The sequence below is a fragment of the Mytilus trossulus genome, chromosome 4 (assembly GCF_036588685.1).
Source record: "Mytilus trossulus isolate FHL-02 chromosome 4, PNRI_Mtr1.1.1.hap1, whole genome shotgun sequence".
NCBI classification, from domain to species: domain Eukaryota; kingdom Metazoa; phylum Mollusca; class Bivalvia; order Mytilida; family Mytilidae; genus Mytilus; species Mytilus trossulus.
Genome location: NC_086376.1, coordinates 4,650,120 through 4,714,341, shown reverse-complemented (window position 1 = coordinate 4,714,341; position 64,222 = coordinate 4,650,120). Strand labels below are relative to the sequence as shown.

Sequence of the window (64,222 nt, the reverse complement as noted above, 5' to 3'; positions counted from 1 at the left end):
TTGTACTGTCAATACACTCTGTTAACAGCTGCAATATTTCATCCAATTTTGATTAATGTTGTTTTAATTGCAGTGACGTTTGCTGACGTTAGTGCTCTTTGTAAAACTGTTTCAGCGTCAGAAAAATTAAAATGATTATTCCTGAATAACGAAAGATAACTCAGAATTTTGCCAGATTCATAAAGCTAATGTATGTTATATTATTCGTCATATATTTTTTCATTTTTTCTGCCTCTTTTTTGCGTATTGACAAATGAATCCTGTCACGATGAGGCATAATATATGCCGCAGATCTATACATCCATATTTCATCGTACACTAAGTTGCTCTTACATTCTTAGTCTTACAATTTTAGATAAATATTTTTTTCTTAATTTCATGGGAACGTTTTACTACACGTCTTGATTGCTAAATATCATTATGACATTGTCTTTGTTGTGCGTGGATATATCTTTAAACAGCCAATCACTAGCACCCGATTCGGTAATTAATTGTTGTTTGCTTTACGTCAAGTGTCAAATATTTCAAACATGTTCAGGACGAGAACATTATGAAAATAGATACAATAGGTAGGTCTTACAATATATATGAATTTAACGAAATAATAGATGGAAAACATGGAATGTCACTAGAAGAAAAAAAGGCATTTACTAGAAAGGAACGTTACTAGCCTTGGTATAGACTATAGGACCACTCAAGTGTTGTTGCAAAGGTTCTTAAGGTGCATAACGTGTCTCATTTCTCTTTCTATTTAAAAAAAGGTAAAAAGGCTCAGCTCAGTAAGGAAATTTACAACTCTGATAGATAATACTTAAAGTTTCTGACGACCGTAAACAAGCGGAACCCTTGGAGTGTAAACTAGAAACTAGCTAGTCGAGTTTTTCGTTATTTGTACCACTTACATCATACTTTTTGATTTTAAAATTTCCGCTAAGACTAAATAAGGAATTATGTTTAAAATCCCTCGAGTTGTTCTATAAGTAGTATTTTCCTCAAAAAGTCTTCGCTTTCGACAGTGTTGATCTTCAGCGTACCCAGAAAATTTAAAAAGGAAGTGCCTAATCAAATGGCAAAAGCAAAAGCTAAGACACATCGAACGAATGGATAACAACTGTCATATACTTGATTCAAGCACTTCTTTGTATGTAGAAATAGGAAGAAATTTGTTTCCCAGAAACACGTTACTCGTTATAATACTTTTATATAACTACCATTAGGACGACACAGCTACGTGATGAATATCAGTCCTCGATAATACCATGCACCTGTCTAGTAGCCAGTGCTTTAAGATAAAGATAAATACGTTTATTGCAATAAGCACAATTATGCTATAGCACATTTAAATAACAACATTATCATGTGTAAGCAACATGAATTTATGTTAATACATAGGTATAAGAAAATGCAGAGAACAGTCATAATTAACAATATGAACATTTTGTTGATAAAAAAGACAATTAGATACATAAATATAACTACGTTAATATGAAAGTTCTGAGTTTCCAACTTTCACGCAAAAAACACATCAAATTGTAAATAACAGTTTTTGTTTGAACTTGTAGTAGTGAATACAGTTTGTTGATATTTGGCCATGTATGATAATAGTTTGAGAAGTATTTAAGTCTATACTGTCTATATGCTGGACAAACCATAATAAAATGATATTCATTCTCTATACATTGCATAGTACAACATTTACAAATTCTATCCTCCCTTCGTTGTTTTATGTAACGACCAGTTTCAATATTTAGTTTTAATACACCAAATCTTAATAAAGACAACATTTTAACATTGATATTTTTCGATATATATTGTTCCACCTTAAAATCTGTTTTTATCATTTTGTACAATATTAGTTTTTCAGAGCTCTCTATAGACTCACGCCAGCTCTGATAAAATTGATCTAACAGACGTTCATTCAAAATATCAAAGTTTACATTAATATTCTCTTGTGTATACCATAAATAATTAAATCCAAGTTGAAAAAGTAAATTACGAACATGTGTGGCCCAATTTTCTTTACCATTATTACAGTCAGCAACTAGAACTTGATATGTTTCATATACAATATCTGGTTTCTTGTTTATAATATTAACCCAGTATTTCAACAACTTTTGTTTCCTAGTAACATACATAGGTAAATGACCAAGATCGCCAATAATACAACAGACAGGCGTGTTTTGGGGTACTTTTAAAACAAATCTACAAAATCTATTATGTACAGTTTCGATTTCTTTTGCATGATGAAAACCCCATACTTCAGAGGCGTAGTTTAAAATAGACGTAACTAGACTGTCAAACATAGCACATTGCTGTTCTGGTGAAATATAAGTAGATCTTAATGAATTCAACAATGCTGCAAGCGCTCTACTGCCCTGTCCCGCTAGGCGTTTTTGAGTTTGTTGAAATTTGCCGTTGTAATGTAGAAGAACTCCAAGGTATACATAGTGATCGACTACTTTTAGTTCCGTATTGTCATAATGCCATGAATGGTTTACTCTTTGCCATCCTTTACGAAAAACTACAACTTCTGTTTTATCCTTATTAACCCCAATTTTCCATTTTGTACAGTAGATGAATAATTTATCTAAAAGAAACTGGAGAGCTTCTGGTGTTTTTCCAAATAGCACAGTATCATCAGCGAATAACAACAAGTATATCAAATATCCATTTAGGCTTATGTAATCGCTAGTTCTATTATCATTCATACGTAGATCATCAGCAATGTCATTAATAAAAAATATGAAAAGCAGAGGAGACAATGGTTCGCCTTGTTTTACACCAGTATTATTAGAAAAAACATCTGAAAGTAATCCATCACATTTAACGCGAATGTTCACAGTTGCATATACTGACTGCACCATGGAAACAAACTTGCTACTAATTCCACTATTGAAAAGCTTATACCAAAGTATGCGACGGTCAACATTTTCAAAAGCCTTACAAAAGTCCACGAATGCTGAATACAGTTTTTCTTTTTGCGACAAGGTTGTTGATATTATTCCATGAAGAATAAATACAGCGTCAACAGTTGATTTTTGGCGGCGAAATCCAAACTGGTTTGCTAAAAGAATCTCATTATCCTCGGCCCAACAAAGTAAACGATTATTCAAAATTGAAGTAAATATCTTTGAAAATACACTGATCAATATAATTGGCCTATAGTTATTAGGGTTTAAAAGATCCCCTTTCTTTGGTACAGGTATAGCAATTCCTTCTATCCAATTATCGGGGTAAATACTAAATTCAAATAGTTTATTAAACAAAACTGTTAAAAATGTTGAAAAAAGCTGAGAATCTGATAAAAACATTTCTCCACTGATTTCATCTGTTCCTGTACTTTTACCACGCTTTAACTTTTTAATAGCAGATTCAATTTCCGATTCAGTAAATTCCTTATCTAAATCGTCTATGTGAAGATCTTCCGAACGAATGTTGTCTATTAATGTTTTAACTTCTTAGTACTAGTATGAGTCTCTAATTTAACATTCTCCTTTAGATAATCAATTTACAGCGATCATGTAATTTACTTTAAGTAACTTCTCTAGATGTAATTGACTTTGAGTGCTATTGGTGGATGCTTTATTTCGTTAAATATTTTTTTCATATCATTATCATATATTCACAAAAGTTTCACATCTTCATGACAATATAAAAAAAAATATGTGTTACTCTTAGAACTAATAAAATGTAAGATCGAACTAAAACTGTTATTGTAATTGGTATATTTCAACAGATCTCCATTCATTGTTAATAACTAAGAGTTCTTTCGATTTGTCTTGAAATGCTATACGTTGTGGATGAATAATACCATCTTTATAAGAAAGAATAATTTCATGTTTCTTCCCTTGTCCCGAAATTTTATGAATATTGTGAGACAGATGTCCAGCTACGTAGACATTACCGGCGTCGTCAGTGGTCATTCCAGAGGGATCTTTCAGTCTTTCGTGTCGGTAAATACAGCTATGGGAACCATTGGGGTAAAAACAGTGCACCTCGTTCTTTGCGTTGTTTGTATAATAAACACGACCAAACCTGTCTATTGTGATATACCCGTAAGAACGTACTTTAAGTTCTCGTAATAATTTTCCTGTTACGTCCAAAACTGAAATGGTACCTGAAGGTGATCTAATGGCTATTTGATTATTTGCAGATGATATAACATCATTCCTTAAAGAATCCGAAATACATTCACCAAGACTTAAAGTACTGGTTTTGAAAGTTCTTATGCTTGAACCTGTACCAATTATCACATGTGTCTTATCAAAAAAACTAAGATCAGACAGTTTAAAATGTAGCGGTATTTTCTTCTTTTTGTCGCCATCTTTGTTGCAAACGTAAACGCACGTGTCATTAAAACTTGCCAGAAGGAGTCTATTGTCTGCTAAAAAGCACCCGCTTCTAATTTTTGTTCCTTTGTCGAGTTTAGCTGTTACAAAGTTGTATTTTCTATTCTCCGGTGCTTTGATGAGTTGTTCGCTAAGAGTTGTTGATATATTATTGCGTTTGAAGTGCAGATAATCCTTGCCTTTCGCAGGGTTCGACTCTGTAACAGAAATTTCTCCGAAAGAGGGAACATCGGCAATGAGATGGCGCCACGCTTCCTCTCCAATGAATTCAATGTTCAGCTTACTGTATTCATCCTAAAATAAAATAAAAAAATCATATTTAGATATCAAAGAATCATTTAACTATTTATTTTCACAAAGAATAGTTAGAACAAATGTAAAAAAATGACAACAGTTTTCGTTAGATTGGAATTCAAATAACTACCTTGTATTTGTAAATCTTTTAATACTGCATTGTTACAAAAAAGATAGAAAAATGTGTACAAATGAGATAACAAAGAACAATATACAAACTATAAGCTGAAAAGTGTCACAGAACACAGTGGTAAAAAGAAAAATAAAGGAAACAGTAATCACTCCAGCCAATCACTATATAAAACCCCGCATCATTCACCAAGATGAACCCAATTTTAACTTACTAAAGAGATAACAAATAATCGTTTGAACGGTAGTGAACATTAAATAAAAGCAGTGCTATGTGATTTTTAGACATTGTTCAAGACCTAGACCTAGACCTTCAAGAAAACAAAATCTCAACTAAATGAGTTCAATGAACAATGGAGAAAAGTACAAAACATGCTGTTTTCCAGACGAAAGAGCAAATTAATTGTAATTAAGAACTACAATAGCACTGCTGGGCTACGAAACATGGGCTTATTTTATTCGAGTGCAAACCATTTGTCTATGTTTTGATTGTACACAACATTAGTAGCTAAATCAGATTAAATATGGGCCGACTCAATGTTGCATTTAAGAGTGGATACATGTAAATATGAGAAAAAAGAAAAGTTATTTTTACACTACCTGCAATGTGTTTAAGTACGCCTCTTGTTTATTTTGAAGAGGTTGGATAGTTTTTACAACAGTAAATATGTGAACATCTGAAGCGTTTTCTTTGAGTGTGGCTATATCTTTATGCCATACATCCATTTTGTTAAGTCTTTCTTGGATCTGCTCGATTCCTTCTTCCAAAGTTCGATGGCATAAATCGTGTGCTCTTGTTAAGGCATTATACAGTTGATTTTCAATCTTATCGAAATGATCGCTTATACTCTTCCGAATGTATCCAATTTCTTTTTGTATTTTGTCCTTTTGATCATTTAAGACTGAAACATTTTCGTTCTTCTTTTTCACGAATTCTGTCAATTTCAGTTTTGTATCCTGTATTCTCGTCTCTAGTGCTTGTAAGAATTTGCTTCTTTTGACATTTTCTGCCTCATTATCTAGTGTTATAAGTTGATCGCATTGTTTGTGGTTTTGTGGTATACAGGACACACAGCACATCATATCATGTGACGGACAGAAGAAAGCAAGCGATTGGTCAGGATGAATTTTACATTTATACGACAGATTTAAGACTGCTGGACTGAGATCCGACACATTAGCAATCGTAATAATTTTATGTTTTGTTGATACCTTCGATTTCGTATGATATCTGTAACAATCACCACAGAGAGGTTCCGAACAGTCACTACACCAATGAGTTGGCTTTTCTACGTCACCACCACGAAGACAAGAAGCACAACGGGATGTCATTTTCTGAAATGACAATTTGAATGCTCTAAAACACAATTTAAATGCTATAATCGGTATTAATAAAACATTTTGCCCAAGTCTCACCCATTTTTAATATTTAATCTTGCGCTATGTGCGTGTTAAATACCTTGAATTACATATACCTAGGTACATGACATTTTCTTTATGCCCTCCCCTTTTTCCAGAATCTGTTATTTTTTTTCTTTATTAATTTCCATTTTTAGTTTTGTTTTGTTTTCACTGTATTTTATAAACATACATATACTAGAATAAACTTGCTATTTACTATCAATTTCTAGTTTATTTTCCACATCTATCACTGATATATTATTTAGATAGTAAAAGGGGAAGGCCATCCAAAATTGTTCTGTCCCTAAGTATGGAATAATACGGATGGAAGGCAAGTGTCGATCAAGTTAAACTGCAGGGCATTTGCTGCATGGTGAAATTCAATAAATGAGATTTCCAAGAGTGGAAGATTTCTACTAATCTTTCTAATGAGTATTCTGACTTGTAATAATAGTATACACGTTAGTTTGCTCGTTTGAATTGTTATACATTGTCATATCGGGGCCTTTTATAGCTGACTATGTTGTATGGGTTTTGCTCGTTGTTGAAGGCCGTACGGTGGCCTTTAGTTGTTAATGCCTGTGCCATTTGGTCTCTTGTGGACAGTTTTCTCATTGGCAATCATACCACATCTTCTTTTTTATATGTAATGATGTTCTGAAACATGTGAAATCATTACACATACCAAAAGAAAAAAAATAGTATTTTTTTCAACTGGTTGATTGCTATGGATTAATTTTATACAACCACAAAACCATTTTTTTTAATTGATTGAAATGCCAATCTTGTTTCTTTTTTCAATAGCTAATGACATTATCGAGTACACTAGCAACTAAAGATTAATTGGTCATCGTCAAAGGCTCCTTAAAAATGTGATTCAAATTTTGATTAGATTTGTCAGCAAATGAAACCAAAAAAATGAGTTCTGAAGTATTATACAATTTTTAAAAAGGAAAACCTGAAAAGAAATTGTGAATTTACCTTAACACAATCCTTGTCTTCTCATAAAGTTAAACTTTATTTAAAAAACTAATGATTCGTTCGAGTTCATTAATTAGATTAAACAAAGAAACGTTCTAATGCACATAAACAAAACAACGTTTCCTTATATTCGTAACAAGTTATGGGTTATTAAATTTCATTTGATTATAAACAAAATAAATATTTTAAGTGAATATTCAGTGTTGCGGATTTAACAATTATACTTTTATATTAGTATAAATGGTGTCAATGAAATGTTAAGACAACCATTTTTTAGATTCAATTGTATGGCGATTGTACATGTAGAAAATCAAATAAATAATCAAACACGGAGCAGGCTATGAAAATGTTTCTAATGATAAAACAGCTTTTGTTAACCAAAATATTCTTCAATTAAATTCAATTTAACAACATATTAAATCTTATAGATTAGCACACATATACATGAAGCAATGTAGTTAGATCACATTACTACCATCATGCATGAGTATAAAAAATTTATTAAAGTGTATAGCCAAAGAAGGCAAACAAATTATGGAACAATGCGCAATAGAAATGCAAAGTTAATATTTTAAGAGAAAGGTAACTAGCTACATGTATATTAAGTATGGCATTTATTTTTTATCACGTAGCTAGTGTCTCTTTAGAAAGATTTTGATTGTACATCCACTAATGAACCTTATATAAGGTACCTTTAAACGGACATTAGCTGTCAAAAACATTTATTTAAATTATAAAACGTCTCAAATAAACAATTTATCGGCTCGATAATATGTAGCTTCGTTTCGTGTGTATTTAAGTCTTGACGCCATCTTATTAACTATCGAGCTGACCTCCGACGACCTCCGATGGTCATATGAGCGAAATAAACAAATACATTTATATATATATAATTGATGGTGAACTCGTGCAATTTGATTTTTCTAGGTCTGTTTAATTTGATATTATAGATTAAAAATATATGTTAATTATCGTTTTAACCTGTTTTAAGTGTCAGACCATCAATTACTCCCACCAATTTAGAACATTTGTAAAAGTATCCCTACTCTGACACAAAATAGTGCTTTTGATTGTCTTGTTTACTTAAACTAACCAAAAAAGGAGTAGGTCCGGTAAGGACCGATTTTGGCCTCAAATTTTAAGTTCATCTAACAAAAGATTTTGACCACTTTTCAAACACTTAAGTGTCTATTTCATTTGAATCAATTAGTTTATGTGAAAGATTTGAACTGATTTAGTCATTAAAAACGATCCGATTCAAGCTCAAATGTGAAAAATCAACAAAATATGCCGAAAAATGTCACTTTTCGGATGGTTTTTGTCACAAATGAAAGTGGCCGCATCCGTGTTCATCCTCAACCTTTATATATGGTATGTATTATCATTAAATACAACTTCCATTTCAATATTAAGGATGAACACGAATGCGGCCACTTTCGTTTTACACGAAAACCGTCTAAAATGTAACTAAATGCTAGAATTTTGAAGAATTCAGTAATTTAGCATGACTTTAAGGTGCCAGTACCCGATATATGTTCATTGTATAGTCAAAAATAGCCCATATTCAAGAAGCAGAAGCACTCTACTATTCAATAAATAACTAAAAGTTAATATTTTAACAATTTTGTAAAACTGCTATATTTTAAGGTCAAAAAGGGCACTTACCGGACCTAATCCTGTGAAATGAAACTTTTGGCTTAAGAGAAATATATGTAGACCATTTTGAGCCAAAATTTACTTGTCTTTGAGTTTGCATTAAAAATTGAGGATTAATGGGCTCCATTGTATACTAATTTAAGATTTCAAGAAAACCAGGGGTTATTTTTGGAGTAAAAAAAAGAGAAAATAGAAATAGCACAACACGAAAAAACTTGAAAGTAACACGTACACAACATTAGAATAGCGTCAAAACATAACACGTTTAACTTGTGATGAACTCGATGCCTACATGAATTACACGTATAAATCATATAAAAATATACATGTGGTATCAATGTTTAATCTGAATGATTATATTAAAAATATGTTAAAAAAATCAAGGCTTGCTGTGCTGTATGGGTTTTATTAATTCGATTTTGCCGTACGTTGAACTTCAGTTTTCTAATAGTATGTAGATTTGGCGACCTGATAGAAAAATTGTGCCATTTACAATGATACCGCATCTTTTTATTTTCATAATAACATTATTTGAAATAATGTCAAAGGTGTAAATATAGAATTGCCACATGGTCTTGGTATCCATAGCAATAAATTGCTGACTTAATTGAAGAATTTTACATACAAGATACATAACCTGATATCAATATATTCCTGGCTGCAAGCTTCTGCTATACATTCATATTCTTTTATAATGTTGTTGATTCCTTATCTTTTTCAAAATGGAGGAGTTGCGTATTTTTATTTTTACAATCTTTGTAATCAACTTTTTTCCTCTGATCTTTTCTGGTAAGTGTCCTTCTATTTTATACATAATTTAAACAAGATTATATACTATATCGTGTATATAGATGAGTTTCACAAAATCTTATGAATTTCTTTAAGCTGCAGTAGATCAAAGAAACAAATGCGTTTTGTAACATTTCTACTTTTAAGAAGGATAGAATCTACGCAAACATCTTTATGCTTTGCATATATAAAAGAAAATACACGAAATGATAGATTTGGGCAAAATTTTAAAAATGTCTTTTAGTCAGAATATCTAACAACTTATATGAAATAATGCCGAGCGTCGATATGTTTAGTAAAAAATAATTTATGTCTATAAGAAGAGTTTTATAATAAAGTTTTAAGTAGCAATTTCATCTATCTTGCATTTTTCACTGGTTTATTTTTAATTTAGTTATGATATTTTTAGAAATAGTGCTCTAGCTTCTAAACAATGATTTTTTTTTATTTACATGACACTTTCCAATTGGACCTTCATTTCATCCCTAACACGATATTAACCTAGCTAGGACAGAGACCTCGGCTGCATACTCAAGATAACACATCTTTTAAAAATGAGCTCTGATATATATTCTTTTACCAGGGATGATGTGTATTCAAGAGGTATCTGACCTAAGCAACACTATTTATGTAAATTATTTATATGATTTTCTTACTTGTAGAAAAAATAGAAGGAACAGAAAAAAGACTGTTTAGAGAATTATTTCAGAGTTATAGCACTTCACCAAGACCTACAAAATCTGCCGACGTTCCAGTTGTGGTGAAATTTGGCGTTGCGTTAAACCAAATTCTTGATTTGGTGAGATATATTCTTATTTAAGATTTGCTAAATAGTATATAACCGTATTATTTAAATGGAACTTTGATTGATACAGACAGTCAGACAAACAAGTCTTCGAATGGATCTAAAACTGATTTGAAAGTTTTATTTCCGACCGCTGTACTATTTTCTCCTTATCAGCTCATTTCCGGGATACACGGACGTTTCTGACCCTTTGAACTTTTACAGTTAATTAGACTCTATTGATCAGATAATTATAAACGTCCAGTTTTAAGTATTTCAGGTTTCTAAAGATAGATTGGTTTTATTTTTGGTATAAACGTCTAGTAGTGGTAAATACTCATGCATATTTCATTGTTTCAGCAATAGAGGAAATAAAGGACACGATTGGATAATTCCACGTCATCTGGACTCTATTGTATATTTATTGTATATTTTCCAGACCATATGAGTATTTGGACCGTATACGTATACTCGTACGTATACGCGTACGGTCGGACCGTATAAGTATACACGTACGGTCTGGTACGAGCTGATCATACATGTTATTTTATCATATGGGATTATTTAAATAAATTGAAACAAGCAATTAACACAATCTTTATTTTACTAGTGATTTTTAGTTTTACAAATTGTTATTGATAATTTATTACAATTTAATAAACAAATACGTTATTTCAATTGTTCGTTCTATTAGATAAAATGAACAAACGAACAATTGCAATAATGTATTTGTTTAATGGAAAATCTGAATCCTATTTTGGTACTATCGCCCAAGATGACACAATTCAAGTAACGCCATATGTTTTATATTTTCATGTATGCAGTTCATGCATGTTCCTTGGCATTTGCATTTTGTGGTAAAGTTGCTAAATATTCCAAAAACAATTGACCTCCCACATGATATTTACTTCCGATATCTTCAATTTCAGTGATCATAATTCAATTAATGTATTACTGATCGACATGCTAGATACAAGAGATTAACAGATTTAATTAGCGTGAGATAGGATAAAAAAGTTAAATATAAAGTTTTTGTTTCAATTACAATTGAACTTTTTTATATTGATTTGAAAGATAAGTTATGTTGATCTGCTATATGCATTTGAATCTAATAAACCTGACCATCTTTTTTAATATTAGTCAGACCGTACGCGTACGGTCCGACCGTATGAGTATTTTGAAAAAGTACGCATACGGTCCAGACCGTACGTGTACGGTCCAAATACTCATACGGTCTGGAACATATACACTTAATGGGCAATCATACAACATCTCTTTAGGTTATTCTATATCTGATACATTTGCATGGTGCCAAATTGTAACCTTATATGAATAAAAGGAAAAGTTTGGTATACATGTACATGTACATCGGAACATATTTTAACAGTAGACTGTTGTTCATACACAATGTGCTTCGGTTTACGCTTTTGCGTCACTATACAAATTACAAAAATAAGCATTCAAATCAATTTAAATCCAAGACTTTATTTCAAAATGAGCATATAGAAAATACTGAAAAAGACTCCAAAAGAATTAGAAAACGAAATTCACTTTATAATTATTTTTAGGTAGAGACAATTGACAATATAAAAGAGAATAAATCTTTCAAATATAAACCAAGTGAAAAAACAGGTTCCTTTATAAAACACTTCAAATAAAAACCAAGCGAAAAAACAGGTTCCTTTATAAAACACTTCAAATATAAAGCAAGTAAAAATACACGTTCCTTTATAAAACACTTCAAATATAAACCAAGTGAAAAAACAGGTTCCTTTATAAAACACTTCAAATTTAAACCAAGTGAAAAAATAGCTTCCTTTATAAAACACTTCAAATATAAACCAAGTGAAATTAAGTGGTCTCCTGTTACCATATTTTTTTCTAATCGATATTACCATGTGATATGAATATCAAGGTCTCAAAAAGGTAATTGTTCACTTTTAATATATGCTATACTAAGACTTCAGGTTTTCAGGTAGATATAATATGCTTTCGTTTGTAGTTGCAAAATAAAGCGACGTCGTCTTATATATTCCAATAATTCGATTTTGTAGGATGAGAAGAAACAGATACTGACTTCTTCTGTTTGGATAACTGAGGTTTGTTATTTATTTGCCGTTGTTTCGACTTTTAATTCATTGCAGCATATGTGTATTACTAAATGAATGACTTTGCCTAATTTTCAGAAGAGCGCTCGACTCAATTTAAAAGAGATACACATTTTAGAAATTGATCAGGCTGTTCTTGAATTAGCATATTCATACTCGTACATGCATACACATTTTTCTCGTTTATTTTCATAGGAACATGAACCGTTAATCTTTTTTTTTCTTTTTTGTCAAAAACATTCATATTAGGAACTTATCTAGTTATCATACATGCATGTCTAATGTGAACTCTGTAAATTTCACCTTGAAGTTTTCTCGATCATTTTGTACTAACTAGGTATTTATTCAATATTCAATATTTCTTTTTGGTGTGTTTCTATAATGTTGAAGTATACATGTTTGCCTCCCCAAAAAGGTGTATCACTTGGAGACAGAAATATTTTTTAAGTCCCTATTTCCCCCTCCAAAATCCGTATTTTTTTGTTTCCTATTTTAATTTCAATTATTTTCGCTTTTTCTGTATTAATGTATGAACATAAATATACTAGTCCTATGAACAATTTTGTGTTTGCTATTTACAATCAATTCCAAGTGTACTATCCAATGTAGTCACTGATGGTGTGTGTATGTATGGTAATTAATATATCAAGTTCCTGATCTTTTTTCAAAAGCGACAAAATAAAGTATTTATTTACTATAAGGACAATATGCAAATAAGTATTGGAAAAAAAGATGATAATAGCCAAAGATGAAAACGACGAAGTTACAAAGGGCAGTAACTGTATAAGTCAAAATACAATACATACAACTAAACACTAAAACATTATGAAAACATGGGGAAAGGACTTAATTGCTCCAGAAGAGTAACTTATATGAGCATTCAAAGGCCGATTGGTACTGTTGAAATTTTTGTTTTAGTGTTGGAAAGACGAGGAACTTGTATGGTCAGTTTCGGAGTATGACGGACTGGACACCCTTATTGTACCATCATCAAAGTTATGGAATCCTGATATTTTCATTTTCAATACGTGAGTAATATCATTAATGGCTTAAGTTAATACATAAACATTGTAGTGCATGCAAACAATGAGAAATTAAATCATACTTTTTATAGAAACTTATACTTACTATGCATTTGACACTACATGTATACTGGGTGCGATTTATTTTGCCTGTTACGTTTACCAGAAACACCTGCTGTGCTCTGAGGGATATATCATACGCTTTGTACAAATTAGTGTAACCAAATGATTAATTGTTGGTTGCTAAACGGCAAGTGGCAAATATATCATGGATGTTCAAGACGACTGAAGCCAAATATATCGTTTAAATCGTATCACGGGTGGTACACGTAGAGCAGGAAATGATTATCCCGTCTAACTCTGTTTGGAGTTCATGCATGTACTTTGATTCTTTCCATCACCACATTGTGTCTCTATATCTGAGATATTAATTAAACACATTAACTACCTTATACAAATAAGAAGGTATAGTATGATTGCCATTGTGACAAATTTCCACAATAAATCAAACTGACACATAAATTAACGACCTTAAACAATGAGTCAAACCCATGCAATATAGTTTATTGCTATGAAATAAAATGAAATAAAAAGTGTAGTACTGTTAAATATTGTAATCCTTCTTTGCTATTCATATAAATTATTTCTGAAGAATGCATTTTTCTTTTTGCGCAGTGCTGGCAACAAAATCGACGACTTTGTTAATGTAACTGGCGGGAGACTGATGATTCAGAATGACGGTGACATCACGTGGCTTATACCTATAATGACTAAAAGCGTCTGTCGTGTGGATGCTACATTCTTTCCGTACGACGAACAGATATGTGAAATACATTTTGGATCGTGGATTTATGATGAAACTCAGTTAGACCTTCAACCCGTCCAAACAAAACCAGGTTTAGATGACTATGTGGTAAATAGCGAATTTGATTTGGTCGACGCGAGCCTCAGGCGAGAGGTTGTCGACTCAAAATGCTGTCCAGGAAACGGTAATCACCCTATGGTTGTGTTAAAGGTCAACTTGAAGAGGAAGTCTAGATACTATGAATATATCGTAATAGCACCAACTATGTTACTGAGTATTCTATCATTGTTTTCGTTTTGTCTACCGTCACATCATGGGGACAAGATATCAATCGGACTGACTGTTTTCCTTACTCTGTATGTTCTACAGTTACTTATATCTGACAACGTTCCCGACACCAATACAACGCCCATACTAGGTATGATAATTCAGATTTTGAAACTTTATTAAACATTTTGTTATCTTAAAATTCTGTTTTAAGTATATTTTTTCCAATTTTGCCTATATACACTGAAAAAAAAAAAAAAGGATAGTTAATGTCTCCCCAAAAACACTTGAAAAAACAAGCATATGACGTTGGCACCCAGCATGATAAAGGTTCAACCACTCAGCGGACCACAATACACCTCTTGCATGTCTTACCATGCAGTAAGGAATAATAGCGTCTGTGTTTACTTTTTATTATTGAAATAACATCAATGACAACGGTCGATCTATTTTGATCTTCTTGAAACTTGTAAATAGTGTGGTGGCCATGGACAATGTAGCACAATGTTATACTATATACCAAAATAACACAAGTAACTTTTCAAGTTTTGTTTGCTCGCTTGCTGCTGAAACAAAATGAAATGAAAACTATGAAGGCTACAAAAACACGAATACAATCCAGGAATTTTAAGTTCAATTATCTGGCTGTCTGCCTAAATGAGAAAAAAAACCCAACCCAACACGTACCAATTATACTATCTCCCACATAAAGATATCTTGCTTTTCCACATTTGAAGACGTTGAAATATTCATTTGCTATAGCAATTACTATTCCGACTGATTGTTGTTTGTTTATTTTTACATGCAGATTAAACTAATTAAAACTGATGAATGATATTTTTTTCTTTTCTAGGAATTCTAACATTTTTAGTTATGACATTCAACTGTACGTCCCTTATCATGTCGACGTTGGTCATGAATATTAAAAACCGCGGGAAACGAAACCCGATACCAGAAGTGCCTCCATTTCTGTCTAAAGCGTGCAAAGGATTTTTAGGTAAAATTACATGTTCAAAGTTTTCGTCTCGCGTTGACAAATTCTACTTGTGTTCCGATACGTCAAACCAAGATTTAAATGTACATAAAGAATATGATAGAGGTAAAGTGCATTTCAATGAACCGGTAATACCTGACAGGAAAACACCCGAGAATGAAGACGACATCCTGGAACTTGCAGACTTACTAAACGAAAAAGAACCTCTTTGTCCTGACGTATTGACTAACAGTTCATCAGAGAGTAATCTAAAACCATGTAATCTCGAAGATCCATTTCGATTCAATCGACAAAAATTACGGAGATCTTACAAGCTTGCGCTACGAAAAGGTTTAGTACGAACGGAACGCCACCAGCATGCAGAAGACAATGACGATGAAAGGAATGATAACGATGACAGTGAAGATAGTGACAATGAATTTAACATTCATCAGCAAAACATGTTATTGAAACAAGAATGGTATTTCATAGCGGAAACAGTAGAACGGGCTTCTTTTATTGTATATGTTATTGCTACATTTATCACTATAATGACTATTCTAGTTATTATACCGTTATATACCAGATAATTCTCCAAAGTTTCACAAACCTTTAAAAAAGTTCTTCAAAGTTATAAAACAGTTCCGCAAAGTTACTATACAAATTCCCGTAAAAAAACCACAGGTGTTGAATTTTGTAATTTAAATGAATAAAAAATCCATGCATACTCGATGAATAACGAGAATGGGGACACAGAGTCAATCTATACATCAGGGATATCTTGAATGAGGAATGTAGAACTGATTGGTGACTAAATCAAGGTTCATCTAAAGGAATTGAATATATGGCTGTGTTTACACCACAGAATCATGGACCCCATACAATAATTTCATATACCCTTATTTCTAATATTAAATTGGGAAACAGATCAAACCAAAAAATCATAACATGGACCAATGAACCATGAAAATGAAAATTGTCCCTTCAAGGCAGCCATATACACATTACAATCATTCGATTAAATTTTAAATTATACAATTGTATAAAAGAAACTCGGAGTCAATTGCAGCTGCAGAGAAAAGAAGAACTGGAAACCAAAAATAAGAGGAATAAAAGTTTAACAGAATAAATTATGTAAAAAAAACCCTACACGATAAGGACTCTTTGGCCCGTGATTGATGTTTGGACTGCAAACATCATTTGTATTGTGCAGGGTGGAAAAATGTGTCAATTCTACATGTATCCTATTTGACATGTAAGATTTGTCCCTTATCTGATTTGGTTATAATACATGAATCTTTTAAAATTTGTTTATTTTAACATTAATACTTGTTACTTTAATTTTTACATAGACAAAGGAGTAGGTCCAGTAAGACCCCTTTTTGGCCTCTAACTATAGCAGTTTTACAAAATTGATAAAATGTAAACTTTTAGTTATTTATTGAGTAGAGTGTTTCTGCTACATAAATATGGGCTATTTTTGACTATACAATGAACATATATCGGGTACTGGCACCTTAAAGTCATGCTAAATTACTGAATTCTTCAAATTGTTCATCCTTAATATTGAAATGGAAGTTGTATTTTATGATAATACATACCATATATAAAGGTTGAGGATGAACACGGATGCGGCCACTTTCATTTTTGACAAAAACCATCCGAAAAGTGACATTTTTCGGCATATTTGGTTGATTTTTCATATTTGAGCTTGAATCGGATCGTTTTTAATGACTAAATCAGTTCGAATCTTACACATAAACTAATTGATTCAAATGAAATAGAGACAAACATGTTTAACCCCGCCGCATTTTTGCGCCTGTCCCAAGTCAGGAGCCTCTGGCCTTTGTTAGTCTTGTATTATTTTAATTTTAGTTTCTTGTGTATAATTTGGAAATTAGTATGGCGTTCATTATCACTGAACTAGTATATATTTGTTTAGGGGCCAGCTGAAGGACGCCTCCGGGTACGGGAATTTCTCGCTACATTGAAGACCTGTTGATGACCTTCTGCTGTTGTTTTTTTATTTGGTCGGGTTGTTGTCTCTTTGACACATTCCCCATTTCCATTCTCAATTTTACTTAAGTGTTTGAAAAGTGGTCAAAATCTTTTGTCAGATGAACCTGAAATTTGAGGCCAAAATCGGTCCTTACCGGACCTACTCCTTTAGTAGTTCAAGATAGTTTCAACTTTCAGTTTCTGTTTATATATTTGACAAAAATCTGATTATTTTTAAGAGGGTGGTAAGAGTTATTTTCGTGCAACGTTTTTTTTTGCGATTTTTATTTCACGTGTTTCCGTGTTCAGTAGCTCCCTTTACCTCCCTCTTTTAAATTTCATATGGGTATTTTTTAAATTCAGTAATATTTAATTCTTTAAATTTGAATTTACATTTTATAATACTTATCATTAGTATTAATTTTTCATAAAATTTCCTTTAAATAACCAATTCAGGGACAGTAACACAACAACAGGTGTCAGATTTGTTTGAAATTGTGGTAGATACTTAATAGATTTTAATATTAAGAACATTTTTACCCCTTGTCAAAGGAGTAGGTCCGGTAAGGACCGATTTTGGCCTCAAAATTCTGACGAAAGATTTTGACCACTTTTTAAACACTTAAGAATCTATTTCATTTGATTCAATTGGTTTATGTGAAAGATTTAAACTGATTTAGCCATTAAAAACGATCCGATTCAAGCTCAAATATGAAAAATCTACCAAATATGCCGAAAAATGTCACTTTTCAGATGTTTTTTTTTCTCTAAAATGAAAGTGGCCGCATCCGTGTTCATCCACAACCTTTATTTATGTTATGTACTATCATCAAATACAACTTACATTTCAATATTAAGGATGAACACGAATGCGGCCACTTTCGTTTTACACGGAAACCGTCTAAAATTTAACTAAAATGCAAGAATTTTGGAGATTTCAGTAATTTAGCATGACGTAATGGTGCTATTACCCGATATTTGTTCATTGCATTGTCAAAAACAGCCCATATTTATGAAGCAGAAGCATTCTTCTGTACAATAAATAACTAAAAGTTTACATTTAAACAATTTTGTAAAACTGCTATATTTTGGGGCCAAAAAGGGGTCTTACTGGACCTACTCCTTTGCTCTAAATGCTTTAGTTTCAAAGATATAAGCCAAAAACTGCATTTTACCCGTTGTTCTATTTTAAGCCATGTCCGCCATCTTGGATGACAAGCGGGGTCATCGGACATTATTTTTAAATTAGATACCCTAGTTATAATTGTGGCCAACATTGGTAAAATTTGGTCCAGTAGTTTCAGAGAAAAAAGTCAACAGACGACGGAAGCCAAGTGATGACAAAAGTTCATTTAACCTTGATATGAACACAGTAACCACATAATTGTGATACCTATGCCTTGCTGTCTATGGTTTTCTTTGTAGGCGAGACAATGAGAACCTTATGTTGCCTCATGCAATCAGGGTTTTCAATTCAATCGAAGCCACTATTTTGTACAATGTAGGTCTTCCATCAACATTACAACCTATGTGGTTACAAATAAGACATCAGACATAAAAGACATAAGACATTTTATTTCACTAAAGCCCCCACATGGGGTATGTTAGTACAACATTTTTTAAACAAACAATAAAAGTATGAACATATTTAACAAAGTTGACATGTATTTCAAAGAAAAATTGAGTTATTTCCCTTTCTCTGTTTCACAAACACTCCATTTTTTAACAGTAATTTTAGAATTTAATGAGTGTGAATTAGCTGAAGGTTTTTTGATTAATGATGAGAGGTCTATTAGAGAATTAGGATAAATGACTAGACCACATTCACACGACAGTTAAGTTATATAAGAAGTTCAGAGAGACCTGGTAATCACTTTTTTTCAGCAAAAACAAGAATGTGTCCATAGTACACGGATTTCCCATCCGCACTATCATTTTCATTGGACCATAAAATTGGGGTATAAACTCTAATTTGGCATTAGAATTAGAAAGGTCATATCATTCATTGTCATTTATTTTGGAACATGTGTACTAGGTTTCAAGTTGATTAGACTTCAACTTCATCAAAAACTACCTTGACCAAAAACTTTCATCTCAAGCGGGACAGAAGGACAGACGAAAGAACATTTGAATAGGGACTTCCGTTTTGCATTTTCCTTGGAGTTCAGTATTTTTGTTATTTTAATTTTAACGGTCCCGGACTTCACTGATCAAACAAACTTTCTCCTCCACATAGACATTCGACAGAAGTGGGAATTGTATTGTTTTCTGAATTATTCACTTTGTTCAATTTCAAAATTTTATGTAAGACTACTAAAGTTTTGCAAAATTAATGCTTTTTTTTTTAGCGAATTTATGTTTCAATTGCATGACGTGTTGTATTTTAGAATATTGTTTTTGTTTGATTTTTGTTGTTGTGCATAACTGGTTGAATTATACTATTAATTTTCTTGAAATTAACTTGAAATATTTCAAGATTTTCTAGAGTATTTGTGTATCAGTGCATAAATTATTTATCAAAACATAGATTCTGTTTTGTATGATGTAAGTGCTCTAAGATGCAATACTTTTATGAATTTAGAAATTGGAATTTAGTATTAACATATTATAAAAAGTGCATTTGAGCGAGATTTGCTGTAACTCAAATAAAATGTAAGTTCCGTTTATCCGTTATGTAAAAAAGTCACGTTTCTCCAAACAAAACATACTATTGTTTCAGAAAAAGGGAGAATGTTTGGATCCATTAAAACGTTTAATCCCGCTGCAAATGTTTGCACCTGTCCTAAGTCAGTAATCTGATGTACAGTAGTTGTCGTTTGTTTATGTAATATATACGTGTTTCTCGTTTCTCGTTTTGTTTATATAGATTAGACCGTTGGTGTTCCCGTTTGAATGGTTTTACACTAGTAATTTTGGGGCCCTTTATAGCTTGTTGTTCGGTGTGAGCCAAGGCACCGTGTTGAAGGCCGTACTTTAACCTATAATGGTTTACTTTTTAAATTGTTTTTTTTTTTTTTTACAACAAATAAATATTCTTTATTCATCAAATTGCTTGTTACAACTTTACTTCATTGTTATTTGGATGGAGAGTTGTCTCATTGGCACTCACACCACATCTTCCTATATCTATCTACTGTATATAAAACAAAATATGAAATGTTGGAGAAACATGATCACACCGTCAATCTATTCAACAGAAATGTTGGAGAAACATGATCACACCGTCAATCTATTCAACACAACAAGTAAGTCCATCATTATGATTATTTATCTCAGATGCATTTTTGTTGTTGGAATCAGTGTAGTTGTTTACAAAATAAGACCATTGAACTTATGACCTGAAGAAGGAATCTAAATTTTAAATTTGAATTAAAAAAGAATTAATTCAATAAAATATTAATTTCATATATTTCAATTTTGATATAAATTACTATTTAAATATTGATAAAAAATATACATGTGGGTTATTAAACTGTCCTACATTAAATAAACAGGTGAATCAACAAATGTGTATTACCTGATAATCAGATTACCTCTATGACTGGGCCACTGTTAGCAAATAAGGGTAATTTCTAACATTTATCATAATGACTAACCTACTTTGTAATGCTTTTTATTTCGAATTTGACTACAAATAAAGTGAAATTTAACAATCCCCGTTTAGCCATAACAAATTAAATTTTCGGATTTTGACCTTAACCTGCGACCCAAAATATTCGGGTTGAAACACTCAGATGTGAACATATGCAACGTTGATGCATGTATGGAATATGACATTAAACATACCACCCGATATATGTATTACAAGCCCGTAAAAGCAAAGCAAAATTATAACGAAAACCATATTGCAGCAACTCTCTTTAATGTGTATGCTCCAATAATATTTGGAATGAAATTATTAGTTTTGAAATCTAGACTTATTTTTCTCGTATTTGTCCTGTTTCCATATTTTTATTTTTATTTACTTGTATAATTTGAAAATTGCAAACTCGTTTATTTTCCTGGTTTTGTAATAATGGTGTGCCGCAGTTTCCTGGACTATTCATTTACATTTTCATATTTATTACATTCTTTTGATACCACGTTTTGATTTATTACTTTTTAATTACGGTAAACTACTATAACCTTTATTTGAAGAAATGATTTAACAAATTAAACCATCCTTTCAAATAAATTAATGCAGAAAATATATTCACACTATCGGATCGGGAATATGATACACTTGTCCCCTAGAAAGTATTTTTATATTTATCTTTGCTTCTCTCAAATTGATTGATTTTGAATCGGGCTGTATCTTTATGACTAAGAGTTGTAGAATGTAAGCGCTTTCAGATCTGCACGTCAGTTACTTCCTGTTTTAAAATTCTTTGTTTCCTGATATGTTTTTAAAATTCATGCAATGTTGAAATAGAACGCACGTTCTCTTTCTTGACAAAGAAGCACAACTTCATTTGATTACAATGGGGTTAGTAGTCCAGTCTTTCATTTTGATGAAAAAGAAAGCCAGAGAATAGATAATTGATATAAGATATTAAGTGTTGGCATTAAAACAGAATGGAATTAATAGCATGGTTTGATACCTATCCCGACATTATAAGTAACCTTTAACTAAAGCAGGTGTGCTATATCCGATTAAGACCTATATTATTAAATACAGGCCTAAATATTTATATCATTTCTAAATATTATTTTTGAACTAATATAATTTTACTTATGAATTTTTACGTTTTAATATTATGCTATGTATTTATCTAAATCTTAAATATTGTGATAAAGATCCACTCTTTAGAAATTAAATATTAAATTCAAAACTCAGAAGTGAACAGTGTATTTCTGAGTTTTCAGTTCAAGTAAATCAACAGGAAACACTTTGCAGGTATATCTTTTATAATTTTACAAAATTTTCAAATAAATGTGAAACTGTATTATGATTTTAATTAATTAATAGGTTTATTTTCTTATCAAAATTAATTATTAAAGGATTCTTCTATTTTTTTTAAAATAGACGGCTCCTTACAAAATACAAAAAATACACTGAAGAAAACCAACACGATATAACAGCAAATCACATTCCGTATTAAAAGTAACAAAGAAAAGACATGTATCTAAGTGCATGTCGTCTTTTTTTTTATTTTTGTCTTCAAAGCATCAGCAAATGTACAAACAAAGTCCAAATAACGGAATTAATTTCTAACATTTTCAGACATGAATCGGTTATTGTTGGTTGTGACAGTATTCGCTTTTGTGGAATTAGCAAGTGGTCAAGTTGGTAAGTAGTTTCAAATTATAGTTTATTAGTGACATTCAGATTTTTATATGATTTTTTTACATAAATAATTATGGGATATTGTTTGATTGTCAATGTGACAATCTTTTTTTTATCAACAGTCTAAATGACATGGATGTAATCAGATAAAGTTTATCTTACGATACAATGAAGTCAGATAAAAAGAATTCCAATGCTGAATTGATATTTTGCTCTTCCATGACCGTTGATTTAAACTTAAAATGTACATTGTATAAAATGTTCTCCTGGTATGAAATTCTTATATATATATGCATATTAAACATGATAAACTTTGGGTACGTGATTAAGTGACATATGAAGTTAAAAAAAATGTTGTCTATATAGGAATTTGAATTGATGGCATGACACATACGAAGCCGTCCCGAATATATTTTTTTTTTATTACGGATATATATCTGAATAGAAAAAAAGAAATAAGCATTGATATATGTTCATGGTTTGAACTTATAACATAATTTCAGTCAATGGAAACTGGGGATCGTGGTCTGCTTATGGATCATGTTCAGTGACATGTGGTAATGGACAATATACCCGGACAAGACAATGTGACAACCCAGCGGCATCTGGTGGTGGAACGGACTGTGCTGGTGACGATTCAGAAAGTAACAGTTGCTGGACGACAACTTGTTATCCTAATCAACTTGGAAATTTAGATAAGGTTACTGTTCTAAAAATCTCACGTTGAACTGATCAAAAGTTAAAGTTTGAATCGTCAATAAGCATATCTGTGCTTGGCAAATTTTACTTTTTTATTGTATATACTTGTTTATTCTTAAATCAAATGGAACTTTAAGAAACAATAAATCTTCAAAAATAAAAAAAAAAGAAATTTGAATTTTAGTTATTTTATTCATGAAAATATACAGAAGAAAAGGTCAGATAAAACAACTCACTCACTCCATCTCAAATATCTACATAAAAATCCTTAACGACAGAATTACTTTTAGAATTTTAAAACGAATAGCACTTTTGCCTAATCAATTGTGTGTTGTTTATTATTTTCTCACAATTCTTGTAAACCCTTCAAAGAAGTATAAATAGTTTTTCACGTGTTATATCATATTTCGAAAATTCACACTGACAACAAATGAGAAGTATGATAAGTTGATCCTTTTTAGTTAAAATACAACTTTAATGTTAGAATCGTTATGAAACAGTTTTTGAATTTTATTGATTTCAAAGATGGAGCAAAAGGAAAGCATATCGCGTGTACCATAACTGAAGGTAACAGTACTATATCGCTGTTCAAAAGTCATAAATCGATTAAGAGAAAACAAATCCGGGTCACAAAAAAACTCCGAGGGAAACATATCACCTATAAGAGGAAAACAACGGAACAAAAGAAACACTGAAGGGCAACAAAAAACAAACGTCAATGCAAAAACAGCTTCCATTTTCATGATTGAATTTATTTTTGTGTATAATGGGTTGACAGTTTTAATGAAGAATAAGTTTGCCTTTTATCTTGATTGTGTATATGAAGATTATTCTAAGCCATTTTAGTGATAGCACTTTGTACAGTTAAAAAAATAAAATTCATGAATCATGTTTTTGTATTTTTACAGAATTGTGGTGCCGATAACTATGGCTGCGTATCCGGTTTAGTGACTTGTGTAACCAGTGCAAAAAGGTGTGATGGAGCAGTTGATTGTTCTGATGGTAGTGACGAAGATCTAACACATGCTGGTTGTGTAACAACATGTTCAGGAGCAGGTATGTAACTGTTTCCAAAGCAACATATCCATTTATAATATCCGGTTTAAGATAAGCTAGTGCTGTTATGTTATGACATACACATAACAATGAACATATCGCTTTATAATGCTTGTGTGCCAGCACCGCTTTTCCCGTTTCACCTTTATCAGGAGAGTTCAAAACTAAAATTAAGTAAACAATGTTTAATTAAAGCATTTTTAGTAATTGAGATTGTTGTAAAATTAAATATGTTATTTTACAATGTATAGGTTGCATAATATGTAACAAATTAGACTGTATTGAAGCTCCACTTATTTCAGTTTATGTTTGATATTGCAGAATACATATTTATCTTAGTTGCCTTCTTCAAATAATCCATACATTTTTAATTGATGTCAATGTGCATATATGCAGCACACTGTTTGCTTTAAAAAAAAGGATCTATAAAAGTAAAGTTTTGAAATAGTTATGTTGTTTTGTTTTAATTTCAGATTCTATGACAATGTCAGTTATGCTTGTAGCATCCATGTGGATATTCATGAAGATATTTAAGCAGTAAAAGGAGCCATGAAACTAACACTATGACTTCGAACTCATCAAGATTTATGTACTATTGTGATTAACCTAAACATGTTTTTCTCCTTCACGTTTTGAAAAATAAATATATCGATTCTGTATTATAAACTTGTTTTTATTATTTGTATGTTTCATCTACAAGGTTAAGGGTTATGATGTTTTCGATTATGTGCTTTCTTCCGTAAGTACGTTCATCCATTCGACCGCCCATATGAATGTAATTTGTTTTATCAATGGTTGTTTTCTCGTTTCCTGTAATCACGATAGCCACACAAATTGGTATTTAACAAATAATAATAAATTCACAGTACTACCCGGTATGTGAACGTTTAAATTCATATGCCTAAGAAAAATGATGACTCATTTTGGGCGGTTCACTGAACATTAAAAATGTTCGTGCATGCGGGGCATGTTTCAAGTGGACATCTATACTCTTTTCACCTACATCGCATATCACAAGGGTCGGCATAATAACCGCTCTACACTGTCCGGCCAAATACCTTAAGTTGAGAACTTTCGTCTAAATTTTCTTTGGTTCTTAGAAAGGGAATGATTTTATATTTAGTCTTCAGCCTCTGAATTACGTTTAGAATAACGAGTAGCATTTTTACAGGCATTTTGCTCCCACGCTTGTCGATAGTTTTAAATCTTACAACATTCATTGTAAAAGAAAAAAATAGCATCAAAGATGTTTTGGCTCCAATTGAAGGAAATGATTTTATATTTGGTCTTTAGTTTGATTTGTAGCGAGTAAGCAATTTGTATATCGTCTACCTTTTACCCCATTCCTGTTTGCTCATACAGGGCCGGGCTTGGTATTGGTTTTGTTTATAACATGTTAATAATATTGTTGTCTAATACATAAAATTTGACAGTGAAAAAAATATTTGGCCTTTAAATCTATCACATGTATTCATGAGGACTTAGGTTTAAACAAAAATTTGCATGTGTCAATCATTAATCACTTAAATCATACAAGTATTGAAACACTGTTTTCTTGAAAGATGTTTTTTCATCATTGTGTTATATTTCCAGTTCGTTAAGGTATAAAATCCCTTATTCTTGTATGGTTAATAGGAAGAACATATTGCCAATTGACAGTAGTGCATTGAATAATTTAAATGTGAAATGAAAGATTATGGACTAGATATTACTATGAAACCTTCGGTGGATTTTTTTATGAATCATACAAAATTTGAATAAAATTGAATAAGGATATATCTTGCCCTTTTGTACTTCAAAATGTCCGATAACCGGTGCCCTCTTATAAGAAATGAAGAGTTTGTGGAATTTCGAGCACAGCCAAGGCTGAGGAGCATATATGGTTTATAGATGAAATGACTGTCGCTTTATTAAAAGTCTAAAACCATGACTGTACATACATACATATAATTTGCTGATTTCAACATAGTTTGCAATAGAGCATACCTATATGTGTTAAAAAAAGGGGGACGAAAGATACCAAAGGGACAGTCAAACTCGTAAATCTAAAACAAACTGACAACGCCATGGCTAAAAATGAAAAAAGACAAACAGAAAACAATAGTACACATGACACAACATAGAAAACTAAAGAATAAACAACACGAACCCCACCAAAAACTAGGGGTGATCTCAGGTGCTCCGGAAGGGTAAGCAGATCCTGCTCCACATGCGGCACCCGTCGTGTTGCTTATGTGATTACAAATCCGGTAAATAGTCTTATTCGGTAGGTCAAATTCATGAAAGGGAAGGGGATTGTAGTTACGACGTAAGGAACATATCCGATATCATTTGTGAAACGGTTATTCCATAACGGTCAACCAACTCGTGATGTCGTCCGTAAAATTTACGAAGGGATGATTTCAACTTCACCATTTGGAACTCTTGGTTTAATAGCTTCCTTGTGAGCAGTAACCCTCTATCAAGAAAATCATGATAGGAAATGCAAGCACGGGAATATCGTATCAATTGGGAGATATATACCCCGTATGCAGGTGCTGCTGGAATGTTGCTACTTAGAAATGGAAAGTTCACAATTGGAAAGCTGAAATCATCTCTTTTGTCGTAAAGTTTTGTCTTCAACCGACCCTCGTTTTCAATTTCTAGATGTAAGTCAAGATATGAAGCCGACTTAACTGTATCTGTAGTTAAACTCTCCGTATTAATATTAAAAGTTTTTTCAATATATTAATGCTTCAAATTCCTAGGGCAAAGTTGAACATAGATGAAATTAAGCATTGTGCTTGTTATGTCCTTTTGGGTTATAAGTCTACTCCCATTTTTCAAGTACGTATATTCTTATATATGCGTGCTAACTTGTTGATTGTTTTTGTTGTACTTTAGTGATTCTGTTGTTCCGTTGTTTTTTCTCTTATAGTTGATGTGTTTCCCTCGGTTTCAATTGAGACTCCACCTTAAACCACAAACTGTTTAAACATTCCTTTAGATTAACGCACCACACATGCTAGTTACACTTATGTCAATCTCAACATACTATTAGTTGTATTGTAAAAAAAAATTAATAATAGAACAACGGTTGTTTTATATGTTCCCTATTTTTCACCTGTTTATTTTCGGGTTGTATATTCTATTGTTCTACGACTGCTTAATTGAGCGTAGTAATAATAATGAGTCCGAAAAAGTACCTTGGAAGCAACACATTTATAAAAGGTCATTTTAACTTGTATTGTTAATGTTTTCTAAAAACATCAGAATGATAGACGCTGTGTCATGAACATAAATTAGAGGGATAACCAATGATAATAATAGCAGAAAGACGCCAAGAAGCAACATATAGAAGACAGATATAAGAAAGTTCTGGACAAGAAATACAAACGATACCAACGCCATCAAACACCGATTTCTCAAAATAACTAAAATTTAAACAATATATCCATCATGTCCTGAATCTTGTGAATTCAGTATCTTTGCTCGATACGATTTCCGGTTTTTATATACTTGGCTGTTACATCTACCCGTTTTAGTCTTTTCTAATCATATTTATTTCATATCGGTTGAGAATAAGATTCTCTTATTGGATTAAAAGGGGTCACATGAAATTCATTATTCTTCAGTAATAAATTCTATCAATCATTAACAGAAAAAAACGAACCATAAAACCGGTTGTTAACGAACTTTTACATGAACATGACCGATGGGGCGTGGTTTCCATCTGGTAATGACCGTTTGGGCGCGGTTTCCCGTCTATTAATGACTGTTGTGGCGGGATTTCTCTCTTAATGAACGGTGGGGCATGGTTTCTCTGATTCTCTGTTAAGAGAGATGTACCTTTTATAAAACATGTTCCTGTCTTTAATATTATATTTAAATTGTTATTATATGTTATCGTTAATTATAAAATTAAAGATAACTTGATTAAGTAATTATATACTGAACAATTGCACTAAAATGAATGGCAGTATTACTACGACTGGTCTTCACTCTTTGCCATAGAAATCATACAACTACTCGAGTTTGCTTTAGGCATTTTGAATTTATGAGAATTTTCCAAAACTTGGTTTCTCAATGAATAAACATAATAGTTCTTGAAAAACTGGTCATTATCGTGATACATGGACTGCCCACAGGACAGTGGTATTGACTAAGATAGTGATAATGACTGAGCCGAAGTCTTTTCTGATCATATATATTTTGTAACTCTTTACATGTGTCGATACTAAAAAATCACTGCTTTCAAAATTAATCTCATAATTCCAGAGAATGAGATCAACCCAAGATTTTGTTGGTGTTTGTTTTGCTCAGTCTTTATCTTTGTATATTGTTTTTTTTGTGTGTTTTGTGTACTGTAAGCCATGATGTTGTCAGTTTTTTCGCCTTATGAGTGTGAATGTCCTTTTTGTATCCTCCGCCTCTTTTTTTTATAAAGTTATGCCTTTTTCTAATAGACTTCCCGTTTTTGAATTTACCTTTGAGTTCGACACTTTTAGTAAACCCTTTAATGCATCAGATTTATAAAGAAATTGTGTGAGACTTTGTGATGGCATGAATCATGGTTTACACACCTGAATTGAACATATTTGAACTGAATATTAGGTCGACTTGATAACCCCTGTATCTTTATAGTTGGATATTTTAAATTTCAATTCACTAGAAATCCTCTTATTTAATAAAAGATCTTGCAATCATTTTTCCTCAAACGTATACGTGTGTGATCAATATTCTAAAACTAGAGGCTCCAAAGGGCCTGTTTCGCTCACCTTGGTTTATGTGCATATTAAACAAAGGAAACAGATGGATTCATGACAAAATTGCATTTTGGTGATGGTGATGTGTTTGTAGATATTACTTTACTGAACACTCTTGCTGTTAACAATGTATCTATCTATAATGCCCTTTTCAGTAGTAAGAGAGAGAAACAAAATTACTAAACTTTATGAAAATTGTTAAAATTGTCTATAAATGGCTATAACTCCTTCAGGGTCAATTGACCAGTTTGCTCATGTTGACTCACTAGTATTTGTAGATCTTACTTTGCTGAACATTATTGCTGTTTAAAGTTTATTTCTATCTATAATAATATTCAAGATAATAAACAAAAATGGCAAAATTTCCTTATAATTGCTAATTCAGGACAGCAACCTAACAATAGGTTGTCCAATTCATCTGAAAATTACAGGGCAGATAGTTCTTGACTTGATAAACAATAATATCCCTTGTCAGATTTGCTCTAAATGCTTTGGTTTCAGAGTTATAAACCAAACTACATTTTACTCCTATGTTCTATTTTTAGCCATGGTTGCCATCTTGGTTGGCTGGCCGGGTCAACGGACATATAGATACCCTAATGATGATTATAGCCAAATTTGGTAAAATTTGTCCAGCAGTTTTAAAAGAGAAGATTTTTGAAAAAGTTAACAGACGACGCCGGACGACAGACGATGAAAAAAGCTCACTTGGCCCGTTAGGCCAGGTTAGCTAAAAATTGACCAATAGTAGGCTTAACTTCATATTAAAGAAAAATCAAACATATTATTTTGATATATGAGATTTTTATCATTTATTTAAGAGATATAACAATCACCACGAAGATAAAAAAAAGTAAGGGTTAAATATATGTTCAACAAATAAAGTCAACAGTAGTATACCGCTGAAAACTGTTGTCGTCTGGTGGATAAATACTTAATATGCAGCACCTGTAAAAAAGAAATGATTCATGTAAAGAAACAAATAAACATATGTAAAGTAAATACCAAGTTACTTTTCCCGTTTACACTACATGAATAATAATAATAATAACACAACATTTTAAACGTAGCAAAAGTATCTGAAAGTATTAAAAATGAATATAGTATGATTAGATCAATCTTAAAAATAATCATTTAAAATCTTTGTACAACAGAATAAATTATCAATCCTTAATCTAAGTGAGAGCTGTGGGTTAAAACAAGTTTTCTTATTTTCTTATAGAAAAATATCTTATTAATCTTTTTCCTTTGTCCCTTAAAATATCGCGTGTATTATATATAGTGTAGCAGGTAATATAAAAGTTTTGTTGAGACTGTCTTTCCGAACTAGTCATTTGTTTTATCGTAGCAGTTTATATAAAACTAATATCAAGTATAATAACTCTCCAAAACAACAAAAATATGATAATCAATGGTCCATAATATTACCTTTTCCTATTGCTCTACCATTTAGTCCAGCGTTTAAACTTCCTTGAAGGGAACCTGTAAAATGCACACTCGTTAAGCCTTATTAATAAGTATATTAGACGGAAACCTCTTCCATAATGGTAATATTATATATGCCTGTTTGTTAAACATAGATTATAACATGACATTTTTCATATCAGACCCCTTATCAGCCCTAGGTCACGATTTCAACCCAAGAGACGAAAGACTCAAGGGATTATTCTACATGAAACCATGGACTGATAAGACTTCTGATATGAAAAATTGACGAGTTATGTTATTTTATCAAATACTTCAACAGAAGACATACAGACAAGAACTTTTACCAAACTTTGAAAAATGCATTTATAGTATAAACTTTTCATTAATATATTTTTCGGTTTTCTAATATTTGGAGTTTTATTTTATTCTTCTTGGTTTTTTACTAGATATGTACCATTGATGTGTATGTTCTGGAATTTGTAGAATGACATCGAAATGTCAAGCGTTAACGTTACAGAAAGGCATGCGATAATAACCGGAAGCAGTTGGTATAAAACGGAAGCAGTTGATAACAAAAGTGTTATCACACGACTACGGCAATTCTTCAAACTTAAAGAATATCTATATACGGTTTAGCTTTATCATAGGGTACAATCATACCATTATTTTCTATAATTATATGATAAACGTTGTTGTCCATTCGTTTGATGTGTTTTTATCATTTGATTTTGCCATTTGAATAGGGACTCTCCGTATTGATGTCCTCACAGTTTAGTATTTTTGTGATTTTACTTTTTTATTAGACACAAACTCGTTAAAGCACAAAAAAAAACCCAAACCCAACACTTATTTATTTTATTTGGAAGAATAATTCATATGTGCTATTATTCAGGGGAAATAAAACAGTAGTCGTTGATATTGTTCGCTTTATTTTTTCCTTAGTATTAGAGCGAATTCTGACATTCTACATTTTTTCTAAGCTTGAAATGCATGTAAGTATACTTCCTTAACTTGAGAATAGAGTTTAAATTTACGTGTGTGAAAATCATAAATATGATAATGACATCTTTTGACACTTATGTAATTTTACTGTAGAATTATTTTCTATATTTACCAGAGAGACTAGAACTGCCAAATCCACTAGCTCCTCCAGCAAACCCACTACCAAATCCACCAGAAATTCCTCCACCTAAACTTCCTGTAAATGCACCAGCACTGCCTCCCAAACCAAGACCTCCAAACCCTCCGGCAATTCCACCACCAAATTGACCATTAAATCCATAACCAAGATTATTGAATAGTCCCCTAGGCAACCTTCCGTCTAAGATACCATCGTAACAAACTTTTTCAAGAGCGGAAACATAATACATTAATCTGATGTATAGACTGAGAGTGAGACTGATTGATCGACCATCTGCACTTCTAATAATAGACCCTGATATTCCGCTATCCCCGATAAGATTTAGACCCAAGTTACCACGTGCAAATCCACCTCCTAGACCAGCGACTGCAATATATAAAAAAAAATACTGAGTATCATATTTTAGCATCTGCAATATTTTTATAAATATTCAAATATCAACTACTAGTAAATGATTATATAAGTAAAAAAGGTGCGATTGTAAATAAAGTTCACACAAATTATAAAAATAAATGCCGCACATTGTATGATTATATAAATGTATTTGACGACCTTTAAAACAGAGAAAAGACCGAGACTCGCCGAGCTTTTTCCCTCTTTCTTAGTGAGTACGAATACGTTTTATATTTTCTTACAATGTAATCATATTGTATTTTTATCCTGCAATTAAACATTGAGCTTAATCGTATAATTATTATTTTCAATTCTAAATTCTACCTCAGGCATAGATTACCGTAGTTGTATTTGGCAAAATTTTTAGGAATTTTGGTCTTCAATGCTCTTCAACGTCGTACATTATTTGGCCTTTTTAACTTTTTTGGATTCAAGCGTCACTGATGAGTCTTTTGAAGACGAAACGCGCGTCTGGCGTACATACAAAATGTAGTCCTGGTATCTATCATAATGATGAGTTTATTTAAATTATTAAATTATTTTACAATGAAATCGAGATGACTTAATCGCGGACCGCAATGATAAACCAAAATTAACTGTGATGTGAATAGGGATATATTTAAACAAACATAACTGTAACTAGCTATAAAAGCAGGATACAAGGAGATTTTAAACGTGTATAGCTTTGTGTTATCAGTACAACTGTGTTTGTAAAGTATAATGATCCATTAAAGGATAGAAAGAAGTTATTCACATTAATTTTTATAAATTTCATCAACAGGATTACTGAGCATCCTTGAGAGATGCAATGTGTTCCTTAAAGTTATGAAATAAGCGTGACATACCTCCTCCACTGCCTCCTAATAAACCAGTCGCATGAGTAAGAGAAATTGTTAGCAATAGAGCGAAACAAGTCATGCAACACTTCACCATCATGTCTAAAATAAAGAAGGTTTTATTAAAGTTTTGAATCTTGAAGTAACGTTTTCAGCTATCCTTTCTTTTAGAATGTCGAAATTGTACAATAATAGTTATCCTTGTGATCATAGTCGGATGTAAAATTAGTTATCATGGTGTACATGGTGACGGTGTAAAATTATGTACACCCCTGATATCAGAGTAACGAATTTATTTATGTTTCAGCGTTCCTTTACTTATTTTTATATACCGGTTTGTAGAATTTTGGCATATTTGGGGACTTTAAGAAACAGATGTATCTATTAACTATTGATAGCACATGGGTTTATTGTTATTTTGGGAACATGTGTTTATGTTTACAATACTATTTTAAATTATTTAAGTCACCTTAACGAAGTTAAGAGTTTAAAGTTCTTTGTATGATAGCACAGACTGGTAATTCTCGGTGAAAGTTAACATTGAAAATACATTTCCATAGCTTGACCATTCGAAGCTCAGTCTTAGTGCAGTGAAGTTATCCCCCCTTTTGAACATGTTTTGTATAAGCTTATAATATTTTAAACGCATAACGTTTTTTCTGCAGATGTTAAAAAGAACATTATGTAAATATGTTTTTTTTGGTGATATGAAAGATTCTATTTCATTATTTTTAATGTTTAATAGATATATTTGTAAGACATGTATGCTGCAGCGGTCTTAGTGTGCTTGCAAAGTGAATTGAGGACAGTTGAATTATTTAATAATAAAACTTTGCTGCACTCGTCTAGGCGAGCTGTTTCCCATATATATGTGTTTGAGTTTTTGTTCATAAATACTTTATTTTTGTTTGAGGGCAAGAATAAGAAAATAATTGGCAAGAGTTTTATTTTTTTCGGACGATTTGTCAAAACTTTTTCCTTTGTTGAGTTGAGATGGGGTATTATTTACACTAGAGTTAATAACAAATTAGATTGCAACATTCTACTACAATAAGATATAATGTATCTCACACTCTTATCCATATACGCATTCACGACAGTCTCAGAAACACTATATAAGTTACTTTAAAAATTTGTCATGTATCATTACACACAATTAGATTGCATCAATATGAACCTAAGGGTTAAACTTATAAAAAGTAAAATCACAAAAATACTGAAATCCGAGGAAAAAATCAAACCAGAAAGTCCCTTATCAAATTGAAAAATCATAAGCTCTAACACATCAAATGATTGAATAACAACTGTCATACTCCTGACTTTGCACAGGTAATTTCTTAAGTGGAAATTGTTTTGCCTTAAGTGTTTCACATTAGTATAACAAATTGAAGCATGTTTCTACTGTGGAGCACATGCTATATGAGAACTCATCAAATAACTTTCAAAATTATGCTAGCATCCCTTCGTCTATAGTAAAAATTGAACGCAAATGAGTGGATATTTGTTTTTTACTAGAATTATCTTATTGAAAGGAGAAATGCAATATATCTGTGATACCTTTTTTTTCAAATAAAGACTTTTAAATCAATATTGTGATAAAATTTTTTAATTTTTTAAAACAAGTTTTATTTCATTATTTATATTTTAGAATAAAATCTGTATTCAGTCCTTTATTCTCTTTAACCGCGAGGATTTATTCAAAAATATTTCATTCACAAGTATAAATTAGACACATGAGTATTTAGATGGTAAAATACTAGATACTAAAATAGAATCATGGTTGCAGATTTATCATATAATGATTTAATATTGAAAATATGTTTTTTCATTCAATATCCTTTAAAATGATCGAAATAATTATTTTGGTCGTAATCAATTTTAATTAAAACTTACAGAATATTTTGACTATAAAAGATCTTACCTGCTTTTCCTTTGATGTCTTGGTAACTGGTAGGAGAATATGCAAACAGGACCTTTGTTCATCATTTTTATATCATTGCGCGTGCGTGTTTTCTATTATTATTCACCGGCACTAACCGTCACCTAAACAATCACACGCAATTTTTAATGTCGTGTTTTACATGCATTTGAACCACAATATAAATATTTACTTCTGCTTGAGAAGTTATTTAATTGACAAATATTAAACTTTCTGATTTATTTGTAGTTTTTTACATGTTTTTACTAATTTTAACATTACATTTCCTATATAAAGACAATATGAACATGCAATTTCGACTTCCTAGAAATGACACGTGCTTCTGGAATGGATTTGTTCAAGACCAAATATAAACTACACAATCAAAGATCAGACAACAGGACAAGGGTGTTAACAACTATAGGACATTGCCCTATATTCAATGATGAGCAAACCGTATAGTAAGCTACACATGCTACAATAGATCTTGAATATTGTTAAAATACAGCCAGATTGATGGGACTGCATCAGTCACCTACCTATCACCTCAGTTTGCCTCGATGTTATCAGTACAGCTTGTGTTTATCGATTTTGTTTTCAGTGAATGTTTTGTGAATATTTTTGTTTGTATGGCCATGTTTAAAATGTCATGTACCGAGTCAGGAAAATGGCAATTGTTATATCATAGTTCGATTCTGTGCGTGGTACATTTTATTGTTGTGTTTCTGTTGTGTCATAGTTCTCTTATATTTGATGTGTTTCCCTCAGTTTTAGTTTGTTACCTGGATTTAGTTTTTTTTCTCAATCGATTCATGAGTTTCGAACAGCGGTATACTGATGTTGCCTTTATGTATGTTTGTCGGTCTTCAGCTTATGAATAAACTCATCATAGATACCAGGACTAACTTTAATATATACGCCAGACGTGCGTTTCGTCTACAAAAGACTCATCAGTGACGCTCGAATCCAAAAAAAAATACAAAAAAGCCTATCGATCAAAAAATGTCAAAAGCTTTGTGTTGGTATTTACATTTTGTAGACTTATTTCTTTGTGTTGGTATTTACATTTTGTAGACTTATTTCTTTGTGTTGGTATTTACATTTTGTAGACTTATTTCTTTGTGTTGGTATTTACATTTTGTAGACTTATTTCATCTTTAAGACGCGATCGACACGATATCGAAAAAAGAACTGATTCAATGGAAACAAGTAGTTATGAAGACACATGCACATTCAATTTCGTTTTATTGAGTTACGAAGAACAAAGTATCAGAAAAAACAAATAACAAAAAGTATAATATGAACCATACAGATATTATATATAAACAGACAGGAACGATAGTCGGACTGATGTTAGCATCTTAAAGATTTTTTTTTACATATAATTTATAAATTTGCTTTAAATAATATGCTTTTAACACTATTTTTTGTTTATTTTCTACTACGTTGTTTTGAAAATCATCAAATCAATGTTAATGTTCGAAAGGCACTCTTTCGTACAAACAAAAATGGTTAATTTGGCCATAAAAAAAAATAGAAAATTCCATAAATGAGAAGGTAAATTACGAAAAATTCAATTAATAGTACACAGCCAAATTTTGCTCACGTGAATTTCACGTGAATCTCATTTCACGTGAATTTCACATGAATTTCACATTAATTTCACGTGAATTTCACATGAATTTCACGTGAAGTGATTTCACGTGAAATTCACGTTAACTTTTCACGTGAATTTCATGTGAAGAGATTTCACGTGAAATTCACATTAAATTTTCATGTGAATTTCATGTGAAATTATTTCACATGAATTTCACGTAAAATTTTCACGTGAATTTCACGTGAAAAAATATAAATGGTTTCTAATTTATAAAAAATTAAATCAAAATCAAAAATTTTGTCAACATCTCATACCTTGTATTTATGTATCATATATTCGCTTGGAATCTCAATTAAATTTAAAAATTTATATTTTCATGTGAAATTCAAGTGAATATTTCACGTTAGATTCACGTTAAAAAAATCATGTTAAATTCACGTGAACAATTTCATCAGAAATAAACATAAATCAAAACCCCTGTGAAATTTATGTTTCATTTTATCTGAATTAAACCATGAGTTCATAAGAGAAATTTGAATTTATTGAGTTAATTTTTTGCAATATATATATGAAAACAAATTTGCATGAAATTTACACATACTATTGTTCATTTCAATTTTGCAGAAGTGAATCATTTCAAAGCTGTTATTCTTTGTGTCTAAAGATGTACATAAAAGAAGGACATAGAACCAATGTTAATGGTTAATATTTATCATTTTTAAGCATGAATTATCTCCCTTGATAGTGGATAAAATGCAACTACAAACATATGTTGGTCTTTAAATATATATTTTTATCACTGTTTATATTAATTATCTCTAGTAGAATCACAAAAATGGAATTTTGTATACATGTGTAACTCTCATTTGAATTTCTAATTCCATAGATGCATATATTATAGTGATGGACTAATTGATTTAGTAGTATAATGTTTCTATAATTATTAATTTGTAAATTTAATTACTTTCACACATCTAATATCTTCTTTAAATTACTTTTAAACTTTTAAAAAATGAAAGTAACTCCACCTTTTGAAATAGATACTAGCTGTTACTGTAAATAGATCATTTACTTCCAAAAAATGAGTTATCTCCCTTTTTTTTTTTACTGTGCATGAAACTTTTCCTCAAACTATTAAATTAAAGTAAAAAAAAAAAGTGAGCAATTTCAATTTGCACAGTAGTTAAACATTAAATAGTACATGTGAATAAAAACAGTAAGCATACAGAAAAGAGTTTTATATGTACTATACTTTGTCAATAAATGTAAATTAATTTGAATGTATATTAATTTTTGAAGTTTCTATATTTAAAGTGCAGTATAAAACTGCTATGTATTTTTTTTACAAATATCAAAAATGTCTGATTCAACATGCATTATAAAAGTGGCGAATGTTAATAACTTAATCCCTTAACCAAATTAAGGAAGAAAAAATATCATATCAAGGATTGTATGTGCATTGACTAGATAGCAATTTATTTGTTTGTACACTTTCCAAATATTCCATACTGTTTTTTATACTGTAAAAGATATCTCAATTTCCCTAAAGAGTTGATGAGTTATCTGGGTTTGTCAAACAATGGGGAAAATTTAAACTAAAACATGTCAAAAGCTTTAATATCTTTATTTAGTTTTACAATTTTTGGTATATTTTAAGTAGTTTATTTAGGATTGTCCTTGTTAACTCTGGAAAAGGTTAATGTACAATTTTGAGTGTCCCCATTCTTATGGGAATTATTTTCCAATCAATGTAGGAAAATAGTTACAGAAAAAAAAGGCAAAGTAAATAAAGTTGCAATAATTGACAGATATGGGTCATTTTTATGATATTGAAATAGTTTGAGAAGACTTGTAAAAAGAAAAGGTACCTTGGGAATGTGGCAAATCAAATCTCCCTCCCCCCCCCCCCTCCCTTTTCCCATACAATCTGATTCAGAACTGATCAAATTTGTATATATCTTTTAAACTTTATTTATAATGAATAAATTTATGGTCTTTAATATATACATAATGTTTTAGATTAATAGTCTGTTTATTGTCTGCTATTTGGACAGGTTGTTGTCTCTTTGACAATTGTTTCCCACTTCCATTCTAAATTTTATGTGTTACGAAAACTTATTGACTGACAGTAAAATATTATTTTAGAGACAGACTTGCCCCCCCCCCTCCCCCCCTCTTTTTTGGAAAAAAAGTGGTTGCTTATATAAAAAATCACTGAAGCGTGACTGGGACGGCCCCCTCTAAGCCAGTCAGTGGGCCCCCATTTATGAACATTTCTGGACCCCCCCTGTATTCTAATTCATGGTATTTGAAAGCTAAATGTGTGGTAAATGATTGCTAATTAGACAAGGCTGGTTTATTTCTCATTGAATTTAAGTTATAAACATTTATCTTTATAAATATATATATATTATTTCACACAATGAAATCACAGTCATAATCTGTGATTATACTAAATAATATAATAGTCCCAGTTATTAATTGAAATAATAGTTAAGGCCACACCAATTTGATTCCTTGTTCGACGGACCCGCCCGCACCTTTTTTTTTTCAAAACAACTTTTTTTTATTTTTATTATATTCCCGCTTCCCACATCCGGAAATGAAATCATGTCCATTTCCCGCACCGTTTTTTTGTAAATATTATATAAAGATCTTAACATTTGTTTTTTAAAATCACAGTCTAGCTTTATATAACGATTTTAAACCTATCACCACCACACCCCACTGTAAAAATCTGCGAGAATATTTGTTTCAGCATGAAACCAATTTATTCCAAGCGGGAGTGTTGCGATATAAATAGAAATACAAGTACATAACAAAACGTTGGTTTCTTTCCCCCTAACTTATATTCCCTATAAAAAAAATGTTCGTTGTTAAAATAAAGTACAAAGAACTTGTGAAGGATTTGCCTTCAACTGCAATTATAATGTATGGTGACGGTCATACCCGCTGCAGGTTTATGCACCTGTCCTGGTTGATTCAGAGACCTGTCGTTCAGCAGTTAGCGTTTGTTGATGTGGTTGATTGGTATTTTCCCGTTTGGAAATATAATTTAGATCGTTGGTTTTCCTGTTCGAATTGTGTACAATACTAAGTTGTTGTCCCTTAAAGCTTGTTGGTTGGTCTTGATCAAAGCACTGTGTAAAAGGCCGTACTTTGACCTGTTTGTTATTATCAGGTTGGGACCAACCCTCCCTCAGACAAGGGCCTTGAAGGGGTCATTTTACCATGTTTACTGTTCAGTCTGTTGTAGAAAAGAAAATAGAAATACTAAGGATTTGTACAGTGCTACTATACAAAACCTTTGACAACTTAGAATTTATACTCAAAAAGAGGAGAAATACATTATATTTTAAACAACCGCTAAAAGAGGGATGGGTCCACTTAGTTTGAATAATATTAAACTGTTAAAGTAAATGTGTTAACATGGTTAAAGTCCAGGAATATTACAAAATTCTTGGACATGTTTTGACCATTTAATACCAAATATTATAGTTCTTTGGGAAAATATAAGCCCTTTTGTACTTAAAGTGTTTTTACAAAAAAAAAATATTATAACTTTAATATTTTGACCCCTCATAAAAGGGATATTCATAACCATGATAACATTAAGGGGTTGTTCTGAACCTGATTATGACTTGGATGGAGAATTGTCTCATTGTCAGTCACACATACATAGACCAGATTTGATTTTTCAATTATTTCTTGTTGAACAAGGAAAAAATACTTCATAAATTAAAGATAAGTCAAGGTACAAGTGATAAATCAAGTTTTAATATAGTCAAAACCTACTATTTTGTGTTTACAAAAAAAAATTATAATCGCTCGCCTTTACTTTTTAAGCTTCGCCTCAAAAATTTGCAAATTAAATATTTTTTTATTAAAATTTTCAAATCGCTCGCTCGCCCCAATTTTTGGAGTCCAAAAATCCGTAGAACAAGAAATTAAATTGGTGTGGCCTAAATAAGTTATTATATTTTATAAATTAAAGCCATATAAAAGGGTTGTAAGGGTTGTCCATGTGGAGGTGCTCCTTTGTAAAGGATGCTTATATGCTAATTTGTTATATGTTCCAAGAATTTGTTTTGTATTTAATATATAGTCACTATATATTAGAAGATTGGGGATACCTTTTTTCACACATGAGAAATAGTTTGAACATCAGCAAAATATCCGCCAATCTGTAGTCCGGATTCGGATTTTTTTTAAACGCTTGAAAGATATAGATTATGACGCGTTTTGAAGAAGAGAAGAACGATTCTTTCTGAGCCATCATCTACTTTTTCGACAATATGATTGAGGCTATCCTTCCACATGATAGCAACTCCTCCGTAACCTCTCGGTTTTTGTATAGGTGGTATTGGGTTATTATCATCTACAGATTTAAGAATGTCTCCTGGACAATTAAATCTGTAGATGATAATAACCCAATACCACCTATACAAAAACCGAGAGGTTACGGAGGAGTTGCTATCATGTGGAAGGATAGCCTCAATCATATTGTCGAAAAAGTAGATGATGGCTCAGAAAGAATCGTCTGCATTAAACTGAATGTAAACCCGAGGCCAATACTTTTAATTTGTGCCTATATGCCATGTCGTGGTACTAAACATGCAAATGAAGAATTTAAAGACTGCCTTGACCAACTTCATGAAATAATAGTAAAATACTCGGGTAAATACACCCCCATTCTATGCGGTGACCTAAACTGTGACTTAATAAATGGCTCCACAACATCAGCCAGACAATTGTGGTTGAAAGAATTTATTGAAACATCAAATCTGAAATTCAGATCTATGCCACTCACTTTTATTCATCCAAACGGTCACGAGTCTTCTTCTATTGACTACATCCTAACTCATGATTCCATCAATGCTCAAGTCTATAATACAATACGACTAGATATGCTTCATAATAATACATCTGATCATTACCCACTTTTGACAGAAATTGAAATGGAACTAAAGCTTAAACATCAAAGTGATCAACCAATTAAACCACAAAAAGTCAACTGGGATAAAATCGACATTTCAAAGTATGAGGCTGAGTTAACAAATAGACTTGATCGTAATCCAATTGATTATACTTCTGATCCTTTAGCCATTGAAAAGCTGTTGGACATCATTAAACAATCACAAGATTCTGTTGTTACTATAAAGAAGCCCTCAAAACAAAGAAACAAACACATTTGGAATGATGAAATTGGTCTGGCACTTATAGAAAACAAAAAGGCACTTTATCAATGGAGACAAGAGGATAAACCTGTTGATGGAGAAACAATGCAAAAGCGCAAGAAAACTAAAAAGGCACTTCGCAGAGCTAGGCGGCAGGAGATTGCCAAACAAAGGGATGAATCTATGCAAGCCATTATGACGGCACAACGTAGTGACAGTAAAATGTTCCATAAACTAGTAAATGCGCAAAGAAAATCAGGAAAAACCATATTATCTGAGCTTAATGTACAAGGAGAAATTCACTCGTCAAAGGACGACATTCTTCAAGGGTGGAACAAACACTTTAAACAACTTGCAACACCACAAATGTCAAACGAAAATGTGGAATATACAGATAGAGAATTTGATATTGACGTTATCGAAGAAATCTGCAAACACAACGCCTCCCCAATTATTTTTACAGAAGAGGAAATTTGTCAAGCAATCGGCAAACTTAATACCAAAAAAGCTCCAGATATTTACGGCATCACGGTAGAGCATATAAAATTTGGAGGAGATACATTAATTAAGGCAGTTACAGCAATAATCAATCATATATGTTCAACAGCATCAGTACCGGATTCCCTGAAATTAGGTATACTTACTCCAATCTTCAAAAACAAAGGCATACTATCTGAAGCAAAAAATTACCGTGGAATTACGGTTCTACCAGTTATAGGGAAAATTTTAGAATGTCTACTCCGTGATCTTATCAGGGACTTCATCAAAATTCTACAAAACAGGCTTCAAAGGGGATTTACTCCGACAGTCTCCCCGCTCTACAGTGCCCTTATTCTTCTAGAATCTATTTTGGAATCTCTCGATCAAAAAACATCAATTTTTATAGCTCTTCTGGACGCAAAGTCCGCTTTTGATGTTGTGAACCATAACAGCTTGTACCGAAAACTATTTCTGTCAGGTGTAGGAGGTACACTCTGGCTACTAATACGACAGCTAAGTACTAATGCACTTACTTCTATCAAATGGGACGGTCTTACCTCGGAACCATTCCTTATACAACAAGGAGTTAGACAGGGTGGAATTTTAAGTACTGAACTGTACAAACTTTATGTGAATGATGTACTTGACCAACTAGAGGACAATGGGTTAGGAAAATATATTGGAGACATCTACTGTGGAGCGCCAACATGTGCCGATGATATTGCCTTGGTAGCAAACTCGCCAACAGAACTCCAAGTAATGATCTCAACGGTGGAAAATTACAGTAAACACGAAAAATATGTTCTTCAACCTACTAAGAGCGTTGTCTTAAAAAACATAGGCAGTAACACTAGTAGAGCCAGTTCTCTCCAAGACTTCTCAATTAATGAGCAGGCAATTATTCAACCAGACTCAGCGGTACACCTGGGAATTAAACATAATGCTAACTTTAAAAAGACCATCACCTCTCACATAAATGAAAACATATCGAAAGCAAGAAGAAGTATGTATAGCCTGATGGGTGCTGGACTCCATGGAAAAAATGGACTTAACCCTACAACAAGTCTTCATATATTTCATACATACGTTCTACCGGTGTTAACATACGGCTTAGAAATTCTCCTCCCAGATAAGAAACAACTAGAAAATATAGAAGTATTTTATCGCAAATCATTAAAGCAAATTCTATCCATGCCAACAAATACAGCAGACGTTGCAATATATACACTTGCAGGAGTCACTCCTATTATTGGGACAATTCACAAATCAGCTATCAACACCTTCAATAAGATCTGCAGTATGGATACATCCGTGGAAAAGGATCTTGCGACAAGACAACTTGCATTAGTTGGATTTTCCTCTTCTAGCTGGTTTGGAAAGCTTCGAAATCTTCTTGCTATTTATGACCTCCCATCAGCACAGGATATTCTTGATAACCCATACAGCAAGGAGCGTTGGAAATCAATAGTAAAAAAGGCTGTGGACAATTATTATAAAGCTCAAACCACATCTTCTGCTCGTCTATACTCATCGCTTCGCTTCTTATCCACCAATAATCTGCTATGGAATAGGCCACATCCAAGCTTAGCCAGCGTAAATACCTCTTCTCAAGATATTAGTAGATTACCGACGAAGTTGAAACTATTGACAGGTACTTACTACTTACAAAGCAACAAAGCTGCCTTCAACCAAAACACAGTTGATCCAACATGCCTATTATGCAAGGGTAAGCCAGAAACGATCGATCATTTCCTTATGGAATGTCCAGCTCTGCATGAAATCCGTTCACCTTATCTACAAGAATTAGATAATTTTATTGGTAGTATTGATGTGTGCATGAAATGTAGTATCCATAGTAACATCACACTAGACACTAACTTTATATTAGACCCTAGTAGCTTTATTTGTGCTTGTGGTTGTAAATGTAAATGCATGGATATCTGCTACACTGTAGAATACATCACAAGGAAGCTTTGCTTTGCTCTACATGGACTACGAACTCGCATTATTAAAAACCTTCCGCCAAGCAAGCGTAAGGGTCTTTGACGGTACCAACACTCATCTCACGAGGCGTACGTAGTATGTCTTTTTTTTAGATATTTATATAAACATTATTCGTCATTGTGCGAAGTGCTCCTTTGAAGGAGGGATTTTCTCAAACAGAACAGAACAGAACAGAACGCAGTCGATAATAATTTGTCAACAACAATAGTACTTGTTTTAGCTAATTTAACAAGACAACCAATGCCAAGGAGCTATGAATTAATTAATACTCGAGGATATACTACAGGTAACTAAAAAAATATGATTAAATAGTGCAGGAATAAACGGAAATCTGCAATGACTGAAAGCTTCCATCTTCCGTTCGACATAAATTCATTATTTCACGTTCGCCCAAGTACCTGTTTGCCCTGATTTGTTTTTTATATGTTGTCTGCTTGCATAATGTTTATTATTTGAACAGAGTATGACAAAGAATGTTGAAAAATTCGGCAAATATGTATATTGCTGCAAACGAAAAATTAGTTTCCCTTTCAAGCTTTCATTTTGCTCATTACATTAAAAGACGAGTACTTGTCTTGCAGTATTAAACAGTCTTCACTATTAACTGTTAAATCTACAGGCACAGAGCTAAATTTTTGATTTTTTTTTAGTTAGATGCTATAGGCCTGTCCTGTAGATAGGATTTTTACAGGCCTGATAGCAATTTAACATGCCTGGGCTGCCACTCAGCGTGAAGACTAAGTATTATAACAGAGACATATAATAAATAAACTGTCTGTTTGTTGTCTCTTTGACATCATTCCACATTTCTATTCTCAATTTTATCAAAATACTTTTCATGTTTTACAATACGTACATATGTTTATCATTTACATCATTGTTTTTGGGATACGATTGCTGTCAAGCAATCTGTAGACTTTTACCATTGACCCTATGACACACTCCCTCACGTCATTCGTTTTATTCTAAACATTCGGCAACATCTCAGATTCTTATGATTGTCTTGCTTTAAAAGGTAAAAACAAGCAAAACAATTGAACATAAACAACTTTCCTGTAATGTTTTACTCATAATCTTCATGTGTGATATTTTCCTTGACTTATATGCGTGTTTTTAACAATACGGAAAATCAGAATTAAACAGTATTTATATTTAGTGTTTTTATAAATTTAGAAACACGTCAGAGGGAATTCCCAAATTTTGATAACTTGCGAGAGTTCTCTGAAAGCCGATCGATAATTCTATTTCTGTCACAAGAACTGAAGTGGAGTATTTCTATATTTTACCGTTATGAAACTGATATTTGATACTGTACTCTCATAAAGAAATGGAGAACCATTCATCATATCATTTAATAAACGTTCTTGTTCCAAATCGCAAGTCGCGGTTTGTTTATGTATTAATGTCCATGCGTGGTCTCACTAATTAGAGACAAAAAGAATTGTAGAGACAAAAAGCGTCAAGAAGCGACAAGAAGAATAATATTAGCAACAAGAAACTATTTAGCGACAAGAATTTTTTTTTTTATTTATATTACTTATTCGAAATAATATTAAAAAAATATGCAAAAGAAAACAATTTCAACGACATGAAAGTTAATTTTGATAGGGGGGAAAATGAAACTTGTAAATCTAATTCAGTTGCTACATTTATTTACATGATATATTATAAGGTATCACAGGAAGTATATTTTGTCTTTTTATTTGTTTTTAAAACCATTTTTGTACAATATATAATTAACTTGCAAAATGCATTATTTGTGCAAAATTGTCCAGAAAATACATACACAAATTGTGAAATACAAATTAAGAACTGAAATCAAACAAGAGGAAAACATAATCAAAATGTGAATATTTTTCATCATTTTATTTAGTGTATTGTCTCATTTAACGATATTTATCATGTTTATGCATATAGATTGAAGATTAAAGGAAACTGATGACAATCTTGTGTATTCTTGTCGCTAAATAGCTTCTTGTTGCTTTTTGTCACTTATTATTTTTCTGCTTGTCGCTTCTTGACGCTTTTTGTCGCTAATTAGTGAGACCCCACATGCGTGTAGTTTTCCTGATTTCAAGGGGTATCAGATTGAGTGATTCCCCGCTTCATTGATTAATTTGAAACTCATGGGATTCTTTCTATGTCTGTCTGCATATGGAGGGCTATTGTTGTTGCATATTTTTAAATCACATGCATAATTTAAATTAAAATAAATGTTTCATCGTAAAAATTACCTATCACACCCCTTCAGCAGAAATGGAATCTCTCATGTTATCGTTTCGAGTTGTCTCCCTTTTCGAAGTATTCGTCAAGAAGAATTAACTCGTTAATGCCGGTAAACGTCGTATTATATTAAGAACGATCTCAATGTAAACAGAGGAGTGTGTACGAAAAGGAGTCATGCCCTCTGACCCAAAGGAACTTCAATAATTAAAGTGTAAGAAATGGGGTTCCTCCTAAACTGGTCCGCCGTTCTATATATAGCTTCGCACCGAAGGTCAGTGTAGCGATAAGTTTAGGGTTCCTCCTAGAATTACGGTGATAAAATACGGAAGCAAGTTAACTCGTACCACGGCATTGGAACCAAAAAAGTTAACTTGTACTACTGGGAAGTCGTAACATTCAGAAAAATATATATAAAAAATATGATGTTTTATGGGTTTCTGTTTGTAAACTTAATAGAAATAAATTGAATTACTTGAATTTTACACAGGAGTTAAATGAAAACTTAGACAAAAATAAAGAATGTTTTAAAGCATTAATGTTTTAACTGATCTTTCAAACTAGAACATAGGCGGATCCAGCCCCCCCTTTTTTTGTGGAAAAAATTTGGTTGATAATAACGGGAATCATTGAAGCATGACTGGAGCGGGCCCCCTCTTAGGTCAGTCAGCGGGCCCCCTCTTAGGTCAGTCAGCGGGCTCCCCCTTAGGAAATGTTCTGGATCCGCCACTGTAGAACTTAATCCAGAGGAAAGTTAAAACATTGCTTTAACTGTACCTTATTAAAATTGAACATGTTGAATATGTATATATCCAATTTAAGTTAATTAAAGCTGTAATCCATGATCACAAATTGAAAGCCATGTGTTTTTTTTGCGGGGAAAATGCGGACCACCTTAACAGGAATCAGTTAAATTTCATTGTTACATTTATTTATAGACAGTAAAAATAATTTTGGCAATCATTTTGACTAACTGCTAAGATTTAATTATTCATGAAAAATTGTCTTCGGGTGAAACTGTATATAACTGAATTATCTACATCTACCACAGTATTTTCTATCCAATTATTGAATATACAAGGAACATAAGCTACAAATTGGTCATTGTACTTTCAAATTATATACATTTTACAGACTTAAGAGGTATTGGGTGAAAGTAACTTATATCATGTATATTCATCATTTAACACCATTTGAATGCATTTAAATAAGTTGGTACCAGTTAGCAATGGTACGAGTTTGCATTGGTACAAGCAGGGACGTATATAGACGTCTATTTTAAGTCCTTGGTACAAGTTTTTTTTTAATGGTACGAGTTTACAATGGTACAGGATAACTATAATTCGATAAAACACAATAAGTACATGGCTCATACACTTGTAACGGGGATTGGCTATTCTTTCAGTTGAGTGACTATTCAGATTGTTACATTTTGCATGTGCAGTTGAATTAGTTTAGAGAATAATACTATCCAGCTGTACCAGGGTTACCGGCCAAAAATGCTTTGAGACTCGCGCATGTTCATGCTTTTTTTGCAATAGTATTCTTGGATCTATTTCTTTCCTCTTTGATCTTTTGAATTTTGGCCAAATCTCATGCATTTGTTCAATGAAAATTTGGCAGAACTGCTATACATGTGTCAATGAAAACTATGGCAATCGTATCCCTCAGAGCATTCTGCTCTTTGATTACTCATTTTTACTAGTTTATCAAAACAAAACCTAATTTACAGTCTCACTAATTAGCGACAAGAAGAATATTTTTTTATCATTCAAACTGATACTACATTGTACATGTTGTACTACATGTATCTTATCTACATTGTATGATCAACTCAGTCATATAAATATAACAAAACACTTGCAGTTTAATATCTCATACATTTGAACATGTATGACACAGGACAATCACTGACATGTTTCAAGACTTCCTAGCAGTAACTGAAAGCCAGCACAAATACCTAATCTGTGGTACACTTTTATTCTGCAGGTGGCTGTACCTCACTTTTAACATTATATATCATTTAACGTCATATCATAAGGAAAACAACTGTGTTGATTTCTCTTAATGAAACATATTTGGATATTAATTTATAGAAAACAACCACAAGGGCCAGAGAAAATCAGCTAGGGGAGGGAAATGTTCCCATACATTTTTTGTAAGTCTTGAACTGGCAAAAATGTATGAATCAATAACTACAACAAGAAGAAACAATATAAAACAGATGTGGAATTGATTGTCAATGAGACAACTCTCCACAAGACATCAAATGACAAAAAAAGTAACAGCTTAAGGTCACCGTACAGCCTTCAACAATAAACAAAGCCAATATCACCTACTCAGCTACATTTACATGTACATTGTATGGACATGATGGAAGGCCCCAAAATCACAAATGTATATATAAAACATTAAAACAAGAAAACTAATGGCTGAATTAATAAACAAAAAAATGATCATAAAACAAATATCATTAAGTAACTAACAAAGCAACAAAGAAGAACCACTAAATTACAGGCTCCGGACTTGGGACTGGCACATACATGTACATGTACAGAAAGGGGCAGGGTTAAACATCATTGACATGTAAGGAAAATCCCAACTCTCACCCTTATTATAGTTATATTTATTTTAGATCATGACAAGCAGTAACAAGTTTACAGATGGAGCTCAATATATATTCTGTTCAGAAAATAATAACTTCAGATGTTTTATTTTTGCAGAGCTATGTAGTCCTTGGACAGTGGCGCAAAAAAAAATCATGCATTTAACAGTTTATTTCTTTTTTTGGGGTTATAATATATATGCTTGAAGATATTGATCTGATTATTATGATTTATCAAGATTATTGTATAGCTTTTCCATGACAAGTTGCGTATCAAGTGTTAAATTTGTTTCAGTTCAGATTATTTTATTTTAGCAGAAACTGATCTGGAATTATGGTCCAAAACAAGCATTTTTCATGGCAATAAATTGTGTATGTGTAGGATCTCTATGCAATTGTACCACTTTGTACATGGAGCATTGTAGGGTCCATACATTTACCATGTTTACCTCAAATGGAAGGTTTTGGATTACTTTTTGGGGTAATGAACTAAACCTTTTTATAATTATCGATTTCTGGTATCCAAACATTAAACTCTTGAATAATATACATGTACATTGTGCATCATTTGTGTATGTTCATACATGTACAATGTACATTATGTACATCTGAACAAATATATAGACATGATAGATATAAGAAGATATGTTATCATTTCCCTTCGCCTAAGATAAAATGACATAGAAGTCAACATGTTATAAAACTACAGGTCACAATACATGTACATGCATTGTACATGTACATTATGTATTTCAACAATGAGCAAATCCCATACAGGTTACCTTTCTATGGATCTCTATGAACATGATGAAATTGAGCCTCAAGGTTCGATACCAAAGTGGTAAAAATATGATAAGATCAAAGGGCTGGGGTTTATTATAGAAGTGTAAGGGAAATTGTATAAAAATCAATTTCAAATGGTAACAACTTGAAAACTAATTTAATAATGACAAAAAGGTGGATGGTCTTCAGTTACATGTACTATTGTAAGACTACAATCTGACATGACAATGGGATGACCTGCTTTTAGTTATTGTGCCAAATTTAATCAAACTTTGCCTCAATCATTAAAAGGGTATCTTAGGCCATAATAAATAATAGGTTTGTTTGCCCAAACGCTACCTACCCAGAAAAAAGCTGCCTACTCAAATTCTTTTATTGTCCTGATTTGAAAAAGTTTTTTTTTAATCAAATAGGCATGAAGACTAATAAACACCTGATACTTCAATTTCTTCTTTTGAAAAAAAAAGAAGAAAATGCCTACCTACCTACGTACACCCACTGTCTCAACCTTTGGGTAGGGTTTGGGCAAACCAAAATATTTTTAAGTGTGGCCCAAATAGAAATAAATTCATTGTTATTTTAAGCTATTATATTGCTATATATTTGCACAATAACTTTAGTTTAAGTAAATAGAAATCTATGAAATTGATTTCACAAGGTTTATGACCACAAAAGGAAGGTTGGGATTGATTTTGGGAGTTTTGGTTCCAACAGTTTAGGAATTAGGGGCCAAAAAAGGGCCCAAATAAGCATTATTCTTGGTTTTTGCACAATAACTTTAGTTTAAGTAAATAGAAATCAATGAAATTTAAACACAAGGTTAATGACCTCAAAAGGAAAGTTGGTATTGATTTTGAGAGTTGAATTCCTAACAGTTTAGGAATAAGGGGCCAAAAAGGGGCCCAAATAAGCATTTTTCTTGGTGTTCGCACAATAACTTTAGTATAAGTGAATAGAAATCTATAAAATTTAAACACAAGGTTTATAACCATAAAAGGAAGGTTGGTAATGATTTTGGAAGTTTTGGTCCAAACAGTTTAGGAATAAGGGGCCCAAAGGGTCCAAAATTAAACTTTGTTTGATTTCATCAAAAATTGAATAATTGGGGTTCTTTGATATGCTGAATCTAATTGTGTATGTAAATTCTTAATTTTTGGTCCCGTATTTAAATTGGTCTACATGAACCCTTTCCTCCATAATGACGCTTTTTGACCCCACCCCTTTACTCCATAATGACGTCTGTGTAGTACTTCAGTTGAAATGTTTTGACAGCAAAATGTCTGTGTTAAACTTTAAAAAAATTGTATCCAATATGAAAAGGATATTCATGAGAATATCTGACTTGAATTTCATTGATGAATTATTCATTTTTGTAATGCATTAATAATTTAAACTTGATGATTTTTTTTTACTGAAAAAAATCCCCTGCGAATCAAGTATGTAAAAAAAAGTCTCCATGGAGGAAAGGGTTAAGGTCCAAAGGGTCCAAAATTAAACTCGGGTAGTAGGTTACATTACAGGGAGACAACTCTGTAAAAGTCAGTTGAACAATTTAATAATATCTATTGTTGAGGAAAAATTAAGCTTCTCAATGATCAAAATTAGTGTTCGTCAAATAGCAATATAGACAATAAATTTTTTTTCTGATAATGTGTGTGGAATATAGCTTCAGTTACAAACTTTTAGAAAAAGTAGTTTTTGATGTTGATTGGTGTAATTTTACACAATATTATTTTCAGGGAGACTCAGGAGCTCAGCACCTGGTGTACCCGGGGCAATAGGAGAAGTTGGAATTAAAGGAATGAAAGGAAATTCTGGACCAAGAGGACCAGCTGGACCTCCAGTAAGTACTATCTAAAAAAACAAATATAAAAAACAGTTGGATAGCACAAATTTGTAAGAATATAAATTGTGTAAAAACTGTTAAACTTTGACAATTTTTATTTGGGAAATTATGTCTTAAGCAAAAAAAAAGTTTGCTATGAAAAAAATTAATGTAGATCTGAATGCATAGTCATTAGTGCATAACCTTATATGTTTATAAAGACTTTCTAGTGATTAATGTAAGCAAAGAATCACAAAGTTTTACTTTAAAGGATTTTTTATTTGAACATCCTTTTGATGGAAAGTCAATATTAAAATGATTACTTTGTTTACTTTAAGGCCAACCAGGAGTACAAGGAACTTCAGGACCTAGAGGAAATCCAGGCCCTGTGGTATGTATTCAGCAGTGTTTGTCACATGTAGATTTAATGTATATGGTAGGCTTTTTTTGGTAGCAAATATTGTAGGATTGATTGATAAGTGTTTCGAGTTATGCTCACATTAGTATGCTTATACACCACTTATAAATAAGTAAAAAGACAACCCAATTAACATTACTCTTGTACAATATATATATACTGAGGCTTATGTCTATTTTAATGAATGTTGTATGTTGTTGTGAGAACAGATATATTGAAAACAAATTCATATATGGTTGAAATTAATGCCAAAGGAATTAGAAAATTATGTATCGTTAATGATTAATGAATGGTAAAAAGTATGTTTTTCATTGATTTAAATTAATAATACAAATGTGCATGTTTTAGGGAGAAGCTGGTTCCACAGGACCACCTGGCCATGGGTTATCAGGAGAACAGGGACTTTCTTGTAAGTAAACATCATAATATAGATTTTATTATATTTCAAGTATTATGGGGGTATATGGGGAGTCACAATTTGTATGAAGAGGGAAAGGTATTCTGCTATAATAAAAAATTGTGAAATCTGACTTAATTTTGAAACGATTTGACCTAAAAGAGAGGAAGGAGACTACTGAAAAGAGATTACATCAACCAGCAACAATTGATAGCTGTAAGAAAAAACAACAGCTAACCATGCAATCTATTTGACAATGATTTAATGGACAAACAATTACTTAAGTTAGAGTCAAATAGATATAATTAAGAGATATCTTTATCAGAATGTTTGAGATTTTACCATCATTTCAGAAGACTGGTAACCAGAGAAAGATTTTCAATACATGTTTTAAGAAATTACAATTATGATCCTTGAAAGATTTGAAATTAGAAAAATCTATAAACTGTGCTTTGACAGTTTGTTTACTTATACAATAAAGAACATTCAAGAGTTTGATTTTCAAAAAGAGTTAAAGTGCATGTAAAGCTGACAAGAAATTGAGCTAGATAAGGTTTATTAAGCCTTTATGTTAATGGTATCTGGGTCAGGAATGATGACTTTTCTCATCACTTGGCGTCGGTCGTCCGTCGTTGCTAACTTTTACAAAAATCTTCTCCTCTGAAACTGCTGGGCCAAATTTAACCAAACTTGACCACAATCATCATTGGAGTATCGAGTTTTAAAAATGTGTCCGGTGACCTGGCCAACCAACCAAGATGGCTGCCATGGCTAAAAATAGAACATAGGGGTAAAATGCAGTTTTTGGCTTATAACTCAAAAACCAAAGCATTTAGAGCAAATCTGACATGGTAAAATTGTTTATCAGGTCAAGATCTGTCTGCCCTGAAATTTTCAGATGAATTGGACAACCCCTTGTTTGATTGCTGTCCCTGAATTGGTAATTTTAAGGAAATTTTGCTGTTTTTTATTATTATCTTGAATATTATTATAGATAGAGATAAACTGTCAACAGCAATAATGTACAGCAAAGTAAGACCTTAAATAAGTCAATATGACCAAAATGCTCAATTGACCCCCTAAGGAGTTATTGCCCTTCATAGTCAATTTTTAACAATTTTAATAAAATTTGTAGATTTTCACTAACATTTTCCACTGAAACTACTATGGGCCAAGTTCATTATAGATAGAAATAATTGTAATCAGCAAGAATGTTTAGTAAAGTAAGATCTACAAACACATCACCATCACCAAAACACAAATTTGTCATGAATCCATCTGTGTCTTTTGTTTAATATTCACATAAACCAAGGTGAGCGACACAGGCTCTGTAGAGCCTCTAGTTTTATTTGGAAAACATTGATCAGGTTCAGGGCTTATATTTATAATAATTAATGTAATTTAAATTTTCAGAAATACACATTTGTTGCTCCAAAGATGTAAAGAGGATTTGAAGTTATACAATGACATGAATGAATTGATTAAAAATACATGTAGATGAGACCCTGTATCTACAGTACATGTAACTGGTATGTGCAGTATTTGTTATGTAGTTTTTATAATCAAAATGGTACATGTATTAAAAAAAGGCTGAAATCTTCAAATTTAAAAAGGAGTTGACTCAAACTGACAAAATAAAATAAAAACACTACCAATCCATAGATGCCAACCATTACGAATTACTGGTCCGGTATTTAGAAAACGCCATTGTAATGCTTTCGGTTTCTCGGGAGTTATCAACCTATTGTTGAGTAACTAACTGACTTCCGAAGAGGCAAACTTGCATTTTATGACGTAGCTTTCCCCCTTTCTCTACTTTTCCTTGACAAAACGAAAATGTATGAGTCGAGAACATCTGAACAATTAATTAAAGGAATTCATACTACAGTCAACATGTTGAAGGACAAATTAACGACGTTTATGACAATTACTGAAACCTTTTCAAAAATACGGAAAATTTCATAGCTTATTACTGATTGTGTCAAAAGGGGGTTGGCATCTATGCCAATCAACAGATCAAGGGAAAAATTATTCTGCTTTACATGTATGGAATAGACATGTACGGTAGTTGCATTTATTTACCCCTTTAATTTTCAGTCCATGTAAATTTAGGAGAATAGAATTTTATATTTTGGATTTTCCTAAGATTCAATTCTTATTACATATGAAAATATCCATGTGTTATGCTTGTAGTTTGAGGAAAACAAATTATCAAAATAGCTTGACCAAGATTAAACAATTACTGATATCATGAATTAGGTTATGTAGGTATTTTTTGTCTTGTCTGCAACTGATGGTATGGTGAAGTACATGTCTTTCTGGGCACGGTTCATCTTACAATGACCTGATATTCATGGTGATGGTTCATTGGTCAATATGAAGTTTCATATTTTAGTCTGTTTGTTATATACTGTATAAAATCAATTAAGATATCAGCTATATTTGTTGTAAGCAAAGATTGTAAGGGGTTAAGACATGAAAGAAGGGGGCTTGAAAATGATGAGTTGTGTTTTTATAGGCACTAAGTATACTTACATATACATAATACAGTTTATGTGTAGTACAAATACATGAAGAGAGTTTGTTTTCATAAGAAGTTTATTATAAAAATTTAACATAGTACGATTGCCAATAAGACAACTATTCACTAGAGTTCAAATGACTGAATTTTGCTAACTATAAATGAGCATATGTACAGCTTTCACCAATAAGAAAACTGATACAGAATAGTGAGCTATAAGGTGTCAGATCACCAATTAAAAATACCTATCTGTTCAACCAAATTTTTTTTTTTTTAAACGTAATAAATATCTTTATTTCAAATTTGCTGTTACAATTTACCAAGTTTACAGCTTGTAACTTAGTATCCCTCATGTTAGTTTACCTAATAGTTTAGGGAAACACTATTTGGTAAGATATAACTTATTCATAATATTAGTATGACTATCTATAATTATAATTATAACCAAATTTTGTAATTTTCACAGCTTTCGAAATATTTTACCTTAAGTTTAACTTTATAGAAACCAGGTATATCCTGATTTGTACATGTATCAGCTTTTTACATGCCAATTTTTTACCATACCTTTAAAGCATTCTAACAAAATAACTGACCTTCGAACAGAGGTACTCCAAAAATAACCCCTGGTTTTCTGGAAATCTTAAATTAGTATACTATGGAGCGTATAAATCCTCAATTGTTATTGCAAACTCATAGACAAGTAAATTTTGGCTCAAAATGGTCTAGATATATTTCTCTTTCACCAAAAGTTTCATTTCTGCAAATTTGTTGGTTAGTTTAAGTAAACAAGGACATCAAACACACTATTTTTTTTGGTCAGAGTAGGGCTACTTTTACATACATTTTAAATTGAAGGGAGTAATTGGTAGTCTGACACCATAAAATGTCCTGAAACTGGGTTTGTGGGAAATACTGGATAAACCCAGGTTTTACTGTCAAAATTTTACTGGGTAAATCACCATAAAATCACCAATTTATCATGTCAGAGCTTAAAATACAATACAGTTTTCTCCTGATTATAAGTTAGGTAAATTATTGGAGATTAAATTGATGTTACCTTTTTTGCTGGACTACAATACAGAAATAAACATTACATGCTGATTTTATTATATTACAGGAACTGTAGGAAGTATTCCAATGTCTGATTGCATAGTATGCATTACAGGATTCTATCATTGGAGCAACATCTTAGGAGGATAAGTGGAAATGTATGAAGGAATCCTTGGGTACAAATATCAATTATATGCAGAAGTGGACTCTTAAACATTATTAACAGACATGGTAGTCAAGAAATTGATACCATTACCAACTGGAATTAACTATTGTGTTTATTTTTTCAACCATAAGTACTTTCAGAATACAATACAATTCAAATTCAGATTATTGTATCAACATACAAAAATGTACAAGTTACATTAAAAAAAAATGAAAATGCATATATCATGTACACTATGTATTGAATATGAATTTTATATAAAAAATGAAGTAACAAAAATGTTAAGCTTTATATTGTGCAGCCAAACTTTGAAATCTTAAATGGTATATAAATGCCTGTTATTTGTCAACATTTTGCCTTCACCTTAAGATCAGTGTTAAAATTATTGTAATATTTAGGTACTTGTATTTTACAGTACTTGTTTGTACTATATTTTTTGGTACAGAAATAATACAATATTCCATGTTTGAAAATCATAATTTTAAGAGATTTGAAATAGAAAAAAAATCAAAATGCTGAAAATGTAACAGTAATAACCAAAAATCTGTAGTACCTAAATTTCCAGTACAAATTAAGTACTGGAAAATACAGGTACGTAAATATTACAATAATTTTAAAGTAATAAAATAGTACCGAATATTAAAAGTTAATTTCCAGTACTACATATTTTTAGTACAGAAATAGTACCTATGCAAAAGTAGCTGTGTATATCAATCTGATTATCAGACAGCAATAACACAACAAAAACACCCTAAAGGCATTTAGCTATAGGTGCTAGCATGCAGTCCTCAACAACAGCTAGGTGTCTAAAAGATTTGCCATGATATATTGAATTGACCAGAGACTATAAACAATTACAATTTGAGTCAAAATAGAGCTGCCATCAAAACAAAATTCTCTGAATAATTTTCTTTTAATAAATATTAGATTATAGACAACCACTGAAAAGGTTTCTGACTTTAAATGGGTACATGAATATGTGGTGAGGTGAACTAGTTATTTCTTCAAAACCATATAAAAAAAATTGGCATCTTTTGCAAATAGTTCTTATCCAGAATATAGTTTGTGTCATAACTGATGACCACACAATATGACTTATACATATATGTATACATTTGAACATGATATAAATCGTTTCTAATGTTATAGTACATGTAGTACATCAGTGCAAATATTTTCTTTAAATGGCCACAATCCATAAATCATTTAGTTTTGTTTTTAGACAAAAAAAATTGTGGATACAAAGAAAATAAAATAGGAAGAAAGCATGAACACATGACCAAGAAGAATATTTTTCATGCTTATATATGTATCAAAACAGAATTTGTATTAGATTAGAATTGACTTGCATGAAGAAGCTCAAATCCTGTGAAATTTGTGTTATTACGGCTGAACTCACTTTAATTTCATTTAAAAAGAAGAAGCTCGGTTCATGTTAATTTCACATGAAAAGTTCATGTGAATTTCACGTGAAGGCTCAATTCACGTGAATTTCACATGAAAAGTTCACGTGAATTTCATGTGAAAGTTCAATTCACGTGAATTTCACATGAAAAATTTAACGTGAATTTCACGTGAATCAGATATTTCACGTGAAATTCACGTGAATTAAGCTTTCACGTGAAATTCACGTAAATTTTTCACGTGAAATTCACATGAAATATTTCACGTGAATTACGCGTATAAGCTCGATTAACGTGAAATTCACGTGATTTTTTTCACGTGAAATTTACGTTAATTTCACGTTATTTTCACGTGAACAAAATTTGCCTGTGTAAACCATGTTACAAGGAATTTGTGAATTATTACAAATATCATGTATATGTTCAGCATTCTAATGCAAAGATTAAAGAATTTAATACCGTAGGGAATAGTTTTTTTATGTTTTTACAAGGAAATAGCTGTAATATTTTCCTATTATTGCAGGTAGTTTAACAACTTCACTCTTAAATTTCATGAGCTTAATAATATTTGAAATGGATCGTAATTGCTCTTGACTCTCCTGTCAAGCTCATTCCACTCCTTTTCATAGTTTTTTTTCAGCTTATGTCTCTGCATTAGGGTTTGGTATAGATGTTGCTGCATTAGGGTTTGGTATTGTCTATTGATGTTACTGCTGCACTAGGTTATGGTATTGCTTGATAATTGAGAACTGGTTTCTAGGATTGTGTGTATTTGTCAACGATAGAATCTCAAAATTGTTGTGTTCAATTGGGGCGTGGGATTGTGGAAAGAATTGCAATTAATAGAAAGGGATTCAATTGATATAAAAACCATAATGTTTGTACTGGACAAACTGCTGCAATGATTACATAAAATACGAATAAAGGAATACGGCTTCGTTACTTGTAAGTTACAGATTAAATTCTTCCGAGACACTAAATATAAAATTTCAATCCCAGTTTCTATGATGAGTTAATTTACATCCCTAATTATTAACATATTATACAAACTTTGAAGAGGTGATAGCACACAAAATAAAGCAAATATTATCAAAGGTACCAGAATTATACTTTAATACGCCAGACGCGCGTTTCGTCTACATAAGACTCACCAGTGACGCTCAGATAAAAAAAAGGTGCAAAGCCAAACACGTACAAAGTTAAAGAGCATTGAGGACTCAAAAAATCCAAAACAAAATGTCCCAAATACGTTTAAGTTAATCTATTCCTGGATAAGAAAATCCTAAGTTTTTCGAAAAATTCAAAATTTAAAAACATTACCATATATTAAAAAAAAAGAGATGTGGTATGATTGCAAATGAGACAACTATCCACAACAGACCAAAATGACACAGACATTAACAACCATAGGTCACCGTATGGCCTTCAAAAATGAGCAAAGCCTATACTGCATAGTCAGCTATAAAATGCCCCGATAAGACAATGTAAAACAATTCAAACGAGAAAACCAACGGCCTTATCAAAGTATAATTGATATTCATGTCAAAACGAAGTGTTGACTACTCGGCTGGTGATACCCTCGGGGACGAAACGCCAAAACGACAGTGGCATCGACCCAGTGATTTAAATTTAATAGTTGTCAAAGGTACCAGGATTATAATTTAATACGCCAGACGCGCGTTTCCGAAAAACTTGGCAAAGGAATCCGATTTGGAAAAACTTTTAGGAATTTCGGTTCTCAATGCTCTTCAACTTCGTACTTTATATGGCCTTTTTAACTTTTTTTGGATTCGAGCGTCTTTTGTAGACGAAACGCGCGTCTGGCGTATATACTAAATTTAGTCCTGGTATCTATGATGAGTTTATTTACAACCACTAGGTCGATCCCACTACTTGTGAAAATTTATTTCCCCAAGGTTTTTACCAGCCCAGTAGTCAGCACTTTTTGTGCTGACATGAATTGTCATTGATATGGTTATATTTAAAAATTTAATGTTTGAAAACGTTTGAATATTTTGAAATACTAAGGCTTTTCTACGTCAGACATAGATTACCTTAGCTGTATCTATGATGAGATTACTTATATAGAAACATTGATTTAAAATCATTTCCAATATGTATATAACTACAAATTGTAAAAAGCCATACAGTATAATAGATTATCAATCGGAGTCGGGAACACAGGATAATAAGATTACATACAAAACCACTGACCACTGAGACTACAAATGTAATTGGAAATTGAGAAACACTTATGAACAACATCAACATATGATAACCATTGAACAACAAGTTCCTGATTGAAGGTGCACAAAGTGATAAGATTCTATGAAAGTTTCACAAAATTATATTTGGCGGTACAAGCCAAGCGCGTTTATTTTTATATATGTGTGAGACAAGGATAAACGAACGTGGGACGAACTTTCTCTAATTTTTGTGCTAGTTTCATTTTCTGACCGGTGTGAAAATCATATTTCTCCTCACTAGTGAAAAATCTGTTCTCAGTCGTCAATGATTGTTTGAAATTTAATTGTGACGTTAATTTTTCTTGCTTTCTTCTAAAATTTCTTATTGTGACGTCATGAAAAAAGCAACCGTGCCTGAAGACGTCACATTTAAAGTAGACAATTTTCCTCAAATCATTGCAAAGGAAGGAATCATTAGAGAAACAGATTCCACCACTGTAACTCGTGTATTACGATATTTCTCAACTCTCAACAGTAAATTTAAATTATTTTAAAAGCTCGGCAAGCCTCGCGCTTTAAATATCAAAATTTAACTGTCTCGAGTGGAGGAATTTCGTAATTCACTAGTTGCAGTTGTAGAATCTATATATATCCAACTGCAGGATAGACTCTCCCTTCACTATTAACCACCTGCTTTAGAAAGAGTGAGGTAGTATGGTTTGCAATGATTCAACTATTCACCAGGGACCAAAGGACTAGTTTAATATACAGTAAACTATTTTTTATTGGATTAATAGATTTCTAAATAAAACATTAAAAGAAAGATGAACTTTATTCATTATAAAAACGACGATAAGTTAAAAAAAAAAATCAAAACATCTCAATTGGATACACAACAATATATTTACAATACATAAGTAACTACTGAAATTCATTAACATCCTCAATTCAACCATCTTTGGCTGTTATGTGTAGCCGTTGTCTTTTTTATATTCTGCTGTTGAAACTAAGCGTTATCAGTAACATTAACAGTGTACCTGCTAACACGGTTGACAGCTTCAATGAACCTGAAAAAAAAAATTAACAGTAATTGTTCTAAGTCATATCTTCATAATTTTATTCGTTTGTGTGTGTTGTGTGTGTGTGTGTGTGTGTTAGGGTGTAATGATGGCAAATGACAGGAATACAATATGCTTTGTTGTTGTTATGATGTCTGTTGGAATACGCGTATAACCTTGCGTCAACCTTTTATTTATTTAAATATTATAAAATTATGTATTTTAACCAAGAATATCTTACGTGATAATGGAAATCGATAATTTTGTAGTCTCCTTTTTCATTTTCTTTATATATATATTTATGTGATACAATATAAATATGTTTCGCTAGTTTGATAAAAAATAAATAAATGGGTAGGATTGTAGCACGTGTCATTATTCATTAAAAAACAAGATTTTTTATCATATATATATATAGCAACACAAGTTGTATTTTCTAGAGAAATTATACTACATGTATCTTATACCCATACCTGCTCCGTTACACTCTGTTGGACATCCTGCAATTTCTGCTGACTCATCACTGCCATCATCGCAGTCTTCGGAACCATCACACCGGAAAGAGAAATCTATACATGTAATGGCACCATCTTTACATCCAAACCATGTCCAAGAACAATTCTACAATAAAATAGTTATATATGACAATATAATAACATTACATAAATGCTTCATGCCGGAAAATCCCCACTTTTGATTGGGTCACAACCACAAAGAGCATTCAAAAATTTTGATTTTACTTCCTATTTCAAACTGTAGCATTTATGATAGCGCGTAGTTCCCATTACATCTTCACATCAATGCATATAGGAAACATTCAAATAAAGTACTTGATATGTTTGACAAAACTCGTCATTTAACGGTGGTAGCATACAAATGTTATATTCAGAATTAAGTACAGTTCTTCGTAAGGACCATGCAGAAGGTGGTAAATGGGTTGTTTCAAAAGCACTCCAAACAATTGTCATATTGTAGTATATGATACAAAAAACTTTTTTCTGCAAAGTGGTTTTTGTTTTGTCCCATGCGTTGCCATAGCAACAAGACTCAATGTTAACACACTTTTGAGGTTCAAAATACCATTAAAATGATGTAATAATTAGACAGTAAGTAATATGCCTTGGTGGATATATAAAAAAGGGTACAATAAAACACAGTGTATTTTTTAAAAGAAGTGTATCAATGATGATGATTAATTCAATATTCTGAGGTCTTATATTTCATATTTCACGATCATTATCATAACTTTTTTTTGTTTAAACTTAAAAAAGTATTGTTTTTCTTATATATAAAGATTATAACTTTCTTCTTAACAGTTGCAAAAAAAATTTGGAAATGAACAAAGTGGGTCACATTACTATGCATGTATAGTACTCTGAAATGGACAATAAAGGGAAATTTAGACCAAAAAATTTCACAAACCTCATTTTTAAGATTTTTTTTTTGTATTTCTAAAAATAATAAAGGAAGTCAATTCCCAAAAATAAATAACTTTGGAAATTTTTACTTTACCACCCTTTGTTGTACGACTGCATGGTCCTTAGGAAGAACTATACTTAAATACTTATTTTATAATGTTTTCTCTCTGTTCTCTTTTGATACAATTTTCTAATATAAGTTTTTTTTTGTCTTGATTATAACCTACCCTGTCAATATTTCCAATAACTGACGGATAACAAGTTCCATTCCAGCAGCTGTCAGTTTCCACAGCAGTTCCAGTACAGTTTGCCCCGCCATATTGAGCAGCTGGATTGTCACACTCACGTGTTCTGTTGATTTCACCAGTTCCACATGACACCATACAGTCAGACCATCCAGTCCACGATCCCCAGTTTCCATCAACTGTAATCATGATAATAATGGAAATATACAATCTCAAAAAAGCAATTCGAAGAAAGCTTTATGATCAATTACGTATGTATGTTCGTTTAATTTATGTTACAGTCTAAAATGTAACATGACAAATTTTAATATTTAGGATTTTCAGTTTCAAATCTAGAGTATGTTTAACTTTGGTTATTTAATATCGACAGAATTCCATTCCAATAAAGTATAGAATACTTACTTGGACACGGTACTGCTGAAGTACATGACTGCGTCTCTGTCGAGTCACCAGAACAATCTAACCCATTATTAGCTGGTGCCGGATTCGTGCATGTTCTTGATCGAGATTGGCTGCCGGAACCAGAATCACATGTCAATGAGCATGCACCCCAAGTACTCCAATCTGCCCAGTCTCCATTAACTTGAATAAAATACAAAAAAAAACATCCATTTAAAGCGTATTGAATAAGACAACCACTGAATTATATGCTACTGATTTGGGACAGACACATAAAGAATATGATGGGGATTACTTGAAAAATGGGCCGTTAATTGCGCAACATACATGACTACAAAAAAAACCTGTAAAAATTAGCTGTTTTTTATGATACACTTTTAATATGATAATTTGTCTAAATTTAAATCAGACTTTCGTCCTGAACATGCATGAAATATTTGCAACTAGACATGAAGCAATAAGTAATCGATCATTCAAATAAAACATACCTCGTGGAGCAGTTGCTAAATCTTCATCTATCAATCCATCACCATCATCATCTATAATTAAAATTATAAAACGGAAGTGATATATTATTCAAAATCTAAATAAATACATATGTCCACGACCATAATTTTCTATATAGATAATATATAACTTAGCTATGCCGTTATCAGTTTTCTCTGGATATATATAAGACATATCTTTGTCGTTATTATTATTTTCTGAATAGATATATGACTTACCTATGTCGTTGTTAGTATCCCCTAAATACATATATGACTTACCTATGTCGTTGTTAGTATCCCCTAAATACATATATGACTTACCTATGTCGTTGTTAGTTTCGTCTGAATAGATACAAGACATTATGATACTATGTCGTTCTTAGTTTCCTCTAGATAGATACATGACGTACATATGCCGTTATTAGTTTCCTCAGAATAGATATATGACTTACCTATGCCGTTGTCAGTTTCCTCTGAAAAAATGACTATACCTATACCGTTGTCAGTTTCTACTAAATAGATGACTTACCTATGCCGTTGTCAGTTTCCTCTGAAGAGATAACTTACCTATGCCGTTGTAAGTTTCCTCTGAATAGATGACTTACCTATGCCTTTGTCAGTTTCCTCTGAAAAGATTACTTACCTATGCCGTTGTCAGTTTCCTCTGAATAGACGACTTACCTATGCCGTTGTCAGTTTCCTCTGAATAGATGACTTACCTCTTCCGTTGTCAGTTTCCTT

The 64,222-nt window shown here is 31.9% G+C and overlaps 4 protein-coding genes across 5 annotated transcripts in view; 2 read left to right on the top strand and 2 right to left on the bottom strand.

Moving 5' to 3' along the window:
* Window positions 1–3,710: 3,710 nt before the first annotated feature.
* Window positions 3,711–6,104, bottom strand: LOC134714398 (uncharacterized). The gene is made up of 2 exons (XM_063575640.1): window positions 5,373–6,104; window positions 3,711–4,643 (listed from the first exon to the last, which is right to left on the bottom strand). The coding sequence occupies exons 1-2, from the start codon at window positions 6,102–6,104 to the stop codon at window positions 3,711–3,713; spliced, it is 1,665 nt and encodes a 554-aa protein (XP_063431710.1).
* Window positions 6,105–9,461: 3,357 nt separating this feature from the next.
* LOC134713697 (neuronal acetylcholine receptor subunit alpha-10-like) lies at window positions 9,462–16,645 on the top strand. The gene is made up of 6 exons (XM_063574988.1): window positions 9,462–9,599; window positions 10,262–10,398; window positions 12,438–12,482; window positions 13,410–13,519; window positions 14,189–14,736; window positions 15,439–16,645. Exons 1-6 carry the CDS (start codon window positions 9,533–9,535, stop codon window positions 16,146–16,148), a joined length of 1,617 nt encoding a protein of 538 aa, XP_063431058.1. The 5' UTR covers window positions 9,462–9,532; the 3' UTR covers window positions 16,149–16,645.
* A 5,692-nt stretch (window positions 16,646–22,337) lies between these two features.
* Window positions 22,338–25,236, top strand: LOC134713695 (adhesion G protein-coupled receptor B1-like). Its single transcript, XM_063574986.1, has 5 exons — window positions 22,338–22,432; window positions 22,760–22,825; window positions 23,326–23,522; window positions 24,430–24,577; window positions 25,051–25,236. The coding sequence occupies exons 2-5, from the start codon at window positions 22,762–22,764 to the stop codon at window positions 25,116–25,118; spliced, it is 477 nt and encodes a 158-aa protein (XP_063431056.1). The 5' UTR covers window positions 22,338–22,432; window positions 22,760–22,761; the 3' UTR covers window positions 25,119–25,236.
* Window positions 25,237–60,737: 35,501 nt separating this feature from the next.
* LOC134713694 (IgGFc-binding protein-like) overlaps window positions 60,738–64,222 on the bottom strand; it is a 7,220-nt gene continuing 3,735 nt past the window's right edge. For both annotated transcript variants that reach the window (XM_063574985.1, XM_063574984.1), the window contains exons 6-10: window positions 63,482–63,532; window positions 62,997–63,176; window positions 62,577–62,773; window positions 61,405–61,552; window positions 60,738–60,940 (exon numbers count right to left, since the gene is read on the bottom strand). In XM_063574985.1, the coding sequence (XP_063431055.1) occupies window positions 60,861–60,940; window positions 61,405–61,552; window positions 62,577–62,773; window positions 62,997–63,176; window positions 63,482–63,532 (656 nt within the window). In that variant the 3' untranslated portion in view covers window positions 60,738–60,860. The remainder of the gene's footprint in view (window positions 60,941–61,404; window positions 61,553–62,576; window positions 62,774–62,996; window positions 63,177–63,481; window positions 63,533–64,222) is intronic.

Coding starts and splice junctions, on each gene's coding strand:
- LOC134714398 (XM_063575640.1), bottom strand. CDS start 6,104: ATGACATCCCGTTGTGCTTCTTGTCTTCGTGGTGGTGACGTAGAAAAG. Junction 4,644..5,372: donor CGTACTTAAACACATTGCAG/GTAGTGTAAAAA, acceptor ATTTTATTTTAG/GATGAATACAGTAAGCTGAA.
- LOC134713697 (XM_063574988.1), top strand. CDS start 9,533: ATGGAGGAGTTGCGTATTTTTATTTTTACAATCTTTGTAATCAACTTT. Junction 9,600..10,261: donor TTTTCCTCTGATCTTTTCTG/GTAAGTGTCCTT, acceptor TCTTACTTGTAG/AAAAAATAGAAGGAACAGAA. Junction 12,483..13,409: donor CTTCTGTTTGGATAACTGAG/GTTTGTTATTTA, acceptor TTTTTGTTTTAG/TGTTGGAAAGACGAGGAACT.
- LOC134713695 (XM_063574986.1), top strand. CDS start 22,762: ATGAATCGGTTATTGTTGGTTGTGACAGTATTCGCTTTTGTGGAATTA. Junction 23,523..24,429: donor AACTTGGAAATTTAGATAAG/GTTACTGTTCTA, acceptor GTATTTTTACAG/AATTGTGGTGCCGATAACTA. Junction 24,578..25,050: donor AACAACATGTTCAGGAGCAG/GTATGTAACTGT, acceptor TTTTAATTTCAG/ATTCTATGACAATGTCAGTT.